We start from the raw sequence: 72,089 nt of genomic DNA, 5'->3' as shown, positions 1-72,089 counted from the left end.
CCCCGTGCGCACGGGCCTCTTGACCCCCGTGCGCACGGGGTCGAGTGTCAACTCTCTGGATACCCCGTGCACACGGGGCCTAGGTTTTGGAACTCGAGGTCCCATATCCAGTGAGGTTTCAAGTTGGTCTTTGGGGATTTATGTTGAAGCCATCAAGATTGATTTTAATGTCTAACCAAATATATTCAAGGTGGAGTTCTTTAGAGGATCTCAAAGATTGACATATGTGGGATTTTAAGGATCAAGAGCTTGAGAGTTAAACAAATAGAAGAATTCAAGTTGTGGTTTCAAGACAAGATCATGGTAAGCTCATGTGTTGGGTTTTCGGTTGATCAAGTCTTGAAGCAAGCAACTAGAGTGAAGAATTCATTATGCCTCTCAAGAGATTACGATGGAGTTTTAGAAGAGCATGTGGTGACCAAGATGATATTCATAGTGGAACTTGATATGGTCATGAAAGAGTCTTTGGTGATACAGTCTTGGAGCAATGAAGGGAAATGAAGAGTACATAATGGCTTTCAAGAAACCAAGATGAGACATGAAGTAAAGATGTTGGTTGACCAAGATGAAGCTCGAAGATAATCTAGATGGTCAACTCTCAAAGCACAATCTTTGTACCACGTGGGATCAAGTGATCTAGTGGTATGGTAAGTAATTGTGAATTGTGCTTTGCTACCTAACCCATGCTATGTGTTTGTTATGTCTATGTGGGTTAGGTGTTTCTCATGGGCTTGCATCAAAGGGAAAGATTTCAATTATCCTATGTGTGGATGACATCAAGTGGTGATGGTCATCGGGTTCGAGGAGTCCGAGTGCAGATGAGAAGCCGGAGGTTATATGATTTCAAGCTTGTGTTCCACATCATGATAGTGTGCAAGTGAAGACAAGCTTAAGTTAAGGCTTCCCTCATTGCAATATGATGAAGCATTTAGAGTATCTTCACCAAGTGATTATGGACAAGAAAAGGATTCCAACTTGAGGCAAGCATTAAAGTCATCATCAAGATCATGTGTAATATGCAAGGCAAAGGTATACCTTAGCTAGGTTTTCCTATTTTTGCCGGTCTCATGGTGCTTGGAGGGAGACAGGATTATAGGTTTGATAGTCGTACTATCAAGAGGGACTTTCGGACAAGTTGCTTGATCACGTCGCATGTAGAGAGCTCAAACCTTTGCATAATTTGCATCATTATTTCTTGCCGATCTTGGGTGGTTCTATATGTGAGGACCTTGGGCTTTTCCATAGCTTTAAAACGAGCCCAAGATCATCGAATTCGGAGTTCATATGCCAAAGTTGTGCATGTTTTAGTGGGCTGCTGCAGGCTGTTTCTGGGTACCCCATGGACACAGGGTTTGAGGCCGTGGGCGCGGGGCCTCCGTGCGCACGGGGCTTGTACCGTGGGCACGGGGTCCCCAGGGAGTGTACGTTGGAGCCCCAACGAGTAGTTTTGGAAGTTGGCTATATAAGAGCCCTTCCTCCCCGCCGGTTTGGGGTTGGTTCACACATATTCTAAACATCATTTTGAGCCTCTTACCACCTCTCTCAAACCCCTATCTCCCCTCTAACTGAAGGGGGTTTGTGGATGGATCTTGGAGTCATTTGTTGATTTCCTCCATTGCACCCTCTCTCTTCAATCTCCCACTTTATTGAGTTGCATCTTGTGAGATTGAGAGAGTGAGCTGAGCATTTGTTGCTTGACCTTGCATTGCATTTGTTGCATTGGTTTGAGCTCCCTGCATCGATTTTTTTGAGTGAGAGCCCGTGAGTTTATTACTCTTGGAGGCTTCGCCTCCTAGACGGTTTGGTGATATCTTTGAGTAGTTTGTGAAGAGGCTAGGTGGCGAAGGTTCCTCCGGAAGTTTCCTTTTCTGATGTGCTCCGGGGAAGGGTGCGAAGTGGACTAGGTGGTCAAGTTCCTCCGGAAGCTCCCGTGGTTGTGGTGTGCTCTGAAGAAGATTGTAAAGGTGTGGTGGTCTCCTTCAAGACCAACCCCGAGTGAACCGAGGCTCATCCGTTGGGGATGACTCGAAAGGCAGAATACGGTGAGTCACTTGGTGACGCACTAGAGCTTTGGCTTTGGCACCGCTCTAACGGAGGTTAGCACTCTCACAAGTGTGAACTCCGGGATAAATCCGCGTAGCCGACTCACTTGTGGTTATCTCATACCCACACCCTTTACTTTCCGCAATTCATACTTGCTCATATTGATATATCTAGTGCTAGTTGAATTTGAAGGAAATATGCCCTAGAGGCAATAATAAAGTTGTTATTTATATTTCCTTATATCATGATACATGTTTATTATTCATGCTAGAATTGTATTAACCGAAAACTTAGCACATGTGTGAATACATAGACAAACAGAGTGTCACTAGTATGCCTCTACTTGACTAGCTTGTTAATCAAAGATGGTTAAGTTTCCTAGCCATGGACAAAGAGTTGTCATTTGATGAATGGGATCACATCATTAGAGAATGGTGTGATTGACTTGACCCATCCGTTAGCTTAGCACTATGATCGTTGGGTTTATTTCTATTGCTTTCTTCATAACTTATACATGTTCCTATGACTATGAGATTATGCAACTCCCGAATACCGGAGGAACAATTTGTGTGCTATCCAACGTCACAACATAACTGGGTGATCATAAAGATGCTCTACAGGTGTCTCTGATGGTGTTTGTTGAGTTGGCATAGATCGAGATTAAGATTTGTCACTCCGATTGTCGGAGAGGTATCTCTCGGCCCTCTCAGTAATGCACATCACTATAAGCCTTGCAAGCAATGTGACTAATGAGATAGTTACGGGATGATGCATTACAGAACGAGTAAAGAGACCGACGATCAAATTTCGGGCAAGTAACATACCGATGACAAAGGGAACAACGTATGTTGTTATGTGGTTTGACCGATAAAGATCTTCATAGAATATGTAGGAACCAATATGAGCATCCATGTTCCGCTATTGGTTATTGACCGGAGATGAGTCTCGGTCATGTCTACATAGTTCTCGAACCCGTAGGGTCCGCACGCTTAACGTTCAATGACGATCGGTATTATGAGTTTATGTGTTTTGATGTACCGAAGGTAGTTCGGAGTCCCGGATGTGATTACGGACATGACGAGGAGTCTCGAAATGGTCGAGACATAAAGATTGATATATTGGACGATGTTATTCGGACACCAAATGAATTTCGGGGGTCACCGGATAAATATCGAAGTGCCGGGGGGTTATCGGAACCCCTGAGGGAACTAATGGGCCTCTACGGGCCTTAGTGGGAAGAGAGGAAGGGCCAGGAGGGGCTTCCCCCCGCCTTGGGTCCGAATTGGACTAGGGGAAGGGGGCGGCGCCCCCCTTTCCTTCCCTTCCCCCTCTTCCTTCCTTCCCCCTCTCTCCCTCTTGATGGATTCCTACTAGGACTTGGAGTCCTAGTAGGATTCCCCTCTTGGGGGCGCGCCCTAGGGCCGGCCGGCCTCCCCTTGCTCCTTTATATACGGGGGCAGGGGGCACCCTAGAACACACAAGTTGACAGTTGTCTTAGCCGTGTGCAGTGCCCCCCTCCACAGATTTCCACCTCGGTCATATCGTTGTAGAGCTGTGACGCCCGGATAATTAGGCTACAGTAATTCCACGCTAATGATGCCACGTCACCTCGGTTACTGTTGTTAATCTCGCGATGGTCCAAAAACAATTCCAATTCAAATTCAAAATCAAGAAAACAATAAAACTTTTCAAATGTCAAAACTAAAATGTTCTAAAAGTGACAAATAAATCATATGTAATATTGGTGGAGGAACCAAGTCTTTATAAAATGTTTAAATGCACCAAACTAATTAAATCAGTAGCTAAAACCATTAATTAAATGCCTTTTGTATTTTGTAAAATATTAAACTATATTATTTTGGGATGAAACTTTTTGTGGTTGTGACATAATTTGTAACAACAATTTAGGTGCCACTTTGGTATTTTATTGAAACTAAAACAATTTGAAAGATTAAACAAACAGAACAGAAAAATATGAAAAAGTAAAAGAAAACAAAATAAACAAAAGACCCCCCTCCCCTGGGCCGTTCGGCCCAACCGGGCCACCAGGTCGGCCCACCCCGCCTATAACCCCCCCCCCCCCACTACCAGAAACCCTAACCCCCCCCACTCCTCTCACCCCCTCCCACGATTTGGATCGGGCCGCCGCCCTGGTTTCGCAGGGCGCCGTGCTCGAGCCCCCCCCCCCCGCGCACTCCCTCTCGATCTCCTACGGCCACCTCCGTCGCGCCAGAGCCCTCCCCCGCCGACACCTCGTCGTACCCAACCGCCCGCCGCTACTCCCGGCGGCCCGGCGAGCCTCCCCACGTCGTCGTCGCCAGCGCCCCCGTGCTGGCCCGCAAGCATCACCACCGGTCGCCGCCCCTGCAACACGCCCCTGTCGCTAGCGCCGCGGCTCCCTTGGCCGCGCCCGGCCGGCGCCTGCCAGCGCGCGTTCGCCCAAGCCGCCTCCTCGCCGGAGAGGGACGGATCCCGGAGGCCACGTCGCGGATCCGGCCTCCCTCGCCTTGCTGCCCTTCGCCGGACCTCGACTGCCTCCTCGCCGGACCTCGTGTCTTCGCCCTCTTCCCCGCCAGCCGCCAGCAAGCCTCGGCGCCCCATCTCCCCATCAACGCCGGTGAGGCCCCCCCGGCCTCTCCTCCTCTCTCTGCCCTCGCACACGACCGCGGCCATCACGCCCCGGGCCGCGACCAAGCTCGTCGCCCGCGTCGTCCCGCTGCCCACGCACTCTAGCCTTGCCCTCCTCGACGCTGCTCCGCCCGGTCACCGCGACCCCATCCCGCCCGGCGTGTCACCTCGCGCGCTCGCACCCGTGCTGTGGCCGGCTACCGCGTGCTGCTGCTCCTGCGGCTGTGCCGCCCCGCTTCTCGCGTCCACCACCGTGCCACCGCCCCCGCCTCACCCGCCTGCTCCCCTCGTCGTGCTGGCCTCGCCCACGCCGGCCTGGCGACCTGCCAGGTCCGCTGCCCCCCCCCCTTGTCGCGCCCCTGGCCACGCGCCCGCTCGGGCTGCACCCAGCGCCCGCAACCACGGCGCCTGTTCGGGCGGCGCCCGCAGCACCTGAACCCACTCTGGCCCCGTGGCCCTATGACATATGGGGCCCAACCCCAGAAAATAATAATAATAATAAATAATAATAATTAAAATAAATAATTAATTAATCATGTTAATTAATCTAAATAAGCCTAATTAATTAACCTAATCACTTTAATTAATTTAACTAAACCTGTTTAGTTAACTAAGTCAATGACCAGTGGGACCCACATGTCAGCGACCCAGTCAACACCTCTGTTGACTGCTGATGTCATGCTGACGTCATGATGACGTCAGCAAATACTATTCTGGATAATGTTGAATTAAATTAATTAAATTAATTCTAAAATGATTTAAAACTTTAGAAAATCGTATAAAATAATCCGTATCTCGGATGAAAATACTTTCGACATGAAAGTTGCTCAGAACGACGAGACGAATCCGGATACGCAGCCCGTTCGTCCGCCACACCTCCCTAGCATAGCAAACATGCAACTTTCCCCTCCGATTCATCTGGCCGAAAACGCGAAACCCCGGGAATACCTTTCCGGATGTTTCCCCCCTTCGTCGGTATCACCTACTACCGCGTTAGGGCACACCTAGCACTGCGTATTGTCATGTTACGCTTTGTGTTGCTTTGATTGCGCTGTTATTTATTATGTTCCCCCTCCGTTACTTCTTTTCGGTAGACCCCGAGACTACCGGTGACCCCCAGTTCGACTACGGAGTTGACGACCCCTACTTGCCAGAGCAACCAGGCAAGCCCCCCCCCCTTGATCACCAGATATCGCCTATTCTTCTCTATACTGCTTGCATTAGAGTAGTGTAGCATGTTACTGCTTTCCATTAATCCTATCCTGATGCATAGCCTGTCTTTGTTGCTACAGTTGTTATCCTTACCTGCTATCCTACTGCTTAGTATAGGATGCTAGTGTTCCATCAGTGGCCCTACACTCTTGTCCGTCTGCCATGCTATACTACTAGGCCGTGATCACTTCGGGAGGTGATCACGGGTATATACTTTATACATTATATACATGACACATGTGGTGACTAAAGTCGGGTCGGTAGGAGTACCCGCAAGTGATTCTGATAAGGGGGCTGAAAGGACAGGTGGCTCCACCCCGGTAGAGGTGGGCCTGGGTTCCTGACGGCCCCCGACTGTTACTTTGTGGCGGAGCGACAGGGCAGGTTGAGACCGCCTAGGTGAGAGGTGGGCCTGGCCCTGGTCGGCGTTCGCGGTTACTTAACACGCTTAACAAGATCTTGGTATTTGATCTGAGTCTGGCCATTTGGTCTATACGCACTAACCATCTACGCGGGAGTAGTTATGGGTATCCCGACGTCGTGGTATCAGCCGAAGCTCTCTTGACGTCAGCGACTGAGTGGCGCGCGCCGCATTGGACCGTAAGCTCGCGCTTGTATTAAGGGGGCTAGGTCTGCTTCCGGCCACGTACGCAACGTGCAGGTGTGCATAGGGCGATGGGCCCAGACCCCTGCGCGCATAGGTTTAGACCGGCGTGCTGACCTCTCTGTTGAGCCTAGGTGGGGCTGCGACGTGTTGATCTTACGAGGCCGGGCATGACCCAGAAAAGTGTGTCCGGCCAAATGGGATCGAGCGTGTTGGGTTATGTGGTGCACCCCTGCAGGGAAGTTTATCTATTCGAATAGCTGTGTCCCTCGGTAAAAGGATGACCCGGAGTTGTACCTTGACCTTATGACAACTAGAACTGGATACTGAATAAAATACACCCTTCCAAGTGCCAGATACAACCCGGTGATCGCTCTCTAACAGGGCGACGAGGAGGGGATCGCCGGGTAGGATTATGCTATGCGATGCTACTTGGAGGACTTCAATCTACTCTCTTCTACATGCTGCAAGATGGAGATGACCAGAAGCGTAGTCTTCGACAGGACTAGCTATCCCCCTTTTATTCTGGCATTCTGCAGTTCAGTCCACTGATATGCCCCTTTACACATATACCCATGCATATGTAGTGTAGCTCCTTGCTTGCGAGTACTTTGGATGAGTACTCACGGTTGCTTCTCTCCCTCTTTTCCCCTTTTCCTTTCTATCTGGTTGTCGCAACCCGATGCTGGAGTCCAGGAGCTAGAGATCCCGAGGATGATTCTACATGGAGTTCGGCTTCCAGGAGTAGTTAGGAGGATCCCAGGCAGGAGGCCTGCGCCTCGTTCGATCTGTATCCCAGTTTGTGCTAGCCTTCTTAAGGCAAACTTGTTTAACTTATGTCTGTACTCAGATATTGTTGCTTCCGCTGACTCGTCTATGATCGAGCACTTGTATTCGAGCCCTCGAGGCCCCTGGCTTGTATTATGATGCTTGTATGACTTATTTATGTTTTAGAGTTGTGTTGTGATATCTTCCCGTGAGTCCCTGATCTTGATCGTACACATTTGCGTGCATGATTAGTGTACGGTCAAATCGGGGGCGTCACAAGAGCTTAGGCGAAGCCCTACGTCGGTACCTTCATCATCACCGTCACCACGCCGTTGTGCTGATGAAACTCTCCCTCGGCCTCAGCTGGATCAAGAGTACGAGGGACGTCACCGAGCTGAACGTGTGCAGATCGCGGAGGTCCCGTGTGTTCGGTACTTGGATCGGTTGGATCGCGAAGACGTTCGACTACATCAACCGCATTACTAAACGCTTCCGCTTTCGGTCTATGAGGGTACGTGGACACACTCTCCCCGCTCGTTGCTATGCATCACCTAGATGGATCTTGCATGTGCTTAGGCAATTTTTTTGAAATACTACGTTTCCCAAGAGTGGTATCAAAGCCAGGTCTATGCATAGATGTTATATGCACGAGTAGAACACAAAGAGTTGTGGGCGATAATAGTCATACTGCTTACCAGCATGTCATACTTTGATTCGGCGGTATTGTTGGATGAAGCGGCTCAGACCGACATTACGTGTACGCTTACGCGAGACTGGTTCTACCGACGTGCTTCGCACACAGGTGGCTAGTGGGTGTCTGTTTCTCCAACTTTAGTTGAATCGAGTGTGACTATGCCCGGTCCTTGTTGAAGGTTAAAACAGCAAACTTGACGAAATATCGTTGTGGTTTTGATGCGTAGGTAAGAACGGTTCTTGCTAAGCCCGTAGCAGCCACGTAAAACTTGCAACAACAAAGTAGAGGACGTCAAAGTTATTTTTGCAGGGCATGTTGTGATGTGATATGGTCAAGACGTAATTATATAAATTGTTGTATGAGATGATCATGTTTTGTAACGCAGTTATCGGCAACTGGCAGGAGCCATATGGTTGTCGCTTTATTGTATGAAATGCAATCGCCGTGTAATTGCTTTACTTTATCACTAAGCAGTAGCGATAGTCGTAGAAGTAATAGTTGGCGAGACGACAACGATGCTTTGATGGAGATCAAGGTGTCAAGCCGGTGACGATGGTGATCATGGCGGTGCTTTGGAGATGGAGATCAAAGGCACAAGATGATGATGATGGCCATATCATATCACTTATATTGATTGCATGTGATGTTTATCCTTTATGCATCTTATTTTGCTTAGTACGGCGGTAGCATTATAAGATGATCTCTCACTAAATTTCAAGGTATAAGTGTTGTCCCTAAGTATGCACCGTTGCTACAGTTCGTCGTGCCGAGACACCATGTGATGATCAGGTGTGATAAGCGCTAAGTTCACATACAACGGGTGCAAGCCAGTTTTGCACACGTAGAATACTCGGGTTAAACTTGACGGGCCTAGCATATGCAGATATGGCTTCGGAACACTGAGACCGAAAGGTCGAGCGTGAATCATATAGTAGATATGATCAACATAGTGATGTTCACCATTGAAAACTACTCCATCTCACGTGATGATCGGACATGGTTTAGTTGATATGGATCACGTGATCACTTAGAAGATTAGAGGGATGTCTATCTAAGTGGGAGTTCTTAAGTAATATAATTAATTGAACTTTAATTTATCATGAACTTAGTACCTGAAAGTATTTTGCATGTCTATGTTGTTGTAGATAAATGGCTCGTGTTGTTGTTCCGTTGAATTTTAATGCGTTCCTAGAGAAAGCTAAGTTGAAAGATGATGATAGCAATTACACGGACTGGGTCCATAACTTGAGGATTATCCTCGTTGTTGCACAGAAGAATTACGTCCTGAAAGCACCGCTGGGTGCCAAACCGGCTGCAGGAGCAACGCCAGATATTGTGAACACCTGGCAGAGCAAAGCTAATGACTACTCGATAGTTCAGTGTGCCATGATTTAGGGCTTAGAACCGGGACTTCAACGACGTTTTGAACGTCATGGAGCATATGAGATGTTCCAGGAGTTGAAGTTAATATTTCAACCAAATGCCCGGATTGAGAAATATGAAGTCTCCAATAAGTTCTACAGCTGCAAAATGGAGGAGAATAGTTATGTCAGTGAGCATATACTTAGAATGTCTCGGTACCACAATCACTTGGGAGTTAATCTTCCAGTTGATAGTGTCATTGACAGAGTTCTTCAATCACTGCCACCAAGCTACAAGAGCTTCGTGATGAACTATAATATGCAAGGGATGGATAAGACGATTCCTGAGCTCTTCGCAATGCTAAAGGCTGCGGAGGTAGAAATCAAGAAGGAGCATCAAGTGTTGATGGTCAATAAGACCACCAGTTTCTAGAAGAAGGGCAAAGGGAAGAAGGGGAACTTCAAGAAGAACGGCAAACAAGTTGCTGCTCAAGTGAAGAAGCCCAAGTCTGGACCTAAGCCTGAGACTGAGTGCTTCTACTACAAAGGGACTGGTCACCGGAAGCGGAACTGCCCCAAGTATTAGGCGGAAAAGAAGGATGGCAAAGTGAAAGGTATATTTGATATACATGTTATTGATGTGTACCTTACTAATGCTCGCAGTAGCGCCTGGGTATTTGGTACTGGTTCTGTTGCTAATATTTGCAACTCGAAACAGGGGCCACGGATTAAGCGAAGATTGGCTAAGGACGAGGTGACGATGCGCGTGGGAAATGGTTCCAAAGTCGATGCGATCGCCGTTGGGACGCTACCTCTACATCTACCTTCGGGATTAGTTTTAGACCTGAATAATTGTTATTTGGTGCCAGTGTTAAGCATGAACATTATATCTGGATCTTGTTTGATGCGAGACGGTTATTCATTTAAATCAGAGAATAATGGTTGTTCTATTTATATGAATAATATCTTTTATGGTCATGCACCCTTGATGAGTGGTCTATTTTTACTAGATCTTGATAGTAGTGATACACATGTTCATAGTATTGAAGCCAAAAGATATAAGTTTAATAATGATAGTGCAACTTATTTGTGGCACTGCCATTTAGGTCATATTGGTGTTAAGCGCATGAAGAAACTCCATGCTGATGGGCTTTTGGAATCACTTGATTATGAATCACTTGATGCTTGCGAACCATGCCTCATGGGAAAGATGACTAAGACTCCGTTCCCCGGAACAATGGAGCGAGCAACAGACTTGTTGGAAATAATACATACTGATGTATGCGGTCCGATGAGTGTTGATGCTTGCGGCGGGTATCGTTATTTTCTAACCTTCACAGATGATTTGAGCAGATATGGGTATATCTACTTGATGAAACATAAGTATGAAACATTTGAAAAGTTCAAAGAATTTCAGAGTGAAGTGGAAAATCATCGTAACAAGAAAATAAAGTTTCTACGATCTAATCGTGGAGGAGAATATTTGAGTTACGAGTTTGGTCTTCATTTGAAACAATGCGGAATTGTTCCGCAACTCACACCACCAGGAACACCACAGCGTAATGGTGTGTCCGAACGTCGTAACCGTACTTTATTAGATATGGTGCGATCTATGATGTCTCTTACTGATTTACCGCTATCGTTTTGGGGTTATGCTTTAGGGACGGCTGCATTCACGTTAAATAGGGCACCATCTAAATCCGTTGAGATGACACCATATGAACTGTGGTTTGGCAAGAAACCCAAGTTGTCGTTTCTTAAAGTTTGGGGATGTGATGCTTATGTGAAAAAGCTTCAACTTGATAAGCTCGAACCCAAATCAGAGAAATGTGTCTTCATAGGATACCCAAAGGAGACTTTTGGGTACACCTTCTATCACAGATCTGAAGGCAAGATATTCGTTGCTAAGAATGGATCCTTTCTAGAGAAGGAGTTTCTCTCGAAAGAAGTGAGTGGGAGGAAAGTAGAACTTGATGAGGTAATTGTACCTACTCCCTTATTGGAAAGTAGTTCATCACATAAATCAGTTCTGGTGATTCCTACACCAGTAAGTGAGGAAGCTAATGATGATGATCATGAAACTTCTGATCAAGTTACTACCGAACCTTGTAGGTCAACCAGAGTAAGATCCGCACCAGAGCGGTACGGTAATCCTGTTGGAAATATGCCCTAGAGGCAATAATAAAATGGTTATTATTATATTTCCTTGTTCATGATAATTGTCAATTGTTCATGCTATAATTGTGTTATCTGGAAATCGTAATACATGTGTGAATACATAGACCACAACATGTCCCTAGTGAGCCTCTAGTTGACTAGCTCGTTGATCAACAGATAGTCATGGTTTCCTGACTATGGACATTGGATGTCATTGATAACGGGATCACATCATTAGGAGAATGATGTGATGGACAAGACCCAATCCTAAGCATAGCACAAGATCGTGTAGTTCGTTTGCTAGAGCTTTTCCAAATGTCAAGTATCATTTCCTTAGACCATGAGATTGTGCAACTCCCGGATACCATAGGAGTGCTTTGGGTGTGCCAAACGTCACAACGTAACTGGGTGGCTATAAAGGTGCACTACGGGTATCTCCGAAAGTGTCTGTTGGGTTGGCACGAATCGAGACTGGGATTTGTCACTCCGTATGACGGAGAGGTATCTCTGGGCCCACTCGGTAATGCATCATCATAATGAGCTCAATGTGACCAAGTGTTTGGTCACGGGATCATGCATTACGGTACGAGTAAAGTGACTTGCCGGTAACGAGATTGAACAAGGTATTGGGATACCGACGATCGAATCTCGGGCAAGTAACGTACCGATTGACAAAGGGAATTGTATACGGGATTGATTGAATCCTCGACATCGTGGTTCATCCGATGAGATCATCGTGGAACATGTGGGAGCCAACATGGGTATCCAGATCCCGCTGTTGGTTATTGACCGGAGAGTCGTCTCGGTCATGTCTGCATGTCTCCCGAACCCGTAGGGTCTACACACTTAAGGTTCGGTGACGCTAGAGTTGTAGAGATATTAGTATGCGGTTAACCGAAAGTTGTTCGGAGTCCCGGATGAGATCCCGGACGTCACGAGGAGTTCCGGAATGGTCCGGAGGTAAAGATTTATATATGGGAAGTCCTATTTTGGCCACCGGAAAATGTTCGGGATTTTTCGGTATTGTACCGGGAAGGTTCTAGAAGGTTCCGAAGTGGGGCCCACCTGCATGGGGGGACCCACATGAACGTGGGTAGTGGGGGCAAGGCCCCACACCCCTGGTCAAGGCGCACCAAGATCCCACCTTAGAAGGAATAAGATCATATCCCGAAGGGATAAGATCAAGATCCCTAAAAAAGGGGGATAACAATCGGTGGGGAAGGGAAATGATGGGATTTCTTTCCCCCACCTTTGCCAACGCCCCAATGGACTTGGAGGGCAAGAAACCAGCCCCCTCCACCCCTATATATAGTGGGGAGGCGCATGGGAGCAGCACCCCAAGCCCTGGCGCCTCCCTCCCTCCCGTGACACCTCTTCCTCCCCGCTTGCGCTTGGCGAAGCCCTGCCGGGATCCCGCTACTTCCACCACCACGCCGTCGTGCTGCTGGATCTCCATCAACTTCTCCTCCCCCCTTGCTGGATCAAGAAGGAGGAGACGTCCCCGCTCCGTACGTGTGTTGAACGCGGAGGTGCCGTCCGTTCGGCGCTAGGATCATCGGTGATTTGGATCACGACGAGTACGACTCCATCAACCCCGTTCTCTTGAACGCTTCCGCGCGCGATCTACAAGGGTATGTAGATGCACTCCCCTCTCTCTCGTTGCTAGATGACTCCATAGATTGATCTTGGTGATACGTAGAAAATTTTAAATTTCTGCTACGATCCCCAACAGTGGCATCATGAGCTAGGTCTATGCGTAGTTTCTATGCACGAGTAGAACACAAACTTGTTGTGGGCGTAGATGTTGTCAATTTTCTTGCCACTACTAGTCTTATCTTGTTTCGGCGGCATCGTGGGATGAAGCGGCCCGGACCGACCTTACACGTACGCTTACGTGAGACAGGTTCCACCGACTGACATGCACTAGTTGCATAAGGTGGCTAGCGGGTGTCTGTCTCTCCCACTTTAGTCGAATCGGATTCGATGAAAAGGGTCCTTATGAAGGGTAAATAGAAGTTGGCATATCACGTTGTGGTTTTACGTAGGTAAGAAACGTTCTTGCTAGAAACCTATAGAAGCCACGTAAAAACATGCAACAACAATTAGAGGACGTCTAACTTGTTTTTGCAGCATATGCCTTGTGATGTGATATGGCCAAAAGGATGTGATGAATGAAATATATGTGATGTATGAGATTGATCATGTTCTTGTAATAGGAATCACGACTTGCATGTCGATGAGTATGACAACCGGCAGGAGCCATAGGAGTTGTCTTTATTTTTTGTATGACCTGCGTGTCATTGAATAACGCCATGTAAATTACTTTACTTTATTGCTAAACACGTTAGCCATAGAAGTAGAAGTAATCGTTGGCGTGACAACTTCATGAAGACACGATGATGGAGATCATGGTGTCATGCCGGTGACGAAGATGATCATGGCGCCCCGAAGATGGAGATCAAAGGAGCAATATGATACTGGCCATATCATGTCACTATTTGATTGCATGTGATGTTTATCATGTTTTACATCTTATTTGCTTAGAACGACGGTAGCTTAAATAAGATGATCCCTCGCAATAATTTCAAGAAAGTGTTCCCCCTAACTGTGCACCGTTGCGAAGGTTCGTTGTTTCGAAGCACCACGTGATGATCGGGTGTGATAGATTCTAACGTTCGAATACAACGGGTGTAAGCCAGATTTACACACGCAATACACTTAGGTTGACTTGACGAGCCTAGCATGTACAGACATGGCCTCGGAACACGGAAGACCGAAAGGTCGAGCATGAGTCGTATAGAAGATACGATCAACATGAAGATGTTCACCGATGTTGACTAGTCCGTCTCACGTGATGATCGGACACGGCCTAGTTGACTCGGATCATGTTTCACTTAGATGACTAGAGGGATGTCTATCTGAGTGGGAGTTCATTGAATAATTTGATTAGATGAACTTAATTATCATGAACTTAGTCTAAAATCTTTACAATATGTCTTGTAGATCAAATGGCCCACGCTAATGTTGCCCTCAACTTCAACGCGTTCCTAGAGAAAACCAAGCTGAAAGATGATGGCAGCAACTATACGGACTGGGTCCGGAACCTGAGGATCATCCTCATAGCTGCCAAGAAAGATTATGTCCTAGAAGCACCGCTAGGTGACGCACCCATCCCAGAGAACCAAGACGTTATGAACGCTTGGCAGCAGCGTGCTGATGATTACTCCCTCGTTCAGTGCGGCATGCTTTACAGCTTAGAACCGGGGCTCCAAAAGCGTTTTGAGCAACACGGAGCATATGAGATGTTCGAAGAGCTGAAAATGGTTTTCCAAGCTCATGCCCGGGTCGAGAGATATGAAGTCTCCGACAAGTTCTTCAGTTGTAAGATGGAGGAAAATAGTTCTGTCAGTGAGCACATACTCAAAATGTCTGGGTTACACAACCGCTTGACTCAGCTGGGAGTTAATCTCCCGGATGACGCGGTCATTGACAGAATCCTTCAGTCGCTTCCACCGAGCTACAAGAGCTTTGTGATGAACTTCAATATGCAGGGGATGGAAAAGACCATTCCTGAGGTATATTCAATGCTGAAATCAGCGGAGGTGGAGATCAAAAAGGAACATCAAGTGTTGATGGTGAATAAAACCACTAAGTTCAAGAAAGGCAAGGGTAAGAAGAACTTCAAGAAGGACGGCAAGGGAGTTGCCGCGCCCGGTAAGCCAGTTGCCGGGAAGAAGCCAAAGAATGGACCCAAGCCTGAGACTGAGTGCTTTTATTGCAAGGGAAGTGGTCACTGGAAGCGGAACTGCCCCAAGTACTTAGCGGACAAGAAGGCCGGCAACACCAAAGGTATATGTGATATACATGTTATTGATGTGTACCTTACCAGCACTCGTAGTAGCTCCTGGGTATTTGATACCGGTGCGGTTGCTCATATTTGTAACTCAAAGCAGGAGCTGCGGAATAAACGGAGACTGGCAAAGGACGAGGTGACGATGCGCGTCGGGAATGGTTCCAAGGTCGATGTGATCGCCGTCGGCACGCTACCTCTACATTTACCTACGGGATTAGTTTTAAACCTCAATAATTGTTATTTAGTGCCAGCTTTGAGCATGAACATTGTATCAGGATCTCGTTTAATTCGAGATGGCTACTCATTTAAATCCGAGAATAATGGTTGTTCTATTTATATGAGAGATATGTTTTATGGTCATGCCCCGCTGGTTAATGGTTTATTCTTAATGAATCTCGAACGTAGTGTTACACATATTCATAGTGTGAATACCAAAAGATGTAAGGTTGATAATGATAGTCCCACATACTTGTGGCACTGCCGTCTTGGTCACATTGGTGTCAAACGCATGAAGAAGCTCCATGCAGATGGACTTTTGGAGTCTCTTGATTACGAATCATTTGACACGTGCGAACCATGCCTCATGGGTAAGATGACCAAGACTCCGTTCTCCGGAACAATGGAGCGAGCAACCAACTTATTGGAAATCATACATACTGATGTGTGCGGTCCAATGAGTGTTGAGGCTCGCGGTGGCTATCGTTATGTTCTCACTCTCACTGATGACTTGAGTAGATATGGGTATGTCTACCTAATGAAACACAAGTCTGAGACCTTTGAAAAGTTCAAGGAATTTCAGAGTGAGGTTGAGAATCAACGTGACAGGAAAATAAAGTTCTTACGATCAGATCGTGGAGGGGAATATTTGAGTCACGAATTTGGCACACACTTAAGGAAATGTGGAATAGTTTCACAACTCACGCCGCCTGGAACACCTCAGCGAAATGGTGTGTCCGAACGTCGTAATCGCACTCTATTGGATATGGTGCGATCTATGATGTCTCTTACCGATCTACCGCTCTCATTTTGGGGCTATGCTTTAGAGACTGCCGCATTCACTTTAAATAGGGCTCCGTCGAAATCCGTTGAGACGACACCGTATGAATTATGGTTTGGGAAGAAACCTAAGCTGTCGTTTCTAAAAGTTTGGGGATGCGATGCTTATGTCAAGAAACTTCAACCTGAAAAGCTCGAACCCAAGTCGGAAAAATGCGTCTTCATAGGATACCCTAAGGAAACCATTGGGTATACCTTCTACCTCAGATCCGAAGGCAAGATCTTTGTTGCCAAGAACGGGTCCTTTCTGGAGAAAGAGTTTCTCTCGAAAGAAGTAAGTGGGAGGAAAGTGGAACTTGATGAAGTACTACCTCTTGAACCGGAAAGTAGCGCAGCTCAGGAAGATGTTCCTGTGGTGCCTGCACTGACTAGAGAGGAAGCTAATGATGATGATCAAGGTACTTCGGATCAAGTTACTACTGAACTTCGTAGGTCCACGAGGACACGTTCCACACCAGAGTGGTATGGCAACCCTGTCCTGGAAATCATGTTGTTAGACAACGGTGAACCTTCGAACTATGAAGAAGCAATGGCGGGCCCAGATTCCAACAAATGGCTTGAAGCCATGCAATCCGAGATAGGATCCATGTATGAAAACAAAGTGTGGACTTTGACAGACTTGCCCGATGATCGGCGAGCGATAGAAAACAAATGGATCTTTAAGAAGAAGACGGACGCGGATGGTAATGTTACCATCTATAAAGCTCGACTTGTCGCTAAGGGTTATCGACAAGTTCAAGGGGTTGACTACGATGAGACTTTCTCACCCGTAGCGAAGCTGAAGTCCGTCCGAATCATGTTAGCAATTGCCGCATACTATGATTATGAGATATGGCAAATGGACGTCAAAACGGCATTCCTTAACGGCTTTCTTAAGGAAGAATTGTATATGATGCAGCCGGAAGGTTTTGTCGATCCTAAGAATACTAACAAGGTATGCAAGCTCCAGCGCTCCATCTATGGGCTGGTGCAAGCATCTCGGAGTTGGAACATTCGATTTGATGAGATGATCAAAGCGTTTGGGTTTACACAGACTTATGGAGAAGCCTGTGTTTACAAGAAAGTGAGTGGGAGCTCTGTAGCATTTCTCATATTATATGTGGATGACATACTGTTGATGGGAAATGATATAGAATTCTTGGGAAGCATAAAGGCCTACTTGAACAAGTGTTTTTCAATGAAGGACCTTGGAGAAGCTGCTTATATATTAGGCATCAAGATCTATAGAGATAGATCAAGACGCCTCATTGGTCTTTCACAAAGTACGTACCTTGACAAGATATTGAAGAAGTTCAATATGGATCAGTCCAAGAAGGGGTTCTTGCCTGTATTGCAAGGTGTGCAATTGAGCACGGCTCAATGCCCGACCACGGCAGAAGATAGAGAAAAGATGAGTGTCGTCCCCTATGCCTCGGCCATAGGGTCTATTATGTATGCCATGCTGTGTACCAGACCTGATGTAAACCTTGCCGTAAGTTTGGTAGGAAGGTACCAAAGTAATCCCGGCATGGAACACTGGACAGCGGTCAAGAATATCCTGAAGTACCTGAAGAGGACTAAGGATATGTTTCTCGTTTATGGAGGTGACGAAGAGCTCGTCGTAAAGGGTTACGTCGATGCTAGTTTCGACACAGATCTGGATGACTCTAAGTCACAAACCGGATACGTGTATATTTTGAATGGTGGGGCAGTAAGCTGGTGCAGTTGCAAGCAAAGCGTTGTGGCGGGATCTACATGTGAAGCGGAATACATGGCGGCCTCAGAGGCAGCACAAGAAGCAATCTGGGTGAAGGAGTTCATTACCGACCTAGGAGTTATTCCCAATGCGTCGGGCCCGATGACTCTCTTCTGTGACAACACTGGAGCTATTGCCCTTGCCAAGGAGCCCAGGTTTCACAGGAAGACCAGGCATATCAAGCGTCGCTTCAACTCCATTCGTGAAAATGTTCAAAATGGAGACATAGATATTTGTAAAGTACATACGGACCTGAATGTAGCAGATCCGTTGACTAAACCTCTCCCTAGAGCAAAACATGATCAACACCAGAACTCTATGGGTGTTCGATTCATCACAATGTAACTAGATTATTGACTCTAGTGCAAGTGGGAGACTGTTGGAAATATGCCCTAGAGGCAATAATAAAATGGTTATTATTATATTTCCTTGTTCATGATAATTGTCTATTGTTCATGCTATAATTGTGTTATCCGGAAATCGTAATACATGTGTGAATACATAGACCACAACATGTCCCTAGTGAGCCTCTAGTTGACTAGCTCGTTGATCAACAGATAGTCATGGTTTCCTGACTATGGACATTGGATGTCATTGATAACGGGATCACATCATTAGGAGAATGATGTGATGGACAAGACCCAATCCTAAGCATAGCACAAGATCGTGTAGTTCGTTTGCTAGAGCTTTTCCAAATGTCAAGTATCATTTCCTTAGACCATGAGATTGTGCAACTCCCGGATACCATAGGAGTGCTTTGGGTGTGCCAAACGTCACAACGTAACTGGGTGGCTATAAAGGTGCACTACGGGTATCTCCGAAAGTGTCTGTTGGGTTGGCACGAATCGAGACTGGGATTTGTCACTCCGTATGACGGAGAGGTATCTCTGGGCCCACTCGGTAATGCATCATCATAATGAGCTCAATGTGACCAAGTGTTTGGTCACGGGATCATGCATTACGGTACGAGTAAAGTGACTTGCCGGTAACGAGATTGAACAAGGTATTGGGATACCGACGATCGAATCTCGGGCAAGTAACGTACCGATTGACAAAGGGAATTGTATACGGGATTGATTGAATCCTCGACATCGTGGTTCATCCGATGAGATCATCGTGGAACATGTGGGAGCCAACATGGGTATCCAGATCCCGCTGTTGGTTATTGACCGGAGAGTCGTCTCGGTCATGTCTGCATGTCTCCCGAACCCGTAGGGTCTACACACTTAAGGTTCGGTGACGCTAGAGTTGTAGAGATATTAGTATGCGGTTAACCGAAAGTTGTTCGGAGTCCCGGATGAGATCCCGGACGTCACGAGGAGTTCCGGAATGGTCCGGAGGTAAAGATTTATATATGGGAAGTCCTATTTTGGCCACCGGAAAATGTTCGGGATTTTTCGGTATTGTACCGGGAAGGTTCTAGAAGGTTCCGAAGTGGGGCCCACCTGCATGGGGGACCCACATGAACGTGGGTAGTGGGGGCAAGGCCCCACACCCCTGGTCAAGGCGCACCAAGATCCCACCTTAGAAGGAATAAGATCATATCCCGAAGGGATAAGATCAAGATCCCTAAAAAAGGGGGATAACAATCGGTGGGGAAGGGAAATGATGGGATTTCTTTCCCCCACCTTTGCCAACGCCCCAATGGACTTGGAGGGCAAGAAACCAGCCCCCTCCACCCCTATATATAGTGGGGAGGCGCATGGGAGCAGCACCCCAAGCCCTGGCGCCTCCCTCCCTCCCGTGACACCTCTTCCTCCCCGCTTGCGCTTGGCGAAGCCCTGCCGGGATCCCGCTACTTCCACCACCACGCCGTCGTGCTGCTGGATCTCCATCAACTTCTCCTCCCCCCTTGCTGGATCAAGAAGGAGGAGACGTCCCCGCTCCGTACGTGTGTTGAACGCGGAGGTGCCGTCCGTTCGGCGCTAGGATCATCGGTGATTTGGATCACGACGAGTACGACTCCATCAACCCCGTTCTCTTGAACGCTTCCGCGCGCGATCTACAAGGGTATGTAGATGCACTCCCCTCTCTCTCGTTGCTAGATGACTCCATAGATTGATCTTGGTGATACGTAGAAAATTTTAAATTTCTGCTACGATCCCCAACAAATCCTGTTCTGAAAGTCATGTTACTTGACCATGACGAACCTACGAACTATGAGGAAGCGGTGAGGCCATGAAATCAGAGATGGGATCCATGTATGAGAACAAAGTGTGGACTTTGGTTGACTTGCCCGATGATCGGCAAGCCATAGAGAATAAATGGATCTTCAAGAAGAAGACTGACGCTGACGGTAATGTTACTGTCTACACAGCTCGACTTGTCGCAAAGGTTTTCGACAAGTTCAAGGAGTTGACTACGATGAGACCTTCTCACCCGTAGCGATGCTTAAGTCCGTCCGAATCATGTTAGCAATTGCCGCATTTTATGATTATGAAATTTGGCATATGGATGTCAAAATTGCATTCCTTAATGGATATCTTAAAGAAGAGTTGTATATGATGCAACCAGAAGGTTTTGTCGATCCAAAAGGTGCTAACAAAGTGTGCAAGCTCCAGCGATCCATTTATGGACTGGTGCAAGCCTCTCGGAATTGGAATATACGCTTTGATAGTGTGATCAAAGCATATGGTTTTATACAGATTTTTGGAGAAGCCTGTATTTACAAGAAAGTGAGTGGGAGCTCTGTAGCATTTCTGATATTATATGTGGATGACATATTGTTGATCGGAAGTGATACCGAATTTCTGAATAGCATAAAAGGATACTTGAATAAGAATTCTTCAATGAAAGACCTCGGTGAAGCTGCATATATATTGGGCATCAAGATCTATAGAGATAGATCAAGACGCTTAATTGGACTTTCACAAAGCACATACCTTGATAAAGTTTTGAAGAAGTTCAAAATGGATCTAGCAAAGAAAGGGTTCTTGCCTGTGTTACAAGGTGTGAAGTTGAGTCAGACTCAATGCCCAACCATTACAGAAGATAGAGAGAAAATGAAAGTCATTCCCTATGCTTCAGCCATAGGTTCTATCATGTATGCAATGTTGTGTACCAGACCTGATGTGTGCCTTGCTATTAGTTTAGCAGGGAGGTACCAAAGTAATCCAGGAGTGGATCACTGGACATCAGTCAAGAACATCCTGAAATACCTGAAAAGGACTAAGGATATGTTTCTCGTTTATGTAGGTGACAAAGAGCTCGTCGTAAACGGTTACGTGGATGCAAGCTTTGACACTAATCCGGATGACTCTAAGTCCCAAACATGATACATATTTTTATTGAATGGTGGAGCTATCAGTTGGTGCAGTTCCAAGTAGAGCGTCGTGGCGGGATCCACGTGTGAAGCGGAGTACATAGCTGCTTCGGAAGCAGCAAATGAAGGAGTCTGGATGAAGGAGTTCATATCCGATCTAGGTGTCATACCTAGTGCATCGAGTCCAATGAAAATCTTTTGTGACAATACTGGTGCAATTGCCTTGGCAAAGGAATCCGGATTCCACAAGAGAACCAAGCACATCAAGAGACGCTTCAATTCCATCCGCGACCAAGTCAAGGAGGGAGACATAGAGATTTGCAAGATACATATGGATCTGAATGTTGCAGACCCGTTGACTAAGCCTCTCTCACGAGCAAAACATGATCAGCACCAAGACTCCATGGGTGTTAGAATCATTACTATGCAATCTAGATTATTGACTCTAGTGCAAGTGGGAGACTGAAGGAAATATGCCCTAGAGGCAATAAAAAAATTGTTATTTATATTTCCTTATATCATGATAAATGTTTATTATTCATGCTAGAATTGTATTAACCGGAAACTTAGTACATGTTTGAATACATAGACAAACAGAGTGTCACTAGTATGCCTCTACTTGACTATCTCATTAATCAAAGATGGTTAAGTTTCCTAGCCATGGACAAAGAGTTGTCATTTGATGAACGGGATCACATCATTAGAGAATGATGTGATTGACTTGACCCATCCGTTAGCTTAGCACTATGATCGTTTAGTTTATTGCTACTACTTTCTTCATAACTTGTACATGTTCCTACGACTATGCGATTATGCAACTCCCGAATACCGGAGGAACACTTTGTGTGCTATCAGACGTCACAACGTAACTGGCTGATTATAAAGATGCTCTACAGGTGTCTCCGATGGTGTTTGTTGAGTTGGCATAGATCGAGATTAGGATTTGTCACTCCGATTGTTGGAGAGGTATCTCTCGGCCCTCTCGGTAATGCACATCACTATAAGCCTTGCAAGCAATGTGACTAATGAGTTAGTTATGGGATGATGCATTATGGAACGAGTAAAGAGACTTGCCGGTAACGAGATTGAACTAGGTATTGAGATACCGACGATCGAATCTCGGGCAAGTAACATACCGATGACAAAGGGAACAACGTATGTTGTTATGCGGTTTGACCGATAAAGATCTTCATAGAATATGTAGGAACCAATATGAGCATCCAGGCTCCGCTATTGGTTATTGATCGGAGATGAGTCTCAGTCATGTCTACATAGTTCTCGAACCCGTAGGGTCCGCACGCTTAACGTCCGATGACGATCGGTATTATGAGTTTATGTGTTTTGATGCACCGAAGGTAGTTCGGAGTCCCGGATGTGATCACGGACATGACGAGGAGTCTCGAAATGGTCGAGACATAGAGATTGATATATTGGACGATGTTATTTGGACACCGAATGAATTTCGGGGGTCACCGGATAAATATCGGAGTGCCGAGGGGTTATCGAAACCCCCGGGGGAACTAATGGGCCTCTATGGGCCTTAGTGGGAAGAGAGGAAGGGCCAGGAGGGGCTGGTCGCCCCTTGGGTCCGAATTGGACTAGGGGAAGGGGGCAGCGCCCCCCTTTCCTTCCCTTTCCCCTCTTCCTTCCTTCCCCCTCTCTCCCTCTCGATGGATTCCTACTAGGACTTGGAGTCCTAGTAGGATTCCCCTCTTGGGGGCGCGCCCTAGGGCCCGCCGGCCTCCCCCTTGCTCCTTTATATACGGGGGCAGGGGCACCCTAGAACACACAAGTTGACAGTTGTCTTAGCCGTGTGCGGTGCCCCCCTCCACATATTTCCACCTCGGTCATATCGTTGTAGAGCTTAGGCGAAGCCCTACGTCGGTAACTTCATCATCACCGTCGCCATGCCGTCGTGCTGATGAAACTCTCCCTTGGCCGCAATTGGATCAAGAGTACGAGGGACGTCACCGAGCTGAACGTGTGCAGATCGCAGAGGTGTCGTGCGTTCGGTACTTGGATCGGTTGGATCGCGAAGACGTTCGACTACATCAACCGCGTTACTAAACGCTTCCGCTTTCGGTCTACTAGGGTATGTGGACACACTCTCCTCGCTCGTTGCTATGCATCACCTAGATGGATCTTGCGTGTGCGTAGGCAATTTTTTTTGAAATACTACGTTCCCCAACAGAATTGCTTAGTTGTTCCTTTATTTCCATATCTTATGATATAGTTTGTGCTTGCTAGTTTCCTTAAAGTGCCTATCTTGTTTAGCATAGGTTGTTGGTGCACTTAGTTTTCCATAAAGCCAAATCCGTAAAAGTTTTAAAACACCCATTCACCCCCTTCTAGTCATCATCGAGATCCTTTCAGTAGTGGAGAACCAAAAAACTCGAGTAATAGATGAAACATAATTTGGAAAGAATATACCATTTATAGCAGGTGCCTAGCACATGTAGTTTGGTCATGTTAGCTGGATGCTTGCCGTTGATATGGCGCATGATTTTTCTCTGGGCACAGAGGTCCCCGAATATTGCCATTCGAGGCTTCATTGGCAGGCACAGTGGCATGTGTCATTGCAGTGTTGCGCCCGACAGACCCATTGGGTCCCATCATTTGTCGCTCCCTAGTCATCCCTTGGTGTTTCAACAAATTTAAATCATCCTTTGACAATGGCCGATTTCACTTGGCGAAAAATGTTGCAATCCTCAAAACTATGCTTGACAAATCATGCAACTTACAATACATTCGTCCCTGGACTGTTGGCTTGACATGGTGATCAATAGTTCTAATATAATTATCTTCAACAACAAATGAAAGATTTGATCACACACATGAGTTGAAGGTATACTTCTCATGTTCTAGTTGATCTTGTTGTGAGAACGACTTTGAAAGAAAGCGAGCGGATGGTTTAGATTTGACACACCACATTCGCTATGCATTATGTTTTGCACTTTCTATCCGATATCTTTAGATGAGATATTACGCTAGCATCATTTTTCTCAACATAATTTGACCTTGGCTTTAGATTTCCGAAATCAAAAGAGTTATAACATATATGTCTCATTTGAGACCAAATGTAAGCCAAGTATGAAACAAGCAAAGCAATCCAGTTAGATATAAACTTTAAGTAAAACAATGGGAATACTTTGGCCGCAATAATAAGTCACTATCGGTCTCTCTTGAATGGTACAAAGTGTTTGACCGATATGCTTTGCAATAATTTTATTGCTAACAAATAAATTATCCTTCTTCATTGGTCTTTTAAAATCACTTATATGAATGTTTCTAACAGATGCATCAACAATAAAGTTGTGATCAAATATCAAAATAGGTAAATCATTTGTTAGACATACCTATTCAAATATGTTGGGAGAGCACAATAGTTGTGTAACTTGAAAGATCATCTTTCGGATGGCTTCCCAATGCCTTGTAGTCCTCTTTCTCTTTAGTAAACTCGACACATGTATTATTTGATTCGGCTTTTTCAATAACCGAATTATCTTCATTAACCAAACATATTTTTTCTTTGCTACTTCGCAAGGCTTCTTATTCTTGTCTAATTTCAGCCCACATCTTAGCCTGGCGAGCTTTCAGCTTTTTCCCTCCAATTTTAGCACAATCCTCCCCCAATGTTTTGAGACACTTTCGATAATGAGTGGCCGAAACTTTGCAATCGTTTAGTGGGTGTACTGGATGATATAGTATTAGTGAAGTCATCATGCACAACTCTGGCTTTTACAATAGTGAAACCATGTTTCCGTCCGCCTTCTTTTAGTTCTTGGCAAATAGTGTTGCACAAATCCCAAAATAATGTAAGATTGTTCTCACTAACCCATTTTGGATAGGTTGTGTAGGGACAACAAAAACTTATATGCTACAGTACTAGGTGAAGACACATGTGCTCCTATAGATTTTTTTCACCTTTCGCCTATGCATGTGAAGGTGCGGAGCCGAATTACGAGTATGTACAATTGCATATAGTGTCAAATAGTTAGTAGCATGAAGCATAATATACGATTGAGGGTAACTGGACAAACAACTAGTAGTAGCATGGCCAATTCCCCTATCCACTAGCATGTTTGCATTCATGTATTGTAAGTTAGTTGCTGATGAATAAAAGGGTGAAACACTTTCTTATGTGATATTGGAAATTCTAACATTGGGTATTTCGAGTTCAGTAGCTGAACTCATCATGTTGTTCATCAGCATATAGATTTGCGGGTTTGCCGATGCATGATGGTTGGGACACATATGTTGCATGTTGTTAAAATTATAAGAAGTTGAAGCATGAAGATTATTTTGCATCGACTCTCGCATGTAATTAAATGTATGATTGGAAAAAAAAACTAGGGCTACCCGATACATTATTCTCATGAAACGATTATCCCCAACGGAGTCACCAAAAGTGTGTTTGCACACAGACACGTCACCGTGAACCTTTGGAAATCGAGCGCGATACACAGGACATGTCGCCGAAGGAGCCTCCTCGAGAGCGATATACGCAAGACAAGTCGACGAGGTCTTTTGAGGACCCTAAACCCTAGACGCCCGGGAGCGACCTCATGAGAGCGCACGTCAGCTATGAGCTGCCCTAGGTCGACCTGATCGCCCGTAGGCTCTCGTGGATTGTCGCCCTCCAACACAAAGAATGAGTAAGAAGAGGAACAAGAGAGTAAGAAGAAGAACAAGGGAGAAGAACGATTAGGGCCTTTAATGATGTCGAAAACTTTAATATTGATCACTTTCGAGCCCGTTTTAAGGTATAATCACTCACGCCCAAGCTTGTCAATAACTTTACGATACAGTCTAACCCCTCTAATTCAATAATTTTGGTTCATATAATCTATGTTTCTGTGATACCGATAGTTAAGATTCTATAGCGGCGATCCTATCATCAAAACTCTGGTCCGATAATTCTGACAACCTTGCTCACGCCTCACCTCAGACATAAAATTAGCCCTAGTGTAGGCTATCTGCAGGGAGGACAGAGGATGTAGAAGATGAATCTTTATCCTAATCTATACGCAGGCGACGAGATATCCGTCTATCAGAGATGCTCTAATGTTTCGGTAGCGCAGTATACCACTCCTCTGAACCGGAGCCTCTTCATCCTCCTTCCCCTTCGCTTCCCTTCATCCTCCTTCCACTTCGCTTCCGCGCGACGCCACCACGCAGCATTTTCCGCTGCTGCCGTTAAAATGAAGTAAAATGAGCGTTGTTATTACTCCACCACCTCCTATAGTGAGCGGAAGGGACCAAGCAGCGAGAGCTGAAGGGATTTGGGGGATTAGCCTAGGGTTTTAGGGTGGCCGAGGCGACGGCATGGGCTACCACCACCTCCTCGTCGTCTCGCCGCCGGCGCAGCCGCCGCCGTCGCGGCGGCGCCTCTCCCTACTCTCCCGCTCGCCGCGGGGGGCCGTCACAGCCGCTGCCTCGCCCGATGCCGCCCGCTCCTCGTCGGTGGTGGCATCGTCGGCGGCCACGCGAAGGAGGGCCGTGCTCCTGGTCGGGATCTCCGTGCTCCCGCTCCTGCGCCTCCGTGACGCGGCGACCTCCGCCGCGCAGCCCTCAGCGGTCGATCTCGTCACTGGTGAGTAGGGCTCTGCTCAGCGTGGGGATGATCTATGAGATTCTTAGTTTGAAATCTGATGCGGATCTCCTAAAAAGAACTGATGCAAATGTTTCTTGAACACATAACCCTGGAGGTCGGAACCTTGGAGATTTTCTGAAACTTTAGTCCGAAGCCTGCAAATGGCTAGCCGGCTAGGCTAATCATCGCCCTGAGGAAGTCAAAACCTTGTATGCGAATGGGCACCCTGCATGTTCTAAACCATCCCTGTTACGAAATAGTTTGGCCAAATCACTCGGCGGCGATAGTGCTGACTTACACTCATAAGAGTGTTTTTCTTATGTTCAGTTTTGTTAAATGTTATTTGTGCAACATTGAATGCGGTATGCTGCTTCCACAATAAAATGTATGCTCTGCTATCCATTCCATGTCAAATACTCCCTCTGTCCAGAATTATTTTAGTTCTGTGACAAGTAATTCTGGATGGAGGGAGTGGTAGTTTTGGAAAATGCCAATTGAATTGGCATGAACTAAGCATTTCTGCATCAGAAAGAGCATTTGTCCTTGTTCTAACTAGCTGATACCCGCGCGGCGTGCCTTCGTTAGTAGGACCTTGTGTTGTTTTCCGTATAATTTGTGAACTTTTACGTGTTTATATATCTTTTGTTTGATTCAGCCTTTTCTTTGTTTCTATTGATATGTTGTTTACTTCCTTTTTAGGGGGGATTTTGTTTACTAGTTGTATGAATTGTGGGAAATAGTATTGTATCAAGTTTATTGCTTTATCCAAATTACACTGTCCACAGAGAAGAGAAAAACAAAATCACACCCACCTGAATGATACCTATGCTCAGCAGTGATTCGAGGCAGAGCATCCAAAAGTCAAAGCGACAAAAATGTGGACATCAGCAAGGGGTAAAATAAGACTTGCAGATCCAGTAAATATTAATTCCAAATGTATTGATGTTCAGCCTATCCAAGCAAAGTCATGATGCTCATATGCGTGTGTAGTGCACAATACATGTTTCAGAATGGAAGGATTTCCCTGTCTAGCCAGTGAACACCGAGGACTTAACCCAACATTTACACTATTGGTTATGACATCAATGGCAGGCAAAATCTCACTACAGCAACAGAAAGAAACTAGATTTGGTGAGGTCTTAATAGAAGTGGTTATGCATTTTAAACAGAGAGGAACTGTTATTACGACATGAAGGTCTAAATCTGTATATCTGACAAGGATAGTTAGGATTTTTTTTATGGCAAGCACAACCACAATAGCAAGCTCCTTATCCTGCAATCTCATAATATTTGCTGTGACACAAAAAAGGTTCAAAGTTGCAATAGAAGGCCAAAAGGAAACATTGAAATAGGAAGCCTCACCAAATATAATGTATAAGGTAATGTGTACTGCTTGATTAGCTATGTGCCTGTGGCATTCCTGTAGATGTAATAGGTGTAGTTATTACATTGCAAAATGGTCAAATTATCAAAATAATTATTTGAACCTATACACAGCAAAATAAGTGGTGAATATGTTAATCCACATGTACACATTAGTAGCTAGTGCATGACACAAGACCAAGCTGATCCTACTTCAGTAGCTAGTGTATGATACAAAGTCAACCATGGTACTACAAAGCTAAACCTACAGAAGCTTTTTAGCGATGCATAACCTGAATACTAATATCAACATTATGCTCACTTCATTAGCTGTAGCTTGATGTCTCAGGCTCATCTTCAGCGAAGATAATGTCCATATGTCAGTGTATACATCAATTTAATTATGAATACAGTTTCATTATCCATGGCCATTCTAAATTTATGCTGCAACCTCTAAATTTATGCAGCAAGCCTTTTGATTTTTACATCAAGAGTTCATTATACCGGAAGGTCTGAACTCATATATGACAATTTCAAATTCATTACCCAGGGCCAATCTGGATTGTATGCGTTGCAAAACAACACCCCATGTCTTCAGACTACACATTACACCCGAACCTTCAATGAGTTCACATCAATTGACAATCAATTGCAAAAAAATTTGGAAGCAAAAATACATCATATGTAGCAATAGCAACAGGCAAATGTATAAAATTCTCACAGGATAGGAAAAAAAGGGGAATGGCACCAGGGCAGGAGGAGTCGGGCTTCAGTACCAGCGTCGTTGCCGGCGGCATACTGGAAGACCCTGATCTGGGAAGCTACACGCAGCAGGACAACTGGAGTAGGAGCATTGCGTGTACTGGGCTCTCTTAAAAACGAAGAAGAAAGCCAGACCGGGGCGGAGAGGCAGCTAGAGGAGGGCGGAGGCCATCAGGGGCCGACATGGGTAGGGATGGGTCGAGGCACCAAGGGAGGAGGCCTTGTGGAAGTCTGTACACGGCTACATCCATAGTTCATGTGTTCTTGTGGAAAGGACGACGTTGCGGGGGAGCCGCGCAGGTCAGGGAGTGGGAACCGGAGGCCGCGGCCGGCCAGCGAGCATAAGCAGAACCCCAGGCGCTCCTCTGGTAGGGCTACGGGCGCGGCGCCTGCGCCGGCCACGACGGAGGTCTGCTGACATGCACTGCCGTCTATGGGGCCTCTCGCTCGCTTCCTTCTTACTCTTCACTTTCGACCGACCGAGAGAGGGAGAGAGAGAGAGAGAGAGCTATTTGGAAGGGGAGTAGAGCCTGATCGAGAGATTCACGGCGCAAAAAAAAAATTGAGAGGCAGTCGTCGGCATCACAGGACCACCTCTGCTCTTCCCCGTCTCTTTCTCTCCTCCACGACTTCTCCTTTTCCTCGTCTCCGGCTCGGGCCACTGCTTGCTGTCTCCCATACCGCCGTTCACCACCGATGTCGGCGCCTGGTACACAGCAGGGATGGGATGTTTGCCGTTGCCATCCATGTGGGCAAGAGCAGCGGAGTAGGCAGATGGGGGAGGTGTGGTGGCGCACGCGGGGGACTTAGGTAGTGGCGGCTCGCCCCAGCCGTCAACATTGAGCAGGAGAAGAGGTCAGCCAACCCCACTTGAGGCATCCGTGCGCAGGATGCCATCCACAACGCTGTGGCGATGGACATGGGGGCGGAAGTGGGGTGGCGGTGGTGTAGCTGGGAAGAAGCAGGTGCGGCGGTTGGGGAGGAACGGGGCAATGGTGGAGCCATTTTATAAGCTCGTATAGCAGTGGGGCGGCGTGGATATGCCTGGAGAGAGAACCGGACACGTGAAGAGAATCGAGAGGAGGTTAGAAACCGACTAAAGTATCTGCATCAAGTGAAGCGGAGGACGTGCGTCCAAAGTCATGGTTGGCAGCAAGATGCACACACAGGTTGTACCCCTCCTGGTCCCCAGAATTACACATGTCCTCTCTTAATTCAGCCAGAGGCCAAAAAAAAACCTCCCAAAAAAGGAGAAAAAAGGATTCATACGGGTGATTGAGAATTACCTTGTATGGGAATGAGTATGGGACATTTAATTAAGCAGGTTGATCTGTGCTTTCATGCATTCACTTATGGGACGGTGTATCTGTAAAGCTAGGGAGAAAAATAGCCTTATTAAGTCCTAGCTTGATGTGATGAGTGCACAAAACCAGGAGTTACTCAAGCCTCTGGGAATGTCTTATTACGTCCTGCGTTCTGGTGTGAGGTACATTGACTAAAAAAACAAAGGCACTCCTATTTGTGTTTTATTGATGATGCCACTTTTGAATTGATTAATGATATGATTGTTTCACATGTTTTAGTGTGGTCACGTCTCTTTGGGAGAGCATTTAATTTTTTCAAGGTTATAAAGTAGCATGGCATTGGCCATTTGAGAAGCAGAGCAACAAACGCCAAGTTTGTCCATATGTACCCACTCTTTTTCATGCCAATATGATTTGCCCATTATTAGTTAGTTTCCTTATGTTATACTACCTGACTATGAGTTGATAAGCCTGATAAATTTATGGCATTGTTCTTACAGATAAAATGGACATTCAGATGTCTGAGGAAATGCAGCCTGAAGAAACTAGGGCTGGACCACCTCAGCCTGAGGTGAAAAGGCCATCTCCAGGGAATCCACTTGCTAGTCTTCTGAATGCAATTGCAGTTATTGCTTCTGGGCTTCTGGCTGGGCTTCTTGGTACTACTCAACGTGAAAAGAAGGCCTTGCAGTCAGTCATCTCATCTGTATGCCATCTACAAACCTTTGGTCACCATCTCATCTGCATCGCCACCATCCTAATCTTAAATACACGTTAATAGAAAATGTTAACTAACCTGTTAGCTCGAATATCAGTACGCTACATACCCAATTAAATGCTTCTGCTGCTGCTGCAAAGTAGCGCAGTAGCACACATCACTTTAATGGCAAATTTGGTGTCTATCCTGCATTCATGGTATTCAGTTTCATTTAGCATTTGACATGTAAGTCCTGATGCATGCTTAAATGTCAGACATGACTTACAGTTAATCATCCTTTCTTAATTATTTTGCTCAGGATCTGTTGTCCGACAAATGTTTCAAATATATCTGTTGTAAGTTACCTTTTTTGTGTGTGCCTGAATTTGATTCAGCATCTATGGTATGCATGCCTTGATAAGCTTCATCATCTTGAGACTCATTCCAGGTTTAAGGCTTTCAGTAATTGTTTAGAAATCCCAGCAAATGAAATATATACTATATGTTTACTTTGCTGATGTTCTATTCTTTGCCATGGGCCTTAATACTATGCACCTACTACTTTCACAGGGATGTTTCTGAATGCATATTTTCCTGCCCCTTTGTCTTGGTTGTTAACATGACCTGGATATATTTGATAAACCAAGATGAGTTTCTTTAGATATACTAGAATGGCTTTCACAGTGCAGAGATTATGTGTCAAAAACTTTCTTGAAATTCTATGTCTACGTACATTGAATTCGTAAAGGACTATGAACTAACAAATCTGATGTTCTATTTCCCCAGATGGAGATCAAATTGGCTGAAGATGAGGCAGCGATGTCTTTGCTTAGAGAGAACTATGAGAAAAGGCTATTGGACGAACAAGTGGCACAGAAGAAACAAGCTAGGATGTTCCAGGACGAGGAAGCTTCTCTTCTTGATCAATTGGCTTCAACGAAGAGAACTGTAAAAAATTTAAATGAGGAAGTTATGAAGGAGAAGGAGCTAGTTGAACAGCTTAAACATGAAATACATGATCTTGAGATTAGCATTGCACAAGCAGAGGAAGACAAACATGCGTTTGAAGAAAATTTGAGGGACAAGTTGGAAACACTTGATATTTTACATGGCAAGGTAAATCTGCTTAGCCAAGATGTAAATGACAAGGAGGAAAACATTACAGAACTCAGTTCATCACTTTCAACCAAGGAAGGAGACTACCAGAGCCTGCACTTGATGTTTAATCAGACTAAAGAGAGCCTGGAACATGCAAATTCTAGAATGGAGCAACTGGAGAAGTATGTTTATGCAGTTAAAAATGATATAAAATCAAAGATATCCTCAATTGATTCATTGAATGAGGATGTCCAAACATTGTACAGAGCAAAGAGTGATGCCGAGGAAAAAATAAGCGAGTTAATGAAACAGTACACGGAATTGGAAGCTGCTTCTAAGATGAGGGCCTCTCGCGATTCTGAACTATTGTCCAATAAAGATGGTCAGCTCAATCAACTTGAAGAACGACTTTCTACTGCATTAAGTGACTCTAGTGAAGACAGAATTATAATTGCCGAGTTAAACAGTGAATTGGAAGCTAACAGAACAATGCTACTCAATGAAGTTGAGACCCGGAAAAAATTGTCGGATCTTGTTCAGTCCACTGAAGATGCACTTAAAGAATCCAGAAATGAGTTGTTCAAACTGTCCGAAGAGCTTAATGAAGTAAATATATCAAACCATGACTTGACAACCCAGATTTCAGAATTCACAAATGAGTCTAATGAAGTGAAACAGGCTCTGATTAAGAAAGTAGAAGAAGCGGAATCAGTTTGTAAAGCTCTTTCAGATGAATTGGCCTCAGTGAAGGAGATACATCAAAAGACACAAGAAGATCTTGAAGTCACCTCTAATCAATTGGTGTCTATTAAAGAAGTGCATGATGAACTTAGTAAAGAATTGCTGGATGCATATAAAAAGTTAGAGTCCACAACAGATGAGCTTGTTAGAGAACGAAGGATTAATGCTACTTTAAATAGGGAGCTTGAGGCATTGGTGAAACAATCGCAGGTGGAATCTGAAGCTAGAAGAGCTCTTCAAGCAGACTTGGATGAGGCCACTGTTTCACTAAATGAGGTGAATGAGAGTACATTATTTCTGTCTAATAAGCTTGATAGCACTGTTTCCAGGATTTCTGCTATTAAAGAAGAGAAAGAGGTTCTTTCAGCGGCTCTTTTGGAGCAAAAGAAAAGTACAGCCGAAGCTCAGAAAAATATGGTGGATGCTCAGCATCTTATTAAAAGGCTTGGGATGGAGAGAGAGAATAGTGAAATCAGGAGTACAAAGCTTGAAGAGGAGTTGGCCACAGCAAAAGGTGAGATGTTATATCTGAGGAGGCAGATTACTGCAAGTGGGTCACAGAATACAGATGTTTTGGAAGCAAGCCCAACACCAAATTTCAACCAATCTCCGGAAGATCGTGTTCCAAATACCAGTAGTACTGATGCTGTACCTCCTCGTTCTGCTAAGAAGATTTATAGGAGAAGAAAAGACAGACCATCAACATGAGCATTACCAGAACATGTGATCTAGGACCATCTATCTAGGACCATCAATCTTTCATTTGCTCTCATTTTAGCACTTTATGAGAAATGTTCTTATTTAACTTCCAACATTTGAAAGCTAGCATGTTAGACTACCCTATAGTAGCTCCAACTCTTTTTGTTGTAGCTCTAAAAGAAGACCCTTCTGGTTTCCATGATCCATATGCTAGATTGTGAGGGAATTGCAAATGTATGTTAATCTGTGTGCAAATGTGTTGTTGTCTGGAGTGCTTCATGAATTACTCCCTCCGTCCCAAAATTCTTGTCTTAATTTTGTCTAAATACGGATGTATCTAGTTACGTTTTAGCGTTAGATACATCCGTATCTAGACAAATCTAAGACAAGAATTTTGGGACGGAGGGAGTATAATATGGTGACTCTTGCTATCTTCTTACTAAAACACTCCAAACTGCACGTGCAATCTGCTTATCCATCATTACGTTAATTACGCTTATCCATCATTACGTTAATTACGTAGGCATGCTTCTATTCTGGTAGTACTGTTTACTTGTCTGTCTCATGTTCTGCTGATTCATAGTTAGTGTCGGTTATCCTTGACGGAATTAGGTATGTGTTTCTAAATTGTTAATGTCCCACTGTCCTTTTCCCTGATTACATGTTGCCATTTGTCAGGAATTTGCCATTTTAGTTCACAAGACTTCCTTTTGTATCTCTTCTTTGCCAACACTACAGTTAAAGGAGGGGGGGGGGGGGGGTACCTACTGCATATTCACAAGCAGTGATAGGGGAGATTTACAGAAGGCCCTCGGCCCTCAACATTGTGACACGGTAGGGATAATCTGAAGACTTGCCAGTAAAAATGACTTGTCTATTCTACTAGTATTGATGAGGATCTGAATAGTCCATCCCTGATTCCATGCGGCCATGGTGTCCTAATTATTGACAAATTGCATCTATAGTATTTTCACCAGAATGTTTAAATGTAGGACCGCCATAGATCTAACCACAGCTCTATGTTAGCATGTGCAACTATGGTTTGGGTTGAACACACCACGTTCAAGTGATTCTCGTGTTCCTTTGTTATCAGGACGCCTTTAGGTTGCACCCACTTTTGCTGACTTTATTGCAGCTGTACTTCCCAGTTTGCTCTCTTTGAAATGTCCAAATCTTCCACAATGAGCATTTGCGAGCACTACCCACTAGTTGCCATACAGACATATGGTACAAATAATATGCCCTTCCATAGCAGTCTGTCTGTGTGGAAGGAATCGAAGGATGCAGATCATTTGCTATCTTACCTGAGTTGTAACTAATGGTACCGCTCTCTGGATCACATGGGGCATATTGAAGCCGATGGCCAGGAGAGGAGATTCTGCAGAGTGGAACCCGGTGTGACCTGCGCGTGGACAGCGTGCGGCTGTGGCTGCACACATTTGGTGCTCGGCGCAGGATGTCTACGTGGGACGTGGATCGACGGCTGGGCGCTGCAGTGGCTGGCACATGTTGGGCTCGGGGAATTGCAGGGCGTGGCAGGCGTGACGTCTCCCGAGCGCAAGGTATGCTGCAGGTGGAGGGCTCTGCTAGTTCTCTGCTCTACTGCTTCGCTCGAGCGGCTTTGATCTTGATCGGGTGCGAGTTGGGTCTCTGATCTGGTTGTTGTTCCTCGTGATGCGGCGGTAGTAAAGATCACGGTTGTGGGCAACGGCTATGGCCGAGGGTCGGTGTAGTGGATCATCAGATCCCGCGGTCAGATCAGGGTGGAGAGCTCCTCTTTTTGGTCTTAATCGGAACCGGCGATGGTGGTGCTCATGGGTGCCGAAACCTTTCTTGTAAGCGTGGTTGTGAAGGTGTGCTCCTCCTTTGGTTTTGGAGGGAAACCTTAGATCCATTGGATCGGGTGATGGAGGTGTCTTCACGTCTTTCTTCTCCTTAAAGCTTGTCCATGTGGTTTGTTGAGGCGGCGGTTTTAGGGTGCTGATTTCTGTTTTGCAATGATGATAATGATGCGGAGAGGTGCTTCGAAAAAAAATGATGTGGAGAAGAGTTTGCCTCGCAGCTTGGGCTTCGGTAGTCGGTTTTGCCAGGCGTGTCCAAAGAGCTCTTTCATTTGCCCACCCCTAGCATTATGTCAAATGAGGCACAGCCCGCATCTTAGAGCATCTCCAATAGATGGTTCAAAATTTGGCGGTCCAAAACCGGAGATGTAAAATTTGGACCGCCAAAAAGTGCGTTTCGAAACTCCGAAAAAAGCTCAACTCCAACAGATGGTCTAAAATGATGGTCCAAATTTGCAACTCCAATAAATGGTCCAAAATGAAGATGAAAACGGCCGCGCGGCTGCTACCAACTACTGTTCAGCCGCGGTTTTGCATTGAAATAGCAACTAAAATTTGAAAATAAAGTGCATCATCATCATAGTTTCAATCAAAAGTGCATCACCATCATAGTATCAAATTCGTCTACCAAAAGAGCATCGTCTCAATCAAAGTTTTTCGCCCTAGAAATTAAAATGCACATGAATACACTCATTCGGGTCATCAACACCACCGATGTTGTGAACCGTGGTACGATCATCATCTCCATCACCGTCTTTGTCGACGTTCTCAACAAGCGGTGAACTCTCGTTGCCGTGAGCACCACCGGAACCATCTTCATTGCGTCCCATGTTGCCGCCATATCCACCTCCAACGCCACTCATGTTGCCGCCATAGCCACCTCCCAAGCCACCCATCATGTTGCCGCCAAAAGCACCTCCCATGCCGCCAAAGCCACCTCCCATGCTGCCAAAGCCACCTTCCATGTTGCCACCGAAGCCACCTCCCCTGTTTCCGCCAAATGCACCACTCATGGCACCTCCAATCATGTTCATGTAACCACCCATGGCACCTCCCTTGGCACCTCCCATGGCACCACCCATGGCATCTCCCATGCCTCCTCCCATGCCTCCTCCCATCATCATTTGCCTCATGAGCATTTGCTTCTTCATGAGCATTTCATCGCGACAAAGTTCAACATATGCCTTTGCCTTGGCATCAAGAGTTGATGTGTCCATAAACATAAACTTGAGTGTTCTCTCTTCTACCATCTTCCTCTCGTCAGCCGCGGCCTTCTTTTCCTCTAGGTCCATCTTCCTCTCCTCGGCCGCGACCAACCTCTCCTCGGCTGCCGCCCTCTTCTCCTCGGCCACCGCCCTTCGCCGCTTGGCCTCACTCCTCTCCTCTATTTCCTTGAGCTTCAACATTCTTTTCTCTTCGGCGTACTCTTTCCTTGCCATGACAATGGCATCAAATCCTTCCTTGAGATCATTGTCTCCGGCCTTGTTCCCTTCGCTTTCTTGTTTCCATCGGGCCTATAAGATTTTGTCGCGGAGTGAGGAGTGGGGCTCGTCTCCTCAATGGCGACATCTTCTTCATCCTCAACCAACACACTCTTCTTCTTCGACGATTCAAAAGTCTCTCTAGTTTTCCACTTCTCCACATCCTTGAGCTCTTTGTAGCAATGATGAAAAGTGAAAACTTTTCCTTTCCTTTTCTTCTTCTCGCCTTTCATGTTCCTCTCCCGAAACAATCCTTGTGCAATCATTTTCTACAAAAGAACATATCATCATCAAGATAGTGAACAAAGAGGAAATATTTGACAAAGCATGGACGAAGAGGAAATATTTACCAAATCACTATCACCGCAACCACTTGGGTTCATGCGAGCAACATTTGACAAGCAACCGGCCCACTTTGAGCATTCGGCGTTGATGGTGGACCAACGTTGGCGTAGAGAGTCGCTCGTACGGAAGATACCACTTGTGTTGCGCTCATCGAAATACTCCTTGATGCGTTTCCAATAGGTGCTCACCGTTTGGTCGCTTCCAACGCTTGCATCTTGAGAGATTTTCTTCCAAGCGGTGCATATCAACACATCCTCCGCGGTGCTATAATTGCCACTTCTTCCCTTGACAATGAAGCCCTCATCATCCACATCAAGATTGTCATCATCATATTGAGTTTCATATTCTTGTGACTCATATATGTAATCATCATTTGCCACATTTGTTGCGTGCATGAAAGCTTCATCATCAACACTACAATTGCATGCACAAACAATCAAGGACACAAAAAAATTGAAACAACAAACGAGAGCACAACCGCAAAATTTATACCTTTCCGACATTTCGTCGAACATGTTGGAGGCGGTGGCCGTCGGCGTGGCCACATCTTCCTCCACGGCCGGCGGTGGCGGCGGGGGAGGTGGAGGAATGGATGTGTGGCTGCTGGAGGAGGCCGCCGGCCGCACCGTCTGCGACTCGTCGCCCCGAGCCGCCGCGGCCGCCTTTGAGACCTTCATCGGCCGCGTAGAACTGTCGGCCGGGTTGCGGCTGCGGTTGGCCGGCCGTTTGACGCTGCCTCCTCGTCCCTTCGCCGGCTTCGCCACCTGCGCGGTGGCCACCGGCCGGGGCGGCGCCAATCCGGGCCGGCGGGCGGGGGGCAGCGGCATGGCCGCGGATGCGGGCGGGATGGCAGCGGCGACGGCCACGTGGGTCAGCCCACCGGCTGCGGCGGCGGCGGAGAAGGCGGCGGGGTCGTCGGCATCGGCCATGGCGGCGCCGGACGGCGGGGGGCGGCGGCGGCCGGGAGGGTCGCGGGCGGGCAGACAGGCACGGGCGGGCGGGAACGAAAATGAAGTGGCGGTTGGGCGTTCGCGGGCGGCGGCTAGTTTTGGACCAGATGCATCTCGTGATGTATATTTGCATCGTGAGGTGTTGCATTTTACATCATGAGGAGGCCGCGGTTCAATCTTTTTTCATATGAACCGTCTGTTGGAACAACGTTTTTTACCCCAAACGATTCAAAAGTTAGATATCTTCCATAGACGCGTAAAGATCTATCTGGGCCCGACCTCATCAGCCATTGCTATAACGAAAGGTAAAAGTAAACGTGGGCATATTGAGCACAGTCAGCACAACATGCAGCGGATCAGTGGCCCATACAGGTCGATCCGGTGATGATGCCAAACCTATGTAAACAGTCCTGTCCATCTCGGTGTCCTGGGGCTGGGGGTTGCTCAAGTGCCCACTGCTGTACGCATTTGTGGTGGGGGCTTCAGTTTGTTGGGCCACTTGCTTGGAGCCACACAAAGCTATGACCACAATGCTGGGAATGGAAGCACATGCATAAACTTCTTGTCTTTTTTTTTTGATTTGACATCTGTATAAAAATCTACTTCCTCCGTTCCTACGTATTTGTCTTTTTTAGAGATTTTAAATGGACTACCATATACGGATACATATAGACATATTTTAGAGTATAGATTTACTCATTTTGCTCCGTATGTAGTCACTTGTTGAAATATCAAGGAAGACAAATAATTAGGAACGGAGGGAGTAGTCGGTTGGCGCGAGTGGCATACGAAAGTTGGACGCCTAACACACTGACCTGAATAACTACCACCATGCATCTGCTTTACGCATGCACCCCAACAATGGCCCGGCTTACCCACTTGGTTTGGCCCCATTTTTCAGCGCGTTTGCTAATGTTTGATCGATTGAAAATGGAACCGGCGTCAGCTGCTTGAAAACCGAATCAGCATGATGGTTTCCCCGAAAGAGAAGGTCAGGCACATAGCACCTGGGCGGAGATGTCGTCTCCGGTTGGACCGGGGTCGAGAACAATCCGGAGACGGGAATGACATGGCTAAGAGAAATCGAGCGTTGGCAGGTGTGTGCGGTCATGGAATGGTCGCTGGCGTTGAAGCAGGGGAGAGAGGCGGAGGCCAACAGGAGTACAAGGAACAAGACGAAGGCGGCAAATCGACTAACGCAATTTTTTGGGCCAATGCCGTGGTTTGTCGTGCACTAGTTCGGCCCCACAAAGGGCGGCGGCGGCAAATCCATTGTCGCAAATTTTCTTTCTAGGTAGGTGAGATATAGCCGGTCTCATTTGTCGTATATCAAGGAGTTAACCCAGAGGCGGCAACCTCTTTTATTTATCTTGGATGCATTAACTCACATATTTTATTTTTCTGCCTTGCATTTCCGTAAATCTTCACACCTTCGAAATTTCATGCACCACTGGACATGTTTGGTGAGCTTCTTCTGTGAAGTACACCGAGTGATAGCCTGTTCTTGACCCCAGCACAGCACTGGCCACCGGCCAGCGCCAAGGTTTCCGGCAGGCCGTGTTCTAGTCATAAATACTACCCTGCACTATTCCGTCGGTCTTTTCTTAGATACGTCCGGCGTCCACTGCAGCCTTGTGATGCTTTTCTCTTTTATTTTTGGCAAACATAACCCCCGATTTATCTTTCAGGGTTTCTTTGATTCAAATAATTTTCTTATGATTTTGAAGGGATTAGAATTCTTAGAGCATCTACAACCGGAGTTGGCATATCCGAGCCCGTACGTCCCCGTGGGTGCACCCGCGGGCAGCGCTGGGCGGGTCTTCATTTGTCCTCCTTCACAACCACACTCCTCATATCCCAATAGCCAAATCCATGCATGTTCATCATATAACGCAAATTCATCACAAATTCAACAATATGATGTAAACGGTAATTCATTACACGCCAAAATAAAGTTCAACAACTCATACATAGATAGGCAATACACTAATGAATCAATGACTTCAATTGTCGCGACATTGATCCTCTTCATGCGGACCAACCGTTTTTCCTTTCATCATCCAAAAGGTTGATGTCCTGCAACATGATCCTCGACTCCTCCGCCTCTCTCGCAAGCCTCAACTTCTCTCTCTTGAACTCAAGTCCTTGCATTGTCATTGTTTGTTCAAACTCCCATTTGGCAACCTTCTCTTGCCTCTCCAATTTTATTTTTTGTCCTTCTCTAAGGTCAACCTATCCCAGTCTAACTCCATTTTCTCCCTTTGTACATCGATGAATATCTTGTACCTTTACTCCTTCACCTCCTTGGCGAAAAAAATGCCCGTCCAAATGGCAGATATTTTGTTTGCCGCTCCTTCACGTGCCACCCTCTCCTTCTCCCACTTGTTCCCTATCACCCGCCGGTTTCTCTTCGGCACGGTTGGTTGCATGTTCGCCCCACCATTTCCCTCGTCTTCCTCATCCAATCCAATTGATTGAGCGGAGCTAGACCCATCGTTTTTCTTCATCTTCTTCGTGCCATTTTCAATCCCCTCGATGACGGTTTCCCACTTGGGTTTCCCATTGAATTTCATCCAACAATGGGAAACAATGAATGATTTCTTCTCCACTTGATGGCACAAAGCCGTCGCCAAAGTTGCATTGGTTGAACTCCGATGCCGCTATGGTTCCGGCGAACAACTTGTTTGATATAACTAACAAATTTGCTCACGACCTCTTGGATGAGTGACCATCTATGTTGGAGAGAGCACAAGACACGGTTGGTAGAGATTGAGTGTGGCTCCAAATAGTGTTTTTGCTCATGGTAAAGTTTGTGAATCTTCTCCCCAATATTTCTCGCCTTTTTGCTCGGTTCCACAAATCGGATCCATGCTAGTGTTACACCAACTTTCGCACAACAAAACATTTTAAAATTGTGTGAATGTTGGACCTCTTGGCTTCACTAATTTCACACCAACTTTCTTATTTTAGCGTGTGATGTTTGCCCAACTTGAAACACCGGGGAGTTGGTATCCCCCATGATAAATTGCAAAGATTCTTGACCATCATTTATCATGTCTTGCAGTATTTGTTCCTAAAATATGCATTGCAATTTAACTATCATCCTACAAGTTTGATCATATGGTATGTGCAACAAAAGAATCTACAAATGCAAGTGTGAAAGGGGGAAAAGAAGTACCAGGTCTTGGTCGGGCGTTTCGTCGAACAACATGTGGGCATGCCAGGAGCTGGCATTGCCCGATGCCTTTGGAGCTGCGGCAAGTTGGCCATCGTCGACGCATCGGGAACAACTTGCAAAAGGCTCAAAATCGGGATGGTCATCCATTAGGAGGGCGGGACAGAGTTGGATTCCGTTGACAAGTTGTTTGTCCCCTGAGCCACGACCTCCGGATTGGTCTGTGTCGCGCCAAAGTCCATGTGACCATGTCCTCACCACCAGGCACGAACGCTATCTCAACATCGGCCACCTTCGTAACTGCCTTCGCCGCTGCCTCCTACTCGTGTTGCCTCTGGCGGCGGTCCTTCTGGGCAACGTTCTCCACCTTGCAAGGATTCGTTGCAGGCAGAGGAGCCCGACCAATTCCCTGGAGGCATCATCCGTGACCATGGTAGTGGACAGGGTTGTTGGTGATGACATCAGCGATGACGGAGGGGGGCGGGGAGCAAGGGAGGAGTTGGGTGGCTGCATGGAGGCGGGAAATGGAGGACGAAGGCGGGAGGATTTGGGTCGAAGTGGAGCGCTAGTCATTTTTGAGAGGATTTGGGATAGGTCTGGCTTGCCGGAGATGACATGGCGGGCGCGTCAGCGCATCCCCATATCTGCCCCAAATATGGGCCCGTTATGGAGAGTGTCGGTTAGTCCGGGCGTTTGGGTCGGATTTGTAAGGGCCATTTGGGTGGCAATTTTGCGCCAGGACAGTGACCGAACAGCTAACCCAGGCATTTGAGACGGATTTGAGGGCTCCGGTTCTAAATGTTCTTAGGAAATTTTCCCGTGTTGATTGATTGATTCATATAGTTTGATAACAAAGAAGAGATTGAACACTTTGATCTATTGCTCAGGTGCTACTATACATAGGAGACTAGGATGTGCGGTTGACTGAAAAATAAGAGGACGTCGCCTTCGTCAGCCGCTCCGCCGCTCTTTGGCCTTCATCCGCTGGCAGACCCGTTCTTTTTTCACGGAAGAGATCAACAAATCTCGCTCACTCATCTATATAACATATTTTCTTCGTCTTAAAATAAATGTTTCAACTTTGTACTAACTCTAGTATAAAATTGTACTAAACTTGAAACACTTATTTTAGGATGAAGGAGTATATAGCAAAAATCAACATATCACACACACATACGTATATACATGCACACACCACATTGCACTAATTGAAAAGCATATTTTCATTTTTTTTGAAAGAAACGCATAGGACATGAACACTCCCCCGACATCCTCTATAACACTATGCTCCTTAGTTTTAAAAAGCCCACATTCAATTGAGGTCTTCAAATAGAATTGTGTCATCCGATTTGACGGGTCAACAATTTCTCAAAGCTTTCCCATTTATTTTTTTTATACTATACACTATGCTTTCTAATTCTTAAGACCTCACAATTGATTGAGATTTTCAATTTAGAATTGGGTCACCCAATTTTGATCGGGTCAACAATTTCTCAAACTCCCCCACTAATCATTTTAATTCACTATGTTTCCAAATTTTGAAGCTCTTTCATTTAATTGAGATATTCGATTTTGGATTTGGTTTACAATTTTGACTGGGCCAACGATTTTTCAAATCAATCAGCAACAACTGGCCTATAAAAATATATCAACCCGCGCACCCTCCCACCATCTAGGAAAAACAATGAGATACTGTAGCACCAATATAATACATGCAGCCAATGACACAGAAATTTCTCCACATAAATATAAGTTGGTTAGTGGATAACATAGAATCAACCACGAAAGGCCACCAAATCATCACATTATAAGTAGAAATTAAACACACTCCATCATCTCCTCCACCCATCAAACAAAATATTCCATCAGTTCCAAACTATAAGGGGTATTAGTTTTTGAAAAGTTGAATTTCTTTAACTTTGACCAAGTTCATAGCAAAAATATCGGTATCCACAATATTAAACCAAAAAAATATGAAAATTCATTTGATGATGAATCTAATCATACCGATTTGATATTATGGATTTTGATATATTTCTCTACAAATTTGATCAAACTAAAAGGTTTGACTTTTCAAAGAAGTAATACACCTTATATTTTGAAATAAAGTGATTAATATTTTTTTAAGAAACCCAACAACACCAACGGCGCAGCAAAGTGCGCCCAACCCTTCTACTCAACGATGTGCAAACCCCAACAAGATGCACTCGACAATGCCGGTCGGGTGGCCCATGCGCCTGAATAGATGTGTACAGATGTGTACGTACATCCAGCACGATAGTCGATGGGTAGTCTGAATCGCGATTCTATTGTACAATTCTATGACTACTATCCAAACTTATTCATACGGCTCTATGATTCTGATTATTAAAATCTATGTTTTTAAGATTCTATTAGTGAAAATTCTACTATTTGTGATCCTACCATCAGGGTCTGATCTGATTCAGAATCATGATTCTGGCTATCTTGGTTGTGTATGTACCGTATTTCTTGTTGGACAAAAGATATTTTTCTAACAAAGAGATTTTATTTAGTCATCATATCAAGCCGATATAACCGCGTCTAGGGAAAACCTAACCTCTGCATAACAATATGCACACATCTAACACATCATAGACACACCCAAACACAAACAATATATTTACCTAGGGCGTTGGAGGGTCAGTCTGGAGATTACAGTGCCTTCCATCTATGCTGGGAGAAAACTGCATGACTGTATGCACCGGCCTTGTAGATGCTACTGTAAAAGCCTCCTCATCATTCAGCCTAATGGTTATGTTTTTATTGTGCAAACACGTGCTAACATTTTTTTCCTTAAAAATACGCGTTAACATATTTTTGTATGACATTTTTGCAGGAATACATTTCATGATATATCAATAAATAACTATAGTTTTGATGATGATAAGCTTTTAGAGTGAGAATCATTTATTGTCACGATACCAATTTTTAGCTAATTAACTGAACAATTCTCTTCTTGTTAATCAATAGATTGAACTCATCTTCATTATAAAAAATACCCCCTCTGTTCCTACATATTTGTCTTTTTAAAGATTTCTAATGGACTACCACATACAGATGTATATAGACATATTTTAGAGTATAGATTCACTTATTTTGCTCCGTATCTTGTTGAAATCTCTAAAAAGACAAATATTTAGCAACGGAGGAAGTACATGTATTGTCATTAGGTGGACATCCACCTGAGCATAGATTGTTCTTTTCATCTTGATATGTAAGCAGAGGTCCATGAAGCAGGACCCGTTTGCTTTTGCTACCAGCAGTAGTTACTTTTGCCAAAATTTTATACTTCTCGATTCATTGTTGCATTTATTTTGGTTTTTGTGTGAAAATAGGTGGTGCCTTATCCGACATTTACTGCAAATCAGTGTTGATGATAATGTTAATAAATGCCGATGGTAATTTAGGACAGTAAAACTACACCTAATCCCAGCCTTCTCACAACTTAGACATTTTTGGCCATCTGATCTCGCATCCTGATAATTTCTAGGCGTTGGATGGTTGTCGTATCTCATGGTTTCTCGCTAAGTGGACCAGCTATCCTAGACGGTAGCTATTTTAATGGAAATACTTAGCACTACTTGGGCTCCGCTGAGAGAGCTGAGAGCTGAGAGCTGCGCCCCTCCCCCCTTGCGCCGCTGGCTACTCCAGCCGCGGCGGCCACCAACCTCCACCGCCGCCTTAACTCCTCCCACCGTCCCTCCGGGCACCCGCGGCTGCCCATGTCGGGCGGCTCCCTGCGCTGGACCTGGCCTCGCCTGTCGCGCGCCTTCAATGGAGCGCTCCGGCCGGAGGGGAGATCCAGGCCGAGCCCTCTGGTCCGTCGGAGGTGCCGGCGACCCCCTCGTCCGTCTCCAGCGGTCCGTCGGTGGTGCTGGAGTCCCCCTCGGCCTCGTCGCCCCGGCTTCTCCGGAGCCCGCCTCGCTCCCCGCACGGATTTGGTGACGCAGCTGATGCGGCGGCCTTCGGACCGCTGGTCTGCGCCGCGCCCCCACCCTATGAGCGTCCCCGCCTCAAATCCATCGTGGTATGTCCTCCCCCCTTGCCAAATCCGGCCGTCGACGCCATTGATGAGGGATGGACAATTTATCAGTCCCGCAAGAATAGGAAGGCCAGCCCGGATCCGACGGCCACTGGGATGCATCAGCAGGGCAATAGGCCTCATCCTCGCCTCAACCACCGCTCCTCGCCGGGCAGAGACGCCTTCTTAAGTAGGTTCAAAGGGCTCTGCCTCCGCTGCCTCAGTCCCCGCCACCGTAGAATCGACTGCAGAGATCCTCTCCGCTGCATCATCTGCAAGCTGCAAGGCCACTACGGCCGTGAATGCCCGCAAAATCCACGCAACAAGGGTAGGGGTTGTAGTGCTACGCGCCGACCCGTGCACGAGCGACTCGTCTTCCCCCCGCCCGCGAGCTTGTGGCTGGCATTGCCGGTCGCCGACCGCGCACCCATGGAGCCGAGCCTCATCGACCACTCCCGCCGGCCGCGCAACAACCACAAGGTCATCGCATCCTCCCCTGCGCTGGAGCACCAGGCGTTCCTGCTCCACCAACACGCCGTGGTGGTCACGGCGGTCGGCACCACTGCGCACGCGGCCAACTCCCTTTCCATTGGCCGCGCGCTAGAGAAGGAGTTCAAGATCCTGCCCCACCTGCTGCACGTCACCAACCACGACCCCGAAGACTTCTTCGTCTTCTTCACCATGCCCGCCCACAAGGACCTCGTGGTGCAGCGCGGCTCGCTGTCCGTCGACGGCGTGCTGTTCCTGCTTGAGCCATGGCGGGAGGATGCCCACGCCGTCCGCCTCAAGTGGATGCTGCACGTGCGCGTGGTCATCGAGAAGCTGCCCATGACCCTCTGGACGCTGGAGGGCGCGGTGGAGGCCATTGGGGACAAGGTGATCGTCGACCGGCTGGACAGCCGCACGCACGAGCGCGCCGACACCAAGCTTTTTGCGTGCTGGATCTGGTGCTGGGACACCGCCCACATCCCAACCAGGCGTACCATCTGGAAGCATGCTAGGAGGGCGGGCCGCGTCGACAAGATGTTGGGCTACTCCCCTCCGAGCCGTGCGGTGGCGCCCCCTCCCGAGCTGCTGCAGTACGACCTCCTGCTGCAGCTCGACCGCGTCGAAGACTGGACGCCGCTCTCGCCGCGGTCGTCCCGTACGCCCCAGAGCGGCATCCCCTCGGACGACGACGAGCCTGATGAGCGCCCATACCCCGCGTCGAGCCGGGTGTCTGGACGCCTCGGGTGGAAGATGGCAGACGCGGCCCTGAGCCCGCGCTGTCCATGCGTTCGCAACCCGTGTGGCGGCTACGGGCTGCCGGGGCATGCCTTCAGGCGAGGCCAGGCGTGGCCGCAATGAAGATGACACCGGCTACAAGCAGCGCTCGTGGAAGGATACGCTCCTCGGCATGGGACGCGCGAAGGACCCCGCCCCAACGGCTGCCCCAGCGCAGCCGCATCCCGGTGTCTCGCCACCGTTAGGGCGCGCCTCGGGGCCGGCACCTTTGCCACGACAAGCAGCTGCCGCTCGCCCTAGCCAGGAGCAAGGAGCCGGCGCGGTCCCGCGCGTCCCAACACTAGTCCAAGTTCAGGAGCAAGGGGCCTGCTGGGCACAAGGCGGCCCGGGAGGGCACATCCAACGGTGTCTCCGTGTCCGCCCCGCCACGCCAGTTGGTCCAGGCCCCGGCGCCGGCTCCTGCGGCAGACCCGGTGTCTGAATTCTTCGAGAGCGCAAAGAAGACCCTGACGCCCCCGCGCAGACCTGACGATCAAGCCTCAAAGATTGACGCGATCATCGCAGCCAAGCTAGACAGGCCTCTCACTTTCACCAACGAAGAGGGCGAGGGCAGCGATGAAACCCTGGATCTGGGGCCTGCCCTCTCCCTCGCTTGCCACACCCCTCAGGTGGCACGCACGCACGCGCTGCAGCTTGGTGAAGTCACCCAGAAGGTCACGGAGATGCAGCTGCAGGGCGAAGACGAAGACCTGGCGCCTCAGCCCCTCTTCAGCCCCCTCCCTCGTGCGGTGATCGGCAAGCCGCCGGCCCATGACAAGACGCCCGCCAAGACAAGAGCTTCCCTGAAGCCGACCAGGTAGAGTGCTAGACAGGCCAAGAACCCATCAACGGTTCCGGTCTCACAGAGGGCCACGCTCCGCATCGTGCAAGGGCTGGGAATCCTTGGTCCAAAGGAAAAGATGACGGCCCAGGCGGCCGAAGCTCTCATCCGCCGTTTCGACGAACCGCTCTCGGACGCCGACATCGTTGCCATTGCAAATCTCACCCGCCTCGACGCCCGTGCCCTCAAGCTCATTGCGGGAGCACATGATCAGGATAGTGAGGCCCCGGGGCCATCCGCTGCACCATGCCAGTAGTTCTATGTAGTTCTGCCCATCGACGACGGCCAGCCATGTACTGGGTTGAGCTAGGTTTAGTTATGATTCCGCAATTCTGTACCAGTAGAAGGGATAGGAGGTGTAGTGCTTGCTGGCGGGGTTTGGGCCTATGGGTGGCCGCCGGCAACCCCCAGATAGATGGATGGTGTATCTGTGTTTCCCTTCAAAGTTTCTCCGTCGTTGGCAGACTACCTTGCGTGATGGACTCTTAGTTCATCACAGGAGCCTCCTTTGGTTTACAAATGGATAACACCACCTCCCCTATAATGTGTTGGAATGTAAGAGGACTAAACACCCCGGCTCGTCGATCTGTAGTGTGTGACACCGCGAGCGCGCATAGACTAGACATTCTATGCCTTCAGGAGACAAAGATTGAGATATGGTCGCCGGTGATAGCTAGGGAAATAGGAGGGGGCAGGTTAGATGACTGCGCCGTGCTGCCGACCATAGGAACGCGAGGAGGAATTGCCATCTTCTGGAACTCCGGCAACGTCTCCGTCCAAACTCACGCCATAGGCCAATTCTCCATCACGGCTAGAGTTAGTCTTATTGGATCCCAAAGCTCTTTCTGGCTCACGACGGTTTATGGGCCAGTAGACGAGGTGCGCAAGGACGAGTTCCTTGCTGAGATCGCCAGGGCGGCCCCTCAGCCTGGAGAGGCTTGGCTAATCAACAACAACTTTAACATCATATATGAGGCTAGGGACAAGAGCAACAGTAACATTAACCGCATGATCATGGGCAAGTTTAGAGCAGCTATCGATGCGGCGGGCCTACGCGAAATCAAATGCAAAAACCGCCGCTTCACTTGGAGCAACGAACGACGGAATCCGACCCTAGTTAGCATCGATAAGTTCTTTTGCACAATTGCTTGGGAAAACCTCTTCCCGACGCATCTGCTGCACGCTGCATCCACCTCGTGCTCCGACCACTGCCCTCTGCTTCTCGCTGCTGCGGCAGCCCCTCGTCGGCAGGCAAGGTTCAGATTCGAATCCTTCTGGCCACGACACCCACACTTCTACGAAACTGTAGATAGGGCATGGAATCGACCAAATATGGGCCACTGCACCTTCGCTAGGCTAAACACAAAGCTGGGTCGGGTGGCCAAAGACCTAAAGATCTGGAGCAAATCGCTGTTTAGTGACGCGCGACTGCAGCTACACCTCGCCACTGAGATAGTTCTAAGACTAGACATAGCACAGGAGTGTAGGAGCCTCTCCGATGATGAGTTTCATCTAAGAAAGGCTCTTAAGCTGCGGATTTTAGGCCTGGCTGCAGTAGAGCGAGCTCAGAAAAGGCAGGCATCACGTATTACCTGGCTATAGGCTGGCGATGCGCCAACTGCTTTCTTCCAGGCGAAGATCAACTCCAGAGCTCGCAAAAACTTCATCCACACGCTGCAGGGGCCTGCTGGTATAGTTACTGCCCAGGAGGACAAGGAGACACTGATCCACGATCATTTCCACTCCTTGTTGGGCTCGTCGGCGCCACGGCGTGCCACCATAAACTGGGCAACGCTCCAACTGCCACAGATCCAAGGTGGCGGCCTAGACAATCCCTTCACGGAGGATGAAGTTTGGCTCGCGATCAAATCCTCCCCGGCCGAGCGATCGCTGGGAACGGATGGTTTCTCCGGGACCTTCTATAGAACATGCTGGCCTATCATCAAAAGTGATATCATGGCGGCCTTCTCCCAATTCTACAACCTCGCCGGCAGAAACTTCGCGATGCTAAACACAGCTTTAGTTGCTCTTCTCCCCAAAAAAGATGGGGCTTCCTCTGTTAGTGACTACAGGCCAATTAGCTTAATTCACTCCGTCGCCAAGCTCATCTCCAAGGTCCTTTCGATAAGGCTGGCCATGATCATGCACACTCTCATCTCTCCAGCCCAGTCTGCCTTCCTGCGTACCAAGTGCATCCACGACAGTTTCATGTATGTCCAAATTTGTGTCAAAGCACTCCACAGAAAGAAAACGCCAGCTCTGCTACTCAAATTAGACATCGCCAAAGCTTTCGACAATGTCTCCTGGGAGTACATCCTTGATCTTATGCAGAAATTAGGTTTTAGCGCTGATGGAGAGATTGGATTGCTCTGCTACTATCCACATCATCATCATCCTTTCTCCTCAACGGCTCGTCGGGCCGCAGGATCATGCACCGTCGAGGACTCCGCCAAGGAGACCCTTTGTCTCCTTTCTTGTTTATTTTAGCGATTGATCCACTTCATCATCTTTTAGAGGAAGCTATGCATCGATAGCTGATCGCCCCTTTGCCTGGCCGCGAGCTTAAGCTCAGAGTCAGCTTATATGCTGATGACACGGTTATTTTCGCAAACCCAATACAGTAGGAGATAGATGCGCTACTAGACATCCTTCGAGGTTTTGGAGAATCCACGGGTCTTCACATAAACCCCTCCAAGTCATCAGCTATTCCGATTAGATGCGACAACATCGACCTCACAGCTGTGCTTCAAAACTTGGGGGGGGGGGCAATAGGCACCTTCCCTGCCACCTATCTAGGTCTCCCAATTACTACAACTAGATTAAGGCTAGCTCATCTGCAATTCATCATAGACAGGTTCAAGGCACGCCTGGCGGGCTGGAAGGGCCGGCTCCTACCCATAGCCAGCAGGAGAATCTTAGTTAGATGTGTGCTTAGTGCCATGCCAACTTTTGCACTGACCGTACTGCGGATGCCAAAGAAGCTGCTCAAAGACATTGACAAGCATAGGAGGAAATTCCTGTGGAAGCAAGAGGAAGAGATCACCGGAGCCAGTTGCAAGGTAAACTGGCCGACGGTTTGCACGCCAACCACGCACGGAGGCTTGGGCATCCTTGATCTCGAGCGCTTCAGTCGGGCTCAGAGACTGAGATGGCTCTAGATTGCTTGGATGGACCCCGGCCGCCCATGGGTGGGCACTGCGCCGCCTTGCTGCGACCAGGACATAGCCCTTTTCGCAGCTGCAACCACAGTGACAATTGGGGACGGCTCGACGGCCTTGTTCTGGCACTCCCGATGGATCGGTCCCTGCACCCTTGCAGCAGCGTACCCAGGCCTCTACAACCACTCCAAGCGAAAGAGACGGACCGTGTGAGAAGCGATCAGGGACGACAATTGGATCAAAGATTTGAGGCACGAAGACATGCACCCCTTACTGCCAGAGTTCATTCGGCTCAACCATTAGATCATTGCTGCTGCCACAATATTCAGCGAAGGCACCCGAGACACCATCCGGTGGAATCAGGAAGCAAAGGGCCAGTACACAACACGGTCGGCCTATGCAATGCAGTTTCAGGGCCGGCTTCGATCCGACACGGGCGACCTCATATGGAAGACATGGGCACCGGGAAACATCAAGTTCTTCACTTGGTTGCTGCTCAAGGATCACCTCTGGACAAATGATCGCCTCCAACGACGTGGTTGGCCCAACATCTATTTCTGCCAACTCTGTGTCCGGAATTTGGAATCGGTGCACCACTTGTTCTGGTGCTGCCCCACCGCTCTGGCTGTCTGGAGCTCGGTGGGAAGCCAAGGAAACTGCTCAAACCTCATTCCAAGTGACTCATGGAAGACCTCAACTTCGGTTCACATTATGCAGAGGATGGTTGAAGCGACACCGGCAATTTTCAGAAAGGGGGCAAAAACCATCGTCCTCCTAACTTGCTGGGCAATATGGAGTGAGCGCAACAGCTGCACCTTCAGAGGCAAGCTACCAGCACACATGAATATCAAGAGAGCCATTAGCAACCCCGTCGAGCTTTGGCGACAAGCTGGAGCCATTGGACTGCAGAGCCCCTTCTGGGATCCACCGTGAGGAGTAGGCTACTCTATTTTTCACGGCCGGGAAAATCTCCGGATCCGTCAGCATAATGTTGTAACCTGTGGATGTACCTGGTCTTAGGACCTGCACCCTACCCCCCCCCCCCCCCCCACTTTGTTTCTTCCCGCTGCTTCCTGCTAATGCAATGAAAAGCCAGCAATTGCTGGATCTTTCAAAAAAAATAATGGAAATTTTGGAGCTTTCTGGTTAATTGGGCCTTACGGCCACGCAAAGCCCACTGAGAAACATAGCAACTCGAAGCTGATCTGTAGCACCTGAGTCTACTTAGAAAAGGACGAGCAACCATGTACGTCATATTGAGAAACCAAGGGACGCCTCGCTCGGTCGCCACCACCATCTCCACCTCCTGCGTCAATCTCATGTTCATTCCCGCACCACCACCCCTCTCTCTCGGTCCCTCTCCTCTTTCTCTACACCCAATTAATGTTGCACGTGCCGATGCAGGTACGCGCAGCTAATGGTCAAGACATGCACACCACAACGCATCAGACAGACTGTTCAGGTTTAGATTAAGAACACTAGTGTTAAAGTTTTTTTATATATAATTAGAAAGACTGTATAGAAGACTTATATTGTATATTGAAACCCCGTGGGTGGAGTCATGCCACCACAACTCCACCACCGCACCAAAAGGTTGTTCTCAGTGTTAAAATGTTGGCTCGCCTTGTTGAGTATTTTCTAGATAAAGAAATATATTTGTGGCACATTCGACACGTTGGATGTAGACATCTGACAAATTACAAAATCATGTGATACAAGGTATACAAAATGTTGAATATCGTGATTATTTAGGAAAGATGGGATAGACTAGGATTTATTTTAGCTTGTCTTGTACTTCAAGATGGTCATGTATTCCTATATATACGCCCATAAGGCTCAAGCAATACAATAACAATTCCACCAATCTTCCTCTCTATTCCCTTCTACACAAATTAGACAGACAACCAGTTAACAAAAATACCAACGATAGAGACGTACATCAAGTAGTTTACCCACCACCTTATTGATAGCACCGACAATACTAATGTTTGTGTATTCTCGGCTCGTTCGGCCTATGCGGCGCGATTCATGGGGAGAGAGGTGTCCCCAACTGCTGCGTTTACCTGGCAAACTAAGGCGCCAAGGCGATGCCGTTTTTTCTCCTGGCTGGTGTTAAGGAACAGATGCTGGACTTCGGATAGACTGGCTCGGCGTGGACCACCCCACCAGGATTCATGCCCATTGTGCAACCAACATGATGAGACCATGCAACACTTGATGATGGATTGTGTATTCGCAAGGCAGATTTGGTCGAACATGGGCCGACTAACGAAGAGGGTGGACCTCGAGCCGAGGCAAAATGAACCAATACAACAATGGTCGATAAGGCAAGATGGGAACTCAATTAGCGGGCGGGCCCATAAAGCCAAATGCCTTCTTGGGATGTGGATGATCTGGAAACAGAGGAATGATGTGGTCTTCAATGGGGAGAGGCCATCCATCCCACGAACCATTCAACGCATACAGGATGAAGGTAGATTATGGGCGAAGGCGGGAATGTTCAAAGGTGACACTGTAGGATTCGAAGTAGAGCAGGAAGCGTGGGGCAGTAGCGCGTAGTCCTGTGTAATTTGGGGTGGTGTCGGACGAAGTCCGCATGTAAATAAGCATATAACTGTGGATTCGTGGATTTGGGGTTCTTTTTCCCCTCCCTTCTCTAATGAATGATATGCACACTCGTGCATATTCGAGAAAAAAATACTAATGTTTGTGTTTCATACTTGCAGGAAGTTAATGTATGTGAAAAATAAAAATACACTAAGACCTCCTTTGGTTTACAGGAATTCTAGTGGAATTCCCAAGGATAGAAAATTTTAAAGGAAATTTCCTTTGGAGCTTTTTAGTTTGTAGAAATAGAATCATATTTCTGTACAGGATATGGATCAATCCTTTGTATTTTAAAAAATAGTCTAGACCCGATCGAAAAAAATCCTATCCTAGAAATCAAATAACATCTCTTTCCATATAGGATTTGAGATGCATGTCATTTCACTTCCTATGATTTTTTTATTCACATAAAATTCATTTCTTCTGAACTAAATGAGGTCTACTTTCATGTAATTGGGAATGATTGTAATCCTGACATAAGCTGACATATTAAAGCTCTCTTTACCACTCAAAAGAAGAAAAAAACACTAACTTATTGTAGTTCTAAAAACTAGACCAGTGGGGGAGGAGCCCTGCGGCATTGTATTATATTAAAAGAGAAATGTGAGACGCTGAATTTGACCTGAAGAGGGGTCGAACCCAGGTGGTATTATTATATTATATTAAGAGATAAATATGAGACGCTGAATTCGATCTGAAGAGGGCTCGAACCCAGGCCAGCGAGGCGACACAACAACAATCCCACCACTGGCCTATGATATTTCCAATTTCCAACTCAGTTTTAAATTGTAATATTAAGCACTTTATGATATCCACAACTCGCTTTTATATTGTAATATTAAATACTTTATGAGATTTGCAACTCGCTTTCGTGTTCATATTAGACATGAAACAGTCAGAAATAAACAAGTGTTAGCAATTCATCACTCAATTCAATTTAGAAACGTTACAAACATTTCAACACACAACTCATACAATAATCACAGACTGGAATCACAGAAAAGAATTGTGCAGACGATTCTGTGGACAGCTTCCTAAAATCAAGATTGTGGAGAGTCATGAGATGAAAAGAACTGACCCTTGTACCATAACCATCGAGGCGCCCAAAATGCAAGTGCTTCATAGTCCTGCAAAAGAAGAAAAACACAGTCACGTTCACGTTGAAAAACTTCGTTTTCAGTGTCGTTGTTTGAAGACTAACAATTCATTTCCATTACCGGAGGAGTCACCGTACAAATACGAATCCATTTTAAGCTGGATGCACGCGCTAGTGGGCGCAGACAAAAAAAGCGATTGCTGCGAAAAGGAGATGTGTGTAATCTGAACATAGCCAAGGAGGTGTCCAGCTAATGGCTAACTGGCTTGCATTCCTGTGGACGCCGACTCCCTTTTCCGGTGCCATTTTGCTTTGGCATTGATCTGGGCCAAGCATGTCTCCATCTCGGAAAATATTGGCACGAGTATAATAATTCTAGGATTTCCACACTTGTGAGACTCGAATCAATTTTCAAAGGTACTGAGTGTGAGAGTAGTCATTATGGTATACGACTTCTAGTCCAAGTCAGTTTTGTACCCCTACCCTAAGTCGGTTTATACCCTCTTATATACTCTTGTATGCCGCACCAAATCATCAATAAGCAACAGTTTTATTCAGCTTTTATGGTATCAGATACCGGTCCCAGGGTTTAGGGTATGGCTCCGCCAACGCCGCCGCCGCCGCCGCCTGGCTACTTCGAGCGCCGGGCCGCACTCATCGCCAAGGCTGCCAACGCCGCGGCCGCTTCTCTCTCGGCCCTCACCATAGCTCCACAAAACTACCCTGCACCCATCCTCGCCGCACCAATATCTCTTGCTGACACAATCTCCGACGTCAGCCCCTACATCCCCATAGTTCTTGATCTCGCCGCCCACAACTACTACCATTGGAGACATCTCTTCGATCTCCACCTCGGCCGCTGCAACCTGCGCTCGCATGTCGCCGCCAACTGTCTTCCCCGCCCCGACGATCCGCAATGGTTGAAAGACGATCTCGCGATCGTCCAGTGGTTCTACACCCGCATTACCACCGAGATCTTCAACATGCTCGATCACGACGGCGCCACCGCTGCCAACATCTAGCACTCCCTCCGTCAGCTCTTCCAAAGCAACACCGACGCTCGGAAAAACGCTCTCCACACCGAGCTTCGCAATATGGTGCAAGGAGACGCCCCGGTGAACCTGTTCTGCCAGCGCGTTAAGACCATTGGCGATGAGCTCCGCGAACTCGGCGATACAGTTAGCGACTCACAGCTAATCAATATCGTCGTCGTCGGCCTCAGCGAAGACTTTGACAAGCAAGCCTCGTTCATACCGATGATACGGCCCCCTCCTACCTTCGCTGAAGTACGTTCCTTGCTACAACTCGCGGCGGAAACACAAGCTCGCAAGGACTCTCGCCCCAAGGTCTTTCATGCTGCGGCTCGTCCTCCTCTGTCGTCTACACCAGCGCCGCCTTCCAGGCCGGCTCCTGCCGCCGGGCCGTCCGCATCGTCATCTGTTGAACCGCCCCCAGGCTGGCGTCCTAGTCCGAACTACCGCGGCAAAAACCCTATCTACAGGCCGCCGCCGACTCGTTCGGTTCCGCCTACGACATCACCAGCACCGAGTCCTGCACCACCCACCAGTGCTCCATCTGCGGTTGCATGGCGGCCTCCTCATGATCCTTGGATGGGGCTTGTTCAAGCATGGCCCATGCCCTGGTCCGCTCCGTCCACCCTCGGTGCTCCGCCGGCATACTCAGGTGACCCGGCCTTCGGCCGCCTACTGGTGCTCCCGGGGTTCTCAACCCCCGGCAGCCGGCCAATGCCTATCACGCCGCCCCGACGTATGCTCCTTATGGTCATTACAGCACCGACGGCGGCGCCTACTACACACCTCAGCCGGCCCTGCTCCCGATGCCACCCCCACCACAGCCGGCCAATGCCTACTACACTCCCCAGCCGACCCTACTGCCTTCACCATCGTATCCGCCGGCACTGCTTCCGACGCCACCCTCACCTGCGACGCCGAGCTGGGATCAAGCTGCCTTTCTCCAGGCCATGAATAACTTTGCTGCACAAGGAAACTCAGGTACGGATTGGATCTTTGATTCAGGGGCCTCTAGTCATATGTCTGCATCTAGTAATTGGTTATCTTCTTGCACTAAATCTCCTTTCCCTTCCATTATCCTTGGAGATGGACCATCTATTCCTATATATTGTGTTGGTCAGGCTCAACTTCCCTCTTCCACCAAACCTCTTTTACTTCGCGATGTTCTAGTTGCACCCGCCCTCATTAAAAATCTTATCTCTGTTCGCCAATTTACTTGCGACAATCTAGTTTCGGCTGAATTTGACCCTTTTGGTCTATCTGTGAAGGATTACCTGACCAAGGCCGAGATCGCTCGCTTCAATAGCTCCGGTGATCTTTATTCTCTTAATGGAGTTCCTGCCGCCACCCCTCCAACATCCATGTTGGCCTCCGTCAATCTCCGGCATCGTCGCTTGGGCCATCCCAACCCCGTCGTCTTAGCTTCTATGCTTAGTGAATTTACCATACCATGTAATAGGGACTCTCATAATTCTGTGTTTTGCGAGTCTTGTCAATTAGGCAAACATGTGCGTCTTCCCTTTAGTTCCTCTAGTTCTTGTAGCACTTATCCCTTTGAATTAATACATTGTGATTTATGGACCTCTCCCATTGCAAGTGTTTCGGGTTTTAAATACTACCTTGTTATCCTAGATGATTTCACCCACTTTGTCTGGACTTTTCCTCTACGCAACAAATCCGAGGTCCATTCTCTTTTCCTTAATTTTCAACGCTATGTGTCTGTTCACTTCTTCCTCCCAATTCGCTTTATCCAATGTGACAATGGTCGCGAGTTTGATAACATTAAAAATCGTACTTTCTTCTTACAACATGGCATCCTGCTTAGGTTCTCATATCCCTACACCTCCCCTCAAAATGGTAAAGCAGAACGCTCTCTTCGCACCCTCAATGATATAGTTCGCACTCTCCTCATTCAATCATCTATGCCTCCCAAGTTTTGGGCTGAAGCCCTACACATGGCCACCTTCCTTCTAAATATTCGACCTTCTAAAACTAAACCCAACACTACTCCCTATTATTCCCTCTTTCTTTCCCACCCCGACTACTCCGCGGTTCGTGTTTTCGGCTGTCTCTGTTTTCCCAATGCCTACGCCACTTCTGTAAATAAATTGTCACCACGCTCTATCCCATGTGCTTTTCTCGGCTTCTCTGACGAGCACAAAGGCTATCGCTGTCTCGACCTTCACACCGGACACGTTCATGTCTCTCGTCATGTCACGTTTGCTGAGCACATTTTTCCTTTCTCACAACGCACTACTACACCATCCAACACCCCTAGCTCCGCAAACACCCCCTCTCCCCGTCCTTTCCAACTATATACTCCCCTACCTGCCGAACACAACTTATCACCACCACCATTAACACCCACCATAGCCAATCCCAACCATACACTCACCCCACCTGAGACGTCCCCAACACCCCCGACCCCTGCTCCCTCCCCAACACCCCCGGCCCCTCCTCCCACTCCACCACCCAGCCCTGCTCCCACTCCACCACCTAGCCCTACTCCTTCGTCCGACTCTTCCGCTGCGCCGAACTCACCAGTACCCACCTTACCCCCTCGTGCTATTCCTACAGCAGCCCCGATTAATGATCATCGCATGCGTACTAGGGCCAAATCAGGATTTCATCAACCCCAAGACCGCCTAAACCTTCATACCTCCGTATCTCTCGCTTCTCTTCCAAAGAATTACAAAACTGCTCTACTTGATCCCAATTGGGCCGCTGCCATGCAAGAAGAATATAATGCTTTACTTCAAAACAACACCTGGCAACTTGTTCCTCGTCCTCCCAATACAAATATTGTTTCTGGCAAATGGATTTTTCGCCAAAAGTTACACTCCGATGGGAGCCTCTCACGATATAAAGCCAGGTGGGTTTGTCGTGGCTTTTCTCAGCAACAAGGAATTGATTACGAAGAAACCTTCTCTCCTGTTGTTAAACCTAGCACCATTCGCACCGTTCTTAGTGTTGCTGTCTCCTCTTCATGGCCCATTCACCAACTTGATGTGAAAAATGCTTTCCTCCATGGTTCCCTTCAAGAAACTGTCTACTGCCAGCAACCTCTGGGTTTTGAAAATCCATCCTTTCCAACTCATGTATGTCTTCTTCAGAAATCTCTCTACGGTCTTAAACAGGCCCCACGAGCTTGGTTTCAACGCTTCTCCTCCTTCATTCAAACAATAGGCTTCACTCCATCTCTCTCCGACACCTCTCTTTTTGTGTATCATCAAACTTCTGACACTGCCTATTTACTTCTCTATGTAGATGATATCATTCTTACCGCCTCCTCTCAAAAGTTCTTAGATCATATTGTCTCTCTTCTTAGATCTGAATTTTCTATGACTGACCTAGGACTCCTTCATCATTTCTTAGGCATTGCTGTTGTTCGAGATTCCTCCAGCCTTTTTCTTTCCCAACGCCAGTATATTCTTGATCTTCTTAATCGTGCTGGTATGCTTGACTGTCAATCATCTCGCACTCCTGTCGATACTAGTTTTAAACTTTCGGCTACCGGTGAACCCTTTTCCGATCCTACTCTCTATCGTAGCCTAACAGGTGCTCTCCAATATCTCACCATTACTCGTCCTGAAATCTCTTTTGCTGTTCAACAAGCATGTCTCTATATGCATGATCCCCGGGTTCCTCACTATAATCATGTTAAACACATTCTTCGGTATTTAAAAGGAACTCTCAATCATGGTCTCCACCTCAATAATTCTTCTCCAAACTCGCTTACGGCTTACTCTGATGCAGACTGGGCTGGTTGTCCTGACACTCGAAGGTCCACTTCCGGTTTTTGTGTTTTTCTTGGTAACAATTTGATTTCTTGGTCTTCGAAAAGACAGGTTACAGTCTCACGTTCGTTGGCCGAGGCTGAGTATCGCGCTGTGGCACATGCCGTTGCAGATACAATCTGGATTCGGCAGTTACTCTCCGAGCTACATAGGCCTATTGAGTAGGCCACTATTGTCTACTGTGACAACATATCAGCAGTCTACATGACCAGCAATCCAGTTCAACACCGACGCACAAAGCATATTGAGATTGATATTCATTTTGTTCGTGAAAAGGTTGCTCTTGGTCAGGTTCGGGTGCTTCATGTTCCCTCTACGGCTCAGTTTGCTGACATTTTCACCAAGGCACTGCCTACTAAGCCGTTTCAAGATATCTGTTTCAGTCTCAACGTCGTCGAGCCTGCCGTTGATACTGCAGGGGGATGTTAGAGTAGTCATTATGGTATACGACTTCTAGTCCAAGTCAGTTTTGTACCCCTACCCCAAGTCGGTTTGTACCCTCTTATATACTCTTGTATGCCGCACCAAATCATCAATAAGCAACAGTTTTATTCAGCTTTCATGGAGGATAACGCGTGATTTACCACGCCGTTCTTCGATTTTGAGATTAATTTTATTTTTCTTTCAAATGTTCTTATGGCAATTGACACTCCATGTACATGGTGGTCGAGCAAACGCGGTCCCCTGCAGGCACTAAGGATGGCCATGTAGGCTGGTCCTTCCGGTTTTGTGAAGGCTTCGTTCGGTTTTTCTTTTTCCTCTACTGATTTTTCGTTTTATTGTTTGTTCATATATATGGATTTTTCCTATATATATATACATATGTAGATATATATTCTTTTATTAGTTAGTGAATATTTTCAAATTTATTTATATGTTTACAAATTTGATAACGCAATATAAATTCTTTTAAAAATTCAATTTCAAAATGTTTTCTTCAAAATTGTGAACATTTTTTCAAAACCCGTGAAGATATTTTCGTATTATTTATCAGTTTTAAAGTTTACAGGTATTTAATTAAACCCACAACATTTTTTAAAATTCATGAACATTTTTTAAAAATCATAAAAAATTATATAACTCGTAAACAATGTTTAGAATTTGTGAATACCTTTTCCATATCCATAAAGAATTTTAAAATAAAATTTATGAACATTTTTTAAATTCATGAATATTTTTATAATTAATGAACATTTTCTGAAATTCACAAAAATAAAAAAATCACCGAATGTTTTTTTTAGTTTTTTCGATTCCAACACTGTCATGTGAGACCTCCCATCTGACTAGACCATTAAAGGCAACATTCATCTCAAGAAAACAAAACTTTGGATCTCTTCTAGGCCTCTATTCCTTGGAGGCATAGTAATTGTAAGGATGCAAGTTTGGAACAATGTTAATGTTAGTGCAAAGCGGGCCCGGCCTTCTAAATTGTTGCCACTCTAGGTAGGCACAAACAATGATCCTAAACTTCATTTTCATAAAGTGTTTGGCTCCATCATATACAATTTCTTCTCCTTATCCTCTAACATGGTGGTTCCATATCAAATTTATTTCTTGGATCGAGACATTCTTCACATTGCTAAAATGGCTTATTCTCTAACATGGTGGTTCCATATCAAAATTATCTCTTGGATCAAGACATTCTTCATATTACTAGAATGATGATCCTACTAAATGTATACGTGGACCATCGGTTAGGTGCATGAATGGCCTTAGAGAAACTCTAGCAGATGTGTTATATGTGGCCGATCATCATAATAATCACTAGTATGACGACCAGCACACAAGAAGACACTCTAGTAGAGTCGCTACGTCATCATCATAATTTAAGGAGCCCCCTCCAAAAATGAGCTCATAGCCTCCAAATATGATGGTTGTGGAGGCCCAGTTTGCATCGCGCTCCATCCCAAACCGCCCGTGCGGGAGAGAAGTTTCATGTTCTTCCTCCTCGCGCCATGACCGGGTTTGAAGCTTCTCGATGCTTGTACATGCTCTACCAAGAACAAAGAATTACCAGCAAGGGAGCGACATGACAGCTAACTGCCCATCCCATTAATGGTGTGCATGCTCCCTCATGTACCTGAGGCGGCTCGTGGATGGCGGCCAAACGATATCATCTGTCAGCGAGCCGCCTGCAATACTAAGTTATAAAATCCTAGCAACTATAAGTTCTCATTATCCTAAACCTAGCCGCCTCCTCCTCCCCTAGCCGTTGTCTCCTTGTCTTGATCCCCAAGCCGGCCTCCCCCCAGCTCACCTTGCCGCGCCAATGTTGCCACACCAGGATGCACAACACTAGTTGAACATCCCAGCAGACGCCAACTTGTCGCGCAGACCCCGCATGCTGGCGGTGTGACATTTCCCCGTGGTGCACTAGCCGCAACAGCCATCACATCCTCTTCTGCAGTGGCCTGTGCCTCACTAGTGGAAGGCGCGAGGGATCAAATGGCTCCTTTTAAGTTGACAACTCCCGTCACGACGACCACGGTGGATCTGGCGCCTCAAGCACTATCGTATCCATCACTAATGGAATATCCATTGACGACGCCCCTCTCGTTAATGCCATGTTGGTGGGTCGACTTCGACAGCAACTAGGAAGACATTGTCGCCCATGCTGCCCCCTTTGTCCCATTCATCCCCATCCCCATCGAGGCCTAGCTCGGGCCTGGTGTTAGGACCCAGTTGGGGTCATGATGGACTCTCTGCCCTCAAAGTGGAGTGTTGGAAATATGCCCTAAAATAAAGTTGTTATCATTGTATATCCATGTTTATGATTAAGTTTATTTTATATGCTAGAATTGTGTTGGTTCCTGAATATGATATTAAGAGGAAAACTTAATTGCATGTGTGTAATAATAAACACCAAACAGATCTCTAGTCAGGCTTGGAAAAGCTCATGTATTATTGATGGTGAAAGAATCAATACACTTGATGGTGAAAGAATCAAGACACACCTAACGGAGGAGTGAATAGGTATTACAAATTTTACATGATCTTAGCAAATTTAGGCAATGCAAATTTTAAAAGTGAGCCTAAAGAACTGCTACAATGAGATAACCAATACGACAAAATAATTTCAATATTAGGGAGATATGGTTAGGAATAACCGAAGACACCAAGATGAGGATGTATCCCGATGTTCATTTTCTTGGAGAGAAGCTAGTCACTATTGGAGGGTGGTTGTTACCACAAAGGCACACAAACACCATGAAGACTCCCTACTCTCATTGGGATATCACAACGAATGCAATTCTCACCTAATAATGGCAGACCTTGAGACCGCCTCCAAATCTTCACAAACTCTTAGGGGGTAAACCACAAATTCCTCACTCAATAACTCCTACTGTCTAGGAGTATCCAATCTCCAAGAAAATACAAGACAAGTGCCAAGGATCGAAATCAAGCTCAAACAAAAAAGTGATTGGTCAAAGTGTAGGAGATATGCCTTAATATTTATACTCTGTGCTATAATTGCAGTGGTTTTCGAGTTAGCAATAACCACGAGGCTCGGAGGGAACTCATGTGCGCATATGGAATAATAAACAGTAAAATAGATTCCTAGTCTCGCCTCTAAGACTAGCTCAAGTGTTGCATGATGGTTCTATTTTCCTGATCATGGGCATGTCAATGCAGGAAACTTTGAGGACACAATGTTAGAAGAACGTTTGTGTTGAAGATACCCAGATTGATTGTTATTGTTATGAGATACTATCGTCATATATTGTTGGTTGATAACACAAAAAGTTAAACATTTGCATAATTCCTCAGACCATGAGAGTATCGAGTGTTGGGGAACGTAGTATTTCAAAAAAATTCCTACGATCACGCAAGATCTATCTATGAGAAGCATAGCAACGAGCGGGGAGAGTGTGTCCACGTACCCTTGTAGACCGAAAGCGGAAGCATTAAGTAACGCAGTTGATGTAGTCGAACGTCTTCGCGATCCAACCGATCAAGTACCGAACGCACGGCACCTCCGCGATCTGCACACGTTCAGCTCGGTTACGTCCCTCAAACTTCTAGATCCAGCTGAGGTCGAGGGAGAGTTTCGTCAGCACGACGGCGTGTTGACGGTGATAATGAAGTTACCGACGCAGGGCTTCGCCTAAGGACTACGACAATATGACCGAGGTGGAAATATGTGGAGGGGGGCACCGCACACGGCTAAGATCAACTTGTGTGTCTATGGGGTGCCCCCTCCCCCGTATATAAAGGAGTGGAGGAGGGGGCCGGCCGGCCTCATGGGGTGCGCCCCAAGGGGGGATTCCTACTCCTACTAGGAGTAGGTTTCCCCCCTTTCCTAGTCCAACTAGGAGGGGGAAGGAAGGGGAAGAGGGAGAGAAGGAAAGGGGGGCCGCCCCCCTCCCCAATTTGGATTGGGCCTAGGGGGGCGCCCTCCTCTTGGCCGCCTCCTCTCTCTTCCACTTAAGCCCATGTAGGCCCATTAAGCCCCCGGGGGGTTCCGGTAACCCCTCGGTACTCCGGTAGATGCCCGAACTCACCCAAAACCATTCTGGTGTCCAAACATAACCTTCCAATATATCAATCTTCATGTCTCGACCATTTCGAGACTCCTCGTCATGTCCGTGATCACATCCGGGACTCCGAACTACCTTCGGTACATCAAAACACATAAACTCATAATATCGATCGTCATCAAACGTTAAGCGTGCGGACCCTACGGGTTCGAGAACTATGTAGACATGACCGAGACTCATCTCCGGTCAATAACCAATAACGGAACCTGGATGTTCATATTGGTTCCTACATATTCTACGAAGATCTTTATCGGTCAAACCGCATAACAACATGCGTTGTTCCCTTTTATCGGCATGTTACTTGCCCGAGATTCGATCGTCGGCATCATCATACCTAGTTCAATATCGTTACCGGCAAGTCTCTTTACTCGTTCTGTAATGCATCATCCCGTAACTAACTCATTAGTCACATTGCTTGCAAGGCTTATATTGATGTGCATTACCGAGAGGGCCCAGAGATACCTCTCCGACAATCGGAGTGACAAATCCTAATCTCGATCTATGCCAACTCAACAAACACCATCGGAGACACCTGTAGAGCATCTTTATAATCACCCAGTTGTGTTGTGACGTTTGATAGCATACTAATGTTGGGGAACGTAGTAATTTCAAAAAATTTCCTACGCACACGCAAGATCATGGTGATGCATAGCAACGAGAGGGGAGAGTGTTGTCCACGTACCCTCGTAGACCGACAGCGGAAGCGTTATCACAACGCGGTTGATGTAGTCGTACGTCTTCACGATCCGACCGATCAAGTACCGAACGCACGGCACCTCCGAGTTCTACACACGTTCAGCTCGATGACGTCCCTCGAACTCTGATCCAGCCGAGTGTTGAGGGAGAGTTTCGTCAGCACGACGGCGTGGTGACGATGATGATGTTCCACCGGCGCAGGGCTTCGCCTAAGCTCCGCAACGGTATTATCGAGGTGTAATATGGTGGAGGGGGGCACCGCACACGGCTAAGAGATCTCAAGGATCAATTGTTGTGTCTCTGGGGTGCCCCCCTGCCCCCGTATATAAAGGAGCAAGGGAGGAGGAGGCCGGCCCTAGGAGGGGGCGCACCAAGTGTGGAGTCCTACTAGGACTCCCTAGTCCTAGTAGGATTCCACCTCCCATATGGAATAGGAAAAGAGGAAGGGAAAAAGAGAAGGAAGGAAGGGGGCGCCCCCCTTCCCTAGTCCAATTCGGACCAGACCAAGGGGAGGGGTGCGGCCACCCTTGAGGCCTTTTTTCTTCTTTCCCGTATGGCCCAATAAGGCCCAATACGTATTCCCGTAACTCTCCGGTACTCCGAAAAATACCCGAATCACTCGGAACCTTTCCGAAGTCCGAATATAGTCGTCCAATATATCGATCTTTACGTCTCGACCATTTCGAGACTCCTCGTCATGTCCCCGATCTTATCCGGGACTCCGAACTCCTTCGGTACATCAACATACATAAACTCATAATAAAACTATCATCGTAACTTTAAGCGTGCGGACCCTACGGGCTCGAGAACTATGTAGACATGACCGAGACACGTCTCCGGTCAATAACCAATAGCGGGACCTGGATGCCCATATTGGCTCCCACATATTCTACGAAGATCTTTATCGGTCAGACCGCATAACAACATACGTTGTTCCCTTTGTCATCAGTATGTTACTTGCCCGAGATTCGATCGTTGGTATCTCGATACCTAGTTCAATCTCGTTACCGGCAAGTCTCTTTACTCGTTCCGTAACACATCATCCCGCAACTAACTTATTAGTCACAATGCTTGCAAGGCTTATAGTGATGTGCATTACCGAGTGGGCCCAGAGATACCTCTCCAACAATCGGAGTGACAAATCCTAATCTCGAAATACGCCAACCCAACAAGTACCTTTGGAGACACCTGTAGAGCACCTTTATAATCACCCATTTACGTTGTGACGTTTGGTAGCACACAAAGTGTTCCTCCGGTAAACGGGAGTTGCATAATCTCATAGTCAGAGGAACATGTATAAGTCATGAAGAAAGCAATAGCAACATACTAAACTATCGGGTGCTAAGCTAACGGAATGGGTCAAGCCAATCACGTCATTCTCCTAATGAGGTGATCTCGTTAATCAAATGACAACTTATGTCTATGCCTAGGAAACATAACCATCTTTGATTAACGAGCTAGTCAAGTAGAGGCATACTAGTGACACTCTGTTTGTCTATGTATTCACACATGTATTATGTTTCCGGTTAATACAATTCTAGCATGAATAATAAACATTTATCATGATATAAGGAAATAAATAATAACTTTATTATTGCCTCTAGGGCATATTTCCTTCAACTAAGTGTTCCTCCGGTATTCGGGAGTTGCATAATCTCATAGTCATAGGAACATGTATAAGTTATGAAGAAAGCAATATCAGTAAACTAAACGATCATAGTGCTAAGCTAACGGATGGGTCAAGTCAATCACATCATTCTCTAATGATGTGATCCCGTTGATCAAATGATAACTCATGTCTATCGCTAGGAAACTTAACCATCTTTGATTAACGAGCTAGTCAAGTAGAGGCATACTAGTGACACTCTGTTGGTCTATGTATTCACACATGTACTAAGTTTCCAGTTAATACAATTCTAGCATGAATAATAAACATTTATCATGATATAAGGAAATATAAATAACAACTTTATTATTGCCTCTAGGGCATATTTCCTTCAATCTCCCACTTGCACTAGAGTCAATAATCTAGATTACATAGTAATGATTCTAACACCCATGGAGTCTTGGTGCTGATCATGTTTTGCTCGTGAGAGAGGCTTAGTCAACGGGTATGCAACATTCAGATCTGTATGTATCTTGCAAATCTCTATGTCTCCCTCCTCGACTTGATCGTGGATGGAGTTGAAGCGTCTCTTGATGTGCTTGGTTCTATTGTCAAATCTGGATTCCTTTGCCAAGGCAATTGCACCAGTATTGTCACAAAAGATTTTCATTGGACCCGATGCACTAGGTATGACACCTAGATCGGATATGAACTCCTTCATCCAGACTCCTTCATTTGCTGCTTCCGAAGCAGCCATGTACTCCGCTTCACACGTAGATCCCGCCACGACACTTTGCTTGGAACTGCACCAACTGACAGCTCCACCATTCAATAAAAATACGTATTCGGTTTGTGACTTAAAGTCATCCGGATTAGTGTCAAAGCTTGCATCAACGTAACCGTTTACGACGAGCTCTTTGTCACCTCCATAAACGAGAAACATATCCTTAGTCCTTTTCAGGTATTTCAGGATGTTCTTGACCACTGTCCAGTGATCCACTCCTGGATTACTTTGGTACCTCCCTGCTAAACTAATAGCAAGGCACACATCAGGTCTGGTACACAACATTGCATACATGATAGAACCTATGGCTGAAGCATAGGGAATGACTTTCATTTTCTCTCTATCTTCTGCAGTGGTCAGGCATTGAGTCTGACTCAACTTCACACCTTGTAACACAGGCAAGAACCCTTTCTTTGCTTGATCCATTTTGAACTTCTTCAAAACTTTATCAAGGTATGTGCTTTGTGAAAGTCCAATATAAGCGTCTTGATCTATCTCTATAGATCTTGATTCCCAATATATAAGCAGCTTCACCGAGGTCTTTCATTGAAAAAATCTTATTCAAGTATCCTTTTATGCTATTCATAAATTCATTATCATTTCCGATCAACAATATGTCATCCACATAGAATATCAGAAATGCTACAGAGCTCCCACTCACTTTATTGTAAATACAGGCTTCTCCAAAAGTCCGTAGAAAACCATATGCTTTGATCACACTATCAAAGCGTATATTCCAACTCCGAGATGCTTGCACCAGTCCATAAATGGATCGCTGGAGCTTGCACACTTTGTTAGCACCTTTTGGATCGACAAAACCTTCTGGTTGCATCATATACAACTCTTCTTTAAGATATCCATTAAGGAATGCAATTTTGACATCCATTTGCCAAATTTCATAATCATAAGGCAATTGCTAACATGATTCAGACGGACTTAAGCATCGCTATGGCTGAGAAGGCCTCATCATAGTCAACTCCTTGAACTTGTCGAAAACCTTTCGCAACAAGTCGAGCTTTGTAGACAGTAATATTACCATCAGCGTCAGTCTTCTTCTAGAAGATCCATTTATTCTCTATGGCTTGCCGATCATCGGGCAAGTCAACCAAAGTCCATACTTTGTTCTCATACATGGATCCCATCTCAGATTTCATGGCCTCAAGCCATTTCGCGGAATCTGGGATCATCATCGCATCCTCATAGTTCGTAGGTTCGTCATGGTCAAGTAACATGACCTCCAGAACAGGATTACCGTACCACTCTGGTGCGGATCTTACTCTGGTTGACCTACGAGGTTCGATAGTAACTTGATCAGAAGTTTCATGATCATCATCATTAGCTTCCTCACTTACTGGTGTAGGAATCACTGGAACTGATTTTTGTGATGAACTACTTTCCAATAAGGGAGCAGGTACAGTTACCTCATCAAGTTCTACTTTCCTCCCACTCACTTCTTTCGAGAGAAACTCCTTCTCTAGGAAGGGTCCATTCTTAGCAACGAATATCTTGCCTTCGGATCTGTGATAGAAGGTGTACCCAACAGTCTCCTTTCAGTATCCTATGAAGACACATTTCTTCGATTTGGGTTCGAGCTTATCAGGTTGAAGCTTTTTCACATAAGCATCGAAGCCCCAAACTTTAAGAAACGACAACTTGGGTTTCTTGCCAAACCACAGTTCATATGGTGTCGTCTCAATGGATTTAGATGGTGCCCTATTTAACGTGAATGCAGCCGTCTCTAAAGCATAACCCCAAAACGATAGTGATAAATCAGTAAGAGACATCATAGATCGCACCATTTCTAATAAAGTACGATGACGACGTTCGAACACACCATTACGCTGTGGTGTTCCAGGTGGCGTAAGTTGCGAAAGTATTCCCCATTGTTTCAAATGAAGACCAAACTCGTAACTCAAATATTCTCCTCGACGATCAAATTGTAGAAACTTTATTTTCTTGTTACGATGATTTTCCACTTCACTCTGAAATTCTTTGAACTTTTGAAATGTTTCAGACTTATGTTTCATCAAGTAGATATACCCATATCTGCTTAAATCATCTTTGAAGGTTAGAAAATAACGATACCCGCCGCGAGCATCAACACTCATCGGACCGCATAATCAGTATGTATTATTTCCAACAAGTCTGTTGCTTGCTCCATTGTTCCGGAGAACGGAGTCTTAGTCATCTTGCCCATGAGGCATGGTTCGCAAGCATCAAGTGATTCCAAAAGCCCATCAGCATGGAGTTTCTTCATGCGCTTTACACCAATATGACCTAAACGGCAGTGCCACAAATAAGTTGCACTATCATTATTAAACTTATATCTTTTGCCTTCAATACTATGAATATGTGTATCACTACTATCAAGATTTAGTAAAAATAGACCACTCATCAAGGGTGCATGACCATAAAAGATATTACTCATATAAATAGAACAACCATTATTCTCTGATTTAAATGAATAACCGTCTCGCATCAAACAAGATCCAGATATAATGTTCATGCTTAACGCTGGCACCAAATAACAATTATTCAGGTGTAAAACTAATCCCGAAGGTAGATGTAGAGGTAGCGTGCCGACGGCGATCACATCGACTTTGGAACCATTTCCCACGCGCATCGTCACCTCGCCCTTAGCCAATCTTCGCTTAATCCGTAGCCCCTGTTTCGAGTTGCAAATATTAGCAACAGAACTAGTATCAAATACCCAGGCGCTACTGCGAGGATTAGTAAGGTACACATCAATAACATGTATATCAAATATACCTTTCACTTTGCCATCCTTCTTCTCCGCCAAATACTTGGGGCAGTTCCGCTTCCAGTGACTAGTCCCTTTGCAGTAGAAGCACTCAGTCTTAGGCTTAGGTCCAGACTTGGGCTTCTTCACTTGAGCAGCAACTTGCTTGCCGTTCTTCTTGAAGTTCCCCTTCTTCCCTTTGCCCTTTTTCTTGAAACTAGTGGTCTTATTGACCATCAACACTTGATGCTCCTTCTTGATTTCTACCTCCGCAACCTTTAGCATTGCGAAGAGCTCGGGAATTGTCTTGTCCATCCCTTGAATATTATAGTTCATTACAAAGCTTTTGTAGCTTGGTGGCAGTGATTCAAGAACTCTGTCAATGACACTATCAACTGGAAGATTAACTCCCAGCTGAGTTAAGTGATTGTGGTACCCAGACATTCTGAGTATATGCTCACTGACAGAACTATTCTCCTCCATTTTGTAGCTATAGAACTTATTGGAGACTTCATATCTCTCAATCCGGGCATTTGCTTGAAATATTAACTTCAACTCCTGGAACATCTCATATGCTCCATGACGTTCAAAATGTCGTTGAAGTCCCGGTTCTAAGCCGTAAAGCATGGCACACTGAACTATCGAGTAGTCATCAGCTTTGCTCTGCCAGACTTTCATAACATCTGGTGTTGCTCCTGCAACGGGTTTGGCACCTAGCGGTGCTTCCAGGACGTAATTCTTCTGTGCAGCAATGAGGATAATCCTCAAGTTATGGAGCCAGTCCGTGTAATTGCTACCATCATCTTTCAACTTAGCTTTCTCTAGGAACACATTAAAATTCAACGGAACAACAACATGGGCCATTTATGTACAACAACATAGACATGAAAAATACTATCAGGTACTAAGTTCATGATAAATTAAAGTTCAATTAATCATATTACTTAAGAACTCCCACTTAGATAGACATCCCTCTAATCATCTTAGTGATCACGTGATCCATATCAACTAAACCATGTCCGATCATCACGTGAGATGGGATAGTTTTCAATGGTGAACATCACTATGTTGATCATATCTACTATATGATTCACGCTCGACCTTTCGGTCTCAGTGTTCTGAGGCCATATCTGCATATGCTAGGCTCGTCAAGTTTAACCTGAGTATTCTGTGTGTGCAAAACTGGCTTGCACCCGTTGTATGTGAACGTAGAGCTTATCACACCTGATCATCACGTGGTGTCTCGGCACAACGAACTGTAGCAACGGTGCATACTCATGGCGAACACTTATACCTTAAAATTTAGTGAGAGATCATCTTATAATGCTACCCCACCGTACTAAGCAAAATAAGATGCATAAAGGATAAACATCACATGCAACCAATATAAGTGATATGATATGGCCATCATTATCTTGTGCCTTTGATCTCCATCTCCAAAGCACCGTCATGATCACCATCGTCACCGGCTTGACACCTTGATCTCCATCAAAGCATCGTTGTCATCTCGCCAACTATTGATTCTACGACTATCGCTACCGCTTAGTGATAAAGTAAAGCAATTACATGGCGATTGCATTTCATACAATAAAGCGACAACCATATGGCTCCTGCTAGTTGCCGATAACTGTGTTACAAAACATGATCATCTCATAAAACAATTTATATAATCACGTCTTGACCATATCATATCACAACATGCCCTGCAAAAACAAGTTAGACATCCTCTACTTTGTTGTTGCAAGTTTTACGTGACTGCTACGGGCTTAGCAAGAACCGTTCTTACCTACGCATAAAAAACCACAATGATTTTTCGTCAAGTTTGCTGTTTTAACCTTCAACAAGGACCGGGCGTAGTCACACTCGATTCAACTAAAGTTGGAGAAACAGACACCCACTAGCCACCTGTGTGCAAAGCACGGTGGTAGAACCAGTCTCATGAACGCGGTCATGTAATGTCGGTCTGGGCCGCTTCATCCAACAATACCGCTGAATCAAAGTATGACATGCTGGTAAGCAGTATGACCACTGTTCAAGATATCTTCCGATATTCTGATAAATTGGTCGATTTATCGCTTATCGGTGTTTGACCGATAAGATATATCGGCCGATAAATTTGCTCATATGGCGATAAATCGACCGATATGCCGATAAACTGGCCGATTTACCCCTTATCTTGGGTCGACCGATAAGTTCCCGATAAGCGATATCCTCAACATTGAGTATGACTATTATCGCCCACAGCTCTTTGTGTTCTACTCGTGCATATAACATCTACGCATAGACCTGGCTTTGATGCCACTATTGGGGAACGTAGTATTTCAAAAAAATTCCTACGATCACACAAGATCTATCTAGGAGAAGCATAGCAGCGAGCGGGGAGAGTGTGTCCATGTACCCTCGTAGACCAAAAGCGGAAGCATTGAGTAACGCGGTTGATGTAGTCGAACGTCTTCGCGATCCAACCGA

General features: G+C 46.5%; 1 protein-coding gene and 1 long non-coding RNA gene across 2 annotated transcripts; both read left to right on the top strand.

Moving 5' to 3' along the window:
* Nucleotides 1–26,365: 26,365 nt before the first annotated feature.
* LOC123180704 (MAR-binding filament-like protein 1) lies at nt 26,366–33,884 on the top strand. Its single transcript, XM_044592817.1, has 3 exons — nt 26,366–26,966; nt 30,895–31,100; nt 31,878–33,884. Exons 1-3 carry the CDS (start codon nt 26,699–26,701, stop codon nt 33,636–33,638), a joined length of 2,235 nt encoding a protein of 744 aa, XP_044448752.1. The 5' UTR covers nt 26,366–26,698; the 3' UTR covers nt 33,639–33,884.
* LOC123180705 (uncharacterized) lies at nt 26,973–30,779 on the top strand. Its single transcript, XR_006491203.1, has 2 exons — nt 26,973–30,576; nt 30,674–30,779. It is a non-coding gene; the product is annotated as an uncharacterized lncRNA (long non-coding RNA).
* Nucleotides 33,885–72,089: the final 38,205 nt, after the last annotated feature.

The sequence above is a fragment of the Triticum aestivum genome, chromosome 1D, assembly GCF_018294505.1.
Source record: "Triticum aestivum cultivar Chinese Spring chromosome 1D, IWGSC CS RefSeq v2.1, whole genome shotgun sequence".
NCBI classification, from domain to species: domain Eukaryota; kingdom Viridiplantae; phylum Streptophyta; class Magnoliopsida; order Poales; family Poaceae; genus Triticum; species Triticum aestivum.
This window is presented reverse-complemented; position numbering and strand designations above follow the sequence as displayed.

Bases quoted from the DNA above. Each gene is read 5' to 3' on its own strand.
- LOC123180704 (XM_044592817.1), top strand. From the start codon at position 26,699: ATGGGCTACCACCACCTCCTCGTCGTCTCGCCGCCGGCGCAGCCGCCG. The intron at 26,967-30,894 runs GTGAGTAGGGCT...TTGTTCTTACAG, and splicing joins AGCGGTCGATCTCGTCACTG to ATAAAATGGACATTCAGATG. The intron at 31,101-31,877 runs GTATGCCATCTA...CTATTTCCCCAG, and splicing joins TGCAGTCAGTCATCTCATCT to ATGGAGATCAAATTGGCTGA.